Raw genomic sequence first — 72,089 nt, 5'->3', positions numbered from 1 at the left:
GACCAATGTCTCCTTAATTGGGGGGGAAAGTTGGGGTGATGGGAAAACACCATATATGATATGAACTTCATGCACAAAATCATGTGCACAAACCATGGGCAAATTACAGGTTTACATGAGCAAAATAGGTGTTGATACACCTGTAAGGATCTCAAAATGAGTGTAGAATACCATGCTGCTGATCAAGAAACATTTTACATGTGTTAACAGTCCTTTTATTCCTCCGGGCCACAAACTTTTCCCTGCCTAACATGGTAGGCAGACTTTGCCAGTTCTGCTTTGTAACCAGATATTTGAGGCATGTGACAGGGACCGGGTTGACTCATCCTCTGGTAATCCGTCTCCCATTCCCTCCATACGGAGCGATCCTTCACCTCTACTTCTCAACTTTTCATGATATCTCAGCTGAGATTGAGAATTCACCATGGGGAATTAGCTTGAATCCCCATCATACCATTCTATAATGCAGTGTATTAGTACACCAGCACATTATGCAGTCAGGCTACAATATTAACATCTTTATAATGTTTATATAAAACAAATACGAATCTTGTAGGCAATGAAATTACTGATACCACCTATAGAACAGACCTAAAATATTATCAGTAATGATTCCCAAAACAGTAATTCAATTGAACGATTCTTATGTTGCTGCTCTGCCTTAAATCTGGTGCCAGCCATTTAAACATAGCTTACTTTTCTGAAAATAGCCTTTAGTTCTGACAGTAGAGGGTAAAAGAAATGTTTATACACATAACTTGAAACTATATAGCACCATCTCACTGCTAAAATATTTTGAGTATTTGGGAGGAGGGGCAGGATATGCATTAAATTATCAGGAAATAAATTATGTCCTGTCATAAAAAAAAGCTGCAAGCTGGGAAACAATATTGGTTTTGAATATAAAAAGCCAATCCACCTACAGTTAATGACATTGTACTGAGGTGCCTTAAACAGTTGAGAAACTGGATAAAGGGTAGCTTTAACTTTCCATCTTCTCTTAACCAGAGAGGACTATACTTAGCAATGTTTAATCATACTTGGTAGTGTTTTTTTTGCTGCATTAGTGAAAATGCAAGCATTAGTTATTGCTCTTATGTATAAAAAGGAATGTAATACTGCGAACAACTAACCTCCTTGCTGCATTCACTTCGGTAAATTTGAATTAAGCTCTTCGCTTTATCATTTTTTATAGACTCCTTAAGAATGTCCAGTTCATTTTATCCGGAGTCAGCAGTGATAATTACCGCCTATTTTTCTTTTTACTAAATTAAAGTGTAAACAATTTTACAACACCAAGTTATAGTCCAGCAATTTTATTTTAAATTCACAAGCTTTCGGAGATTTTCTCCTTCCTCAGGCAAATGTTTCAAGATCTCCTTGAAGCCTACGCATTTATACATATTGAACAATAAAACATGGTGTTTACAGACTGCAGACATGGTGTTTACAGTCTGTAAACACCATGTTTTATTGTTCAATATGTATAAATGCGTAGGCTTCAAGGAGATCTTGAAACATTTGCCTGAGGAAGGAGAAAATCTCCGAAAGCTTGTGAATTTAAAATAAAATTGCTGGACTATAACTTGGTGTTGTAAAATTGTTTACAATTGTCAACCCCAGTCCATCACCGGCATCTCCACATCATAAATTAAAGTGGATTAGGAAGAAAAATTAAAACGTTTCAGTGAACACACAGCATCTTACTGACCTGTTGCACAGACCGTAAGACACCCTCCAATCGTGCAGGAATACAAGAATAAATTTTCTTCTTGATCTAATTCAAGTAAACCTTTCTTCCCTCTTCATGTCGTGCAATTGCCATATACAGTGGAAATTTACTCCAAGAAACTGCTGTAGATTCACGCCCACTACTAGTGCAAACTGGTAAACTGGAAAGTCAAGGTGGGAGGTGCCAGCAGCGGATGAAGAGAATGTTACGCATTTTGCAGACTGGCCAATAAAGGCCTAACAGAAGAAATTTGTATGGCAAATGAACAATTGCAGTGGCGTCTTCATTGGGAATGTGAGCAAGGAACATATTCAAAGTTGGCTGCAGCAATGCTTCCTCTGTGTGGTTGTTAGTGCGTGTCACAGAAATAATTTACAATTTGGGCTAAGTTCCAGAGAGAAAAGGCAAACTACAATTACCAGGTACCAGGAAATGTTGCTATTAACAGAGACACTGATTCCAGGGTACTGATTATTTTCAAGGAACCTATGACGTATGAATTGTTCTGAAGCAAATACACATTACAACAGCACATTATGGGCTGGAACCTGCCGTTTATTTTGGTTAAACCTGCAGTAATCCCTAAAAGTCTGAAAATGAAATCTCAGCACTGTACAATTGAAAAATGGATGCTAGAGAGTAACTTCATATAAACTGCATTAATGTAGCGCCTTTAAAGTAGAAGAATGTCCCATAGTACTTTACAGAAATGTAATCAGACAAAAATAGACATTGAGTTAAAGAAGGGGATATTAGGTTGGGTGATTAAAAGCTTTGTCAAAGAGGTGGGTTTTAAGGATGGTCTTAAAAGAGGATTGTAAACAATTTTACAACACCAAGTTATAGTCCAGCAATTTTATTTTAAATTCACAAGCTTTCGGAGATTTTCTCCTTCCTCAGGCAAATGTTTCAAGATCTCCTTGAAGCCTACGCATTTATACATATTGAACAATAAAACATGGTGTTTACAGACTGCCCCTGCAACTGCCCGTTGCCAAGGCAATCACCGTGTTCAGACAGAGAGGTGTTACCTGCAGAACCTCCGAATACACATTCAACAAAAAAACAAACAGGGAAAAAAACAGAGAAAAAAAAACACAGAGAGAGGCAGAAACATCCGGAAGGCAGAGAGAGCCAGCAAATGACCCATTATATTAAAAACAGATAACATTTGTTCGCTGGTGGGGTAACGTGTAGCGTGACATGAACCCAAGATCCCGGTTGAGGCCGTCCTCATGGGTGCGGAACTTGGCTATCAATTTCTGCTCGACAATTTTGCGTTGTCGTGTGTCTCGAAGGCCGCCTTGGAGTACGCTTACCCGAAGGTCGGTGGATGAATGTCCATGACTGCTGAAGTGTTCCCCGACTGGGAGGGAACCCTCCTGTTTGGCGATTGTTGCGCGGTGTCCGTTCATCCGTTGTCGCAGCGTCTGCATGGTCTCGCCAATGTACCATGCTCTGGGGCATCCTTTCCTGCAACGTATGAGGTAGACAACGTTGGCTGAGTCACAGGAGTATGAACCATGCACCTGGTGGGTGGTGTCATCTCGTGTGATGGTGGTATCTGTGTCGATGATCTGGCATGTCTTGCAGAGGTTACCGTGGCAGGGTTGTGTGGCGTCGTGGACGCTGTTCTCTTGAAAGCTAGGTAGTTTGCTGCGAACGATGGTCTGTTTGAGGTTGGGTGGCTGTTTAAAGGCGAGTAGTGGAGGTGTGGGGATGGCCATAGCGAGGTGTTTGTCCTCATTGATGACATGTTGAAGGCTGCGGAGAACATGGCGTAGTTTCTCCGCTCCGGGGAAGTACTGGACGACAAAGGGTACTCTGTTGGTTGCGTCCCGTGTTAGTCTCCTGAGGAGGTCTATGCGATTTTTTGCTGTGGCCCGTCGGAACTGTCGATCGATGAGTCGAGCGTCATATCCCGTTCTTACTAGGGCGTCTTTCAGCGTCTGTAGGTGTCCATCGCGTTCCTCCTCGTCTGAGCAGACCCTGTGTATTCGCAGGGCCTGTCCATAGGGGATGGCCTCTTTGACGTGGTTAGGGTGGAAGCTGGAAAAGTGGAGCATCGTGAGGTTGTCCGTGGGCTTGCGGTAGAGTGAGGTGCTGAGGTGCCCGTCTTTGATGGAGATTCGTGTGTCCAAGAAAGAAACTGATTCTGAGGAGTAGTCCATGGTGAGCTTGATGGTGGGATGGAACTTGTTGATGTTATCGTGTAGTCTCTTTAGTGATTCCTTGCCGTGGGTCCATAGAAAGAAAATGTCGTCGATGTATCTGGTGTATAGTGTTGGTTGGAGGTCTTGTGCAGTGAAGAAGTCCTGCTCGAACTTGTGCATGAAAATGTTGGCGTATTGGGGTGCGAATTTGGTCCCCATGGCTGTTCCGTGTGTTTGGGTAAAGAACTGGTTATCGAAGGTGAAGACATTGTGATCCAGGATGAAGCGGATGAGTTGTAGGATGGCTTCCGGAGATTGGCTGTTGTTGGTGTTGAGTATTGATGCTGTCGCAGCGATGCCCTCATCGTGGGGGATACTGGTGTATAGTGCCGAGACGTCCATCGTGGTGAGAAGTGTTCCTGGTTCAACTGGTCCGTGGGTACTGAGTTTTTGTAGGAAGTCTGTAGTGTCACGACAGAAGCTGGGGGTTCCCTGTACGATGGGTTTCAGGATGCCCTCGATGTATCCAGAGAGGTTCTCACACAGGGTTCCGTTGCCTGATACGATGGGACGTCCGGGTGTGTTGGCTTTGTGTATCTTTGGGAGGCAGTAGAAGTCTCCCACGCGGGGATTACGTGGGATGAGAATGCGTAGGATGCTTTGAAGGTCTGGATCGAAGGTCTTGATCAGTTTGTTGAGCTGGTGGGTGTGTTCTTTGGTCGGATCTGCGGGTAACCGTCTGTAGTGTTCCTGGTTGTCCAGTTGTCGGTATGCTTCTTTCCACCTCCCTCTCCTCTTAAAAGAGGAGAGGGAGGTGGAGAGACAAAGGTTTGGGGGGAACCAGACCTTAGGTTCTAGGTGGCTGAAGTCATGACTGCCAATGGTGGGGTGAAGGGATTTTGGAATGCACAAGAACCAGAGTTTGAGGAACACAGAGTTCTTAGAGGGTTGTAGAGCTGGAGAAAGTTACAGATAGGGAATGGTAAGGCCTTATAGGGACAGTTGATGCGTGGATACAAAATTGAATAAGGGACAGAAAGCAGCGAGTAGTAGTGAACGGTTGTTTTTCAGACTGGACAGAAATGTGCAGTGGTGTCTCGAGGGGTTGGTGTTAGGACCACTGCTCTTTTTGATACATATTAATGACCTGGACTTGGGTATACAGGGCAGAATTTCAAAGTTTACAGATGACACGAAACTCAGAAATGTAATAAACAGGGAGGAGGATAGTAACAGACTTCAGGAGAACATAGATAGACTGGTGAAATGAGCAGATGGGCAGATGAAATTTAACACAGAGAAGTGTGAAGTGATTTGTTTTGGTAGGAAGAATGGGGAGAGACAATATAAACTAAATGATACAATTTTAAAGCGGGTTCAGGAACAGAGAGACCTGGGAGTGCACATACACAAGTTTTTGAAGGTTGCAGGACAAGTTGAGAAGGCTGTTAAAAAGGCACATGGGATCCTGGGCTTTATTAATAGAGGCATAGAGTACAAAAGCAAGGAAGTTATGTTATACCTTTATAAAACACTGGTTAGGCGTCAGCTGGAGTATTGTGGCCAATTCTGGGCACCACACTTTAGGAAGGATGTCAAGGCCTTTGAGAGGGTGCAGAGGAGATTTACGAGAATGGTACCAGGGATGAAAGACTTCAGTTACATGGAGAGACTAGAGAAACTGGGGTTTTTCTCCTTGGAGCAGAGAAGGTTAAGGGGAGATTTGATAGAGCTGTTCAAAATCACGAAGGGTTTTGATAGAGTAAATATGGAGAAACTTCCAGTGGCAGAAGGGTCGGTAACCAGAGGTCACAGATTTAAGGTAATTGGCAAAAGAATCAGAGGCGACATGAGGAAAACATTTTTTACGCAGCGAGTTGTTATGATCTGGAATGCACTGCCTGAAAGGGCGGTGGAAGCAGATTGAATAATAATTTTCAAAAGAGAATTGGATAAATACTTGAAGTGGAGACATTTGCAGGTCTATGGGAAAACAGCTGGGTAGTGGGACTAATTGGATAGCTTGTTTAGAGAGCTGGCACAGGCACGGTGGGCCGAAAGACCTCCTGTGCTGTATCATTCTATGATTCTTGTTATGTCGCATTTCTTTCCTGATTTTACTGAGCTCTTTGCCTTGCATTATTTGGTTTCTGAGGTAGGTGGCGCTATTGCCTAAAAAATTCCCAGGTCTGTCTCCAGTCCAACTGATGCTGTGGGGACCAACTATAGATCTATCAAGCCTTCAAGGTCATTAAAAAAAATGCATGGATAAAAAGACAATTAACATTAAAATTAAACCTGTTATTAAATCTTAAAAAATGTTTTGCAATCTCTCCGCTGATCCCACTGCCACCAGGACCCCAAGTAGTGGCATGTTTCCACCAGCATCAGCTTCTCCCAGCCTATTCTCAGCTGCCCCCTAGCCCACTGACTTGATCTCTGCTGTCTCAAGGCTCAGGCCTTGTCAGCTACGTTTCCCACCCCTGTACCATTCGCACCTCAAGCTTGGCTGGTTCCCTGCCCCTTCCCCACCTCCCTATCCCGTCCCCAACATCATTCTTGCACGACCATTGAGGGAAGGAGAATTGATAGGGAAGTGAGAAGGAAGGGAGGATACAGGGGGTGAGAGACTGGTGGGGAAGGGAAGGGGTAAGGGGAAAACACAATGTCGACCTGGAGGGCCAGGCATCGGACATTGAGCTCGACCTCCTTCACGCTGCTTTCCGTAGCCAACCTATGCTCGAAATATCAACCTGCCTCCCCTTCCCCCGACACCAACACTGGCAGATCCACCCCATGTCACCAAAACGCCTTTCTGTAAAGAAAATGGAGGATATAACTAAGGCCTAAAGTTACAAAAGTGAATGTTCGGACAAAAGGGCTGCAGAGTTCCCAGGAGAAAGCTGAGATACTACCCAGACTTCCTGCCCTCCCTCCGCTGATTTTGCAGTGGAACTGTGGTGGGAAGAGGCAGGAAATGGATTGGGGATCTCTTGTGTCAGGATCGAAGGCATTAATGTGCATGGTATCGAACCAATGGTCACAGACAAGCTGCACATTCCCAGGAATTGAATCTCATCTTGTTCATGAAAAGAGTGACATTGAGGGTGGGGCCCAAATGGCCACGGTTCTGCATTCAATAATATCCTGCACTTTGTGAAATCCAGCCAGGTGTTAGAAGCACAGGGTTGTCTCGTGTTGCTGTATGCTTTTCATTAGGAAGTATATGAATTGAATGGCCCAGATAAACAAGACATCTGTGAGCTGAATGATGCAACTGTGAACTTCAGACTGGGAAATTTGGTAGCTATCAGATACACTGTCAGCTTGGCTTGGTTTGTAGCACTCATGCTTTTACATCAGAAGGTTTTGGGTTCAAGCCCCACTCCAGGACTTCATAGAATCAGAATCATACAGCACAGACAGAGGTCATTCGACCCATTGTGTCTGTGCCAGCTCTTTGAAAGAGCTATCCAATTAGTGTCAATCCCCTGCTCTTTCCCTATAGCCCTGTAAATTTCTCTTTTTCAAGTATATATCTAATCCCCTTTTGAAAGTTCCTTTGGAAATCTGCTTCCAACACCCTTTCAGGTAATGCATTCCAACTCGCTGCATAAAAAAAATTCTCCTCCTTTCCCACCCAGTTTTTTGCCAATTATTTTCAATCTGTCTCCTTTGGTTACCGACCCTCCTATGAGTGCAAACAGTTTCTTCTTCTACTCTATCAAAACCCCTCATAATTTTGAACACCTCTATTGAATCTCCCCTTAACCTTCTCTGCTCTCAGGAGAACAATCCAGCTTCTCCAGTCTCTCCACATAACTGAAGTCCCTCATCCCTGGTGCCACTCTGGTGTATCTCATCTGCATCCTTTACTCAGAATGTGGTTAGAATGTAGAACTTACTATCACATGGAGTGGTTGAGGCAAACAGCATAGATGCATTTAAGGGGAAGCTAGATAAGTACATGAGGGTGAAAGGAATAGAAGGATATGTTGATAGGGTGAGATGAAGTAAGTTGGGAGGAGGCTCGTGTGGAGCATAAACACCAGCATAGACCTGTCGGGCCGAATGGCCTGTTTCTGTGCTGTAAATATTATGTACTATATACCCTCTCCAAGGCCTTGACATCCTTCCTAAAGTGTGGTGCCCAGAATTGCACACAATACTCTAGTGGAGGCTTTGCCAGTGCTTTGTAACAGATTACCATAACTTCCTTGATTTGATGATCAGATACAGAGAATTTTCCTCCTCCACTTACTTTCAATGGACAGAAAATCACAGGCTGGGGATGTGTAATTTCCTGAAGTGGAAAATCTTTCCTATAATCTAAACTGTCACTTCAGTGCAGTATTGAGGAAGGGCTGTTTTGTCAAAGGTGCCATCTTTTGGATGAGATGTTAAACTGAGACCTTATCTGCACATTCAGGTGAAATTAAAAAATCCCATGGCACTATTCGAAGAAGCGCAGTAAGTTCTCCCTGTTTCACGGCCAACATCCGCCTCTCAACCAACCACCTTCAAAAAGAGATTAACTGGTCGTTTGCTGGGTGCTTGCTGATTGCAAATTGACTACTACATTTTCCTGCATTACAACAGTGACTACACTTCTAAAATACTTAATTGGCTGTAAAGCGCTTTAGGACGTCCTGAGGATGTGAAAGGTGCTATATAAATGCCAGTCTTTGTTTCTTCCTTTAAAATTGGTGACAAAAGCAATCCATTGATCTTAAAGCACTTTGGGATGGCCTAAGGATATAATAATGAACTATATAAATGCAAGCACGTTTTTTTCTTTCTATCTCTTACTGTTGCCTGGTAGGACCCAGTGGCATAAAACTTAAATGCAGCTGTTGCCTTCACAACCACGGACAGACACATCATGTCATGGTGGAAGTGGTTTGCGGGTCTTGCTGCAGCAGTGTGAAAAGTTCCACAACGGTGTCCTTTGGGGATGAGAGGGGCCAGTTTTCATGTGGGAGTTATGCTGGTTCCCTGGGGGTGAAAAAACTGACCAGGTACTCAGTTGAATTTAGTATTGGGAAATATGAGATAATATGAGCAGCAATTAGAAACGCACGATAAATGACGCATTGTAAAATGCCAAGCACTAGCTCACAACATGATGGATTTTTCAAAGTAATGAAATGCTACAGTATATAAATAGATTCATAGAATGTAAATTTAAGGAAGTGATTCTGACATTGTGAAAAGAATTGTTGAGATGGTGATTTTAGTTTCCATTTATATCATTGCATTGAGGCAGGGGAAAGAACTGAAGGAGGGTTTAACCCTAATCATTCCAGATTTTAGATAATTATGCTATGAAGACAGATTAGAGGCGATCAATATAGTCTTATTGAAAAAAGTAATGGGGAACTCCAGTGCACACGGTATCACAAGAAATATTTTGCATATTGACCTTTTTACTTTTAAGGATAAATAATTGTGTTCCTTCAGCTCCACTCCAACCATTCATGCCTGATGGTAGTAACAAGGCATCAGAGGACAAGCAGTCCACTGGCAAGAAGCAGCCACTCATTCAATCTTGATTTACTGTGCAATATCTACCCTGGAAAGGGAGGCCACAATTAGGGCTAGTAATTACAAATGTAAGTACCCTTATAACAATGTGGTAAGTGTTAATGATTGCCAATCAACCTCCCTGGCACCGAAAATTAACTGTTATAAGTGTGAAGTCTCATTCCTTCAGGTTTTGAATTTTTTTTTAGGAGATTTTTTAAAATGTCAAATTTCAAATTTTCTTTTCGTACTTTTCCTTTCTGTGTTTTTTTCTCTCTCTTAATCCAATCTTTAATTCCCTCTCTTTATTTCTCTTTCTGCACCTGAATTCATCCCATTTAATTCACCCCCTTTCTCAATCCTTCTGCTGTTTATTTCCCAATCCTTAAATCACATTGGTTAAGGAGATACCCTGTTGGTTGTCCTGTTCACTCAGGTCCCAGATGCCCTGTTTCCCTCACTGCGCCGTTATCAGCTCGCACTTTCGGCAACTTTGTGGGCAAAAACAGTTTGAGCTGAAGGGAACAGAGGCAAGTCTGACTAACGGCAGATGCTGTTACATGCCCTGCTACAGCAAAACCTGGCCCATTAAAATTCTTAGTATTAACAGACGGTACACCTGTGTGCAGAAAGGACTGCTATCTTGGTGTTTCTGATCTGCACACAGATCCGTAGCCTGTTTTTGGGCATTGACAACCTCTCTCTACCTTATCTTCTTACCAGCCCACTTCTGATAAGCCAACTAAAATATTAAATGGTGCAGTTTTGTATTTTGGCCAACCGCAGGCTAGAAGGGTGATTCCACGATGCACTGCTCTCAAGGAGGAAGAGCACCACTCCCTGGGGGCACAGGCTCACATGAATCACTTTGTAATCTGCCCCAAGGATAAATAGATGCTTTAGTCTTCAATGAGGATTGAACAAGTCTGTATTCAAGCCAAAAATGCTCAACTAACTTGATGTAAACATGTCCTTTTTGACGTGAAATGATTAAGAAAACAAAATTAAAAACATAGTGGATTGCTAATACTTGTGTTTCATTTATATTCATAGCTTACAGAAAGGAGAAACATGGCGAGAAGTTTTTCAGGCGTTTTGCGGCCTCCTAAGTCCCAAAATGGCATCTGGAATGCGTGCGCTAGCTTCTAGCGTGACATGCGCCGGATGCCATTTTGGTAAAGGCATTTGCGCACACGCAGATAACGAATGCTGGCATCATGTAAAGTAGGAAGAAGATGCGTTGATCAGTGTGCAACACTGATTTAAAGGAGTAGACACCATTTTGGCACTCAAGGCTCCAGCCAATGCATTGTCTTAACCACGAACAGCTGAACATGTCTTTGATGGCCTGGAGGACTCCCCACCAGTGCTATTTAAAGGGATCATGCAGGTGCTGCAGGTTAGTGGCTGGATTACTGCTTCTAGCCGCTGGTACAATTGTATGTGTTTGTTGAAGCTTCCTATACTTGGATAGAGTTGCTATATTATATAAAGAGTGGTTTGGCAGGTCCTGCATTACTGTTGGTGTCATTTACAACAGTGTGCTGAACAAGATTCCTGGCAACCATGGGCATTCTGCTAGGGCTCCTGCTGGGCATAGAACACAACTGGGAGCCTGCAGAGAGGCCACTCAGAGCAGGTCAAGCTGCGAGGAGAGGGAGGAGGAGGAGGCGCAGGGCACTGAGCAGGAGGCCTTATCCCATGAGGGCCTTCAGGGAATAATACTCATACCTCAACATGAGCGAAGATCAGTGCATCCGAGGGCTGCGGTTCACCAAAGAGATTGTGACGGAGATATGTCAACTATTGCAGCCTCAGAGCAGGGGAAGGACAGCATTGCCTGTGGTTGTCAAGGTAACCGTGGTGCTGAACTTTTATCGTTCTGGATCCTTTCAGGCTTCTGCTGGCATTAAGTGCAGCATCTCAGAGTGCACTGCTACACAAGGGAGGTCCCTGAGGCACTGTACCAGCTGCGCAACAGGTTCATCACATTCCCTCTTGATAGAGGGAAGCAGAACGAGCGAGCGCGAGGGTTTGTTCGCATTGCAGGCTTCTCCACGGTGCAGGATGCCATTGACTGCACGCATATAGCCATGCATACTACACGGGCCCGATATTACCGTGGTGGGGGGGCGATTGGGTGCGTGGGTAACACGCCCGGTGAAATCAGTCTGCCCCGAACGCAATCGCAGGCTGACTGGATCCACTTACCTCTTGTTCCAGGTTCCCCGCTGCTGAGCTGCGCAGTAAGGTCTGTCAGCTGGAGGAGCTCTATTTAAAGGGGCAGACCTCCACTGACTGATGCTGCAAGAAATAGGAAAAATTACAGCATGGAGCAGCCCAGGGGGAAGGCTGCTCCCAGGTTTAATGATGCCTCACTCCAGCTCTTATTGGATGGGGTGAGGAGGAGGGGGAGGACAGAGATCTTCCCCCCGGCGGGCGGGAGGAAGTGGCCTGCCTCTGACACCAAGAAGGGCTGGCTCGAGGTGGCAGAGGAGGTCACCTGCACCACTAACATATCGCCCACCTGCACACAGTGCAGGAGGCGCTGCAATGACCTAAGTAGGTCAGCCAAAGTGAGTACACTTACTCATTCCCCTACACTCCGTCTGCCACATCACCGCCCCCACCCCTCCTTCTGCACTGCCAACACTACTCTGTCACATCACCCCTCACACCCACTCAAACCTCATCCTCATCTTACCTGCACTTACTCACCTCGCCAGTACTCATCCCGCCACTACCACTCAACCCAATCCTCATACAATCTCATGGCTCTATCTCATACTCACCCTCTCATGCATCTCTTTCACAGTCAGCCTCACTCAACCTGCCACTACCTCTGCTGCAGCCACAGGGCATGCATCACATATGTGCAGTAGGCAGCGTAAGGCAAATGTGTCGTGAGCATGAAGGGGATGCACAAGGGTGTTTGAGGGTTTGTCATGGTTTTTACTTATATTTAATTTCTGATCAACTCACATTACATATTATATTGGCACAACTACTGCCACGTCTTTGCGAATCTTGTCTGGTTTGTGCAATAATGCCCTTTCCTGAGGATCACAATGAAGACCCACAACTGATGCCACCCATTGTGTCACTGCAGAGTGGGTGTAGGTGTATTTGCAGGGCTCTTTTGTGCAGACGACTGAGAGACGTCGGCGATGTCCCCGGTGGCACTCTGGAAGGATGCGGAGGAGAAGTTGTTGAGGGCAGTGGTGACTTTGACAGCGACAGGTAAGAAGATGGCTGGCCCGAGCACCGGGAGCAGCTCGGCATGAAGGAGGCTGCAGATGTCCACGACTACATGTCGAGTGACTCTGAGCCTCCGTGTGGACTGCTGCTCAGAGAGGTCCAGGAAGCTGAGTCTCGAACTGTGGACCCTGTGGCGAGGGTAGTGCCCTCTGCGACGCATCTCTCTCTGCGGTAGCCCTCCCTCCTGCTGTGCAGGTGGATGTGTCACAGCACTCTTTTGTGGAGCTCCACGTGTCAGAGGTGGACGGCGTGGCCAGCGAGGCTGGTGATACTGTTCGCCCTCCGAGGAGGTCATGACTGCAGCTATGGCGGCCCCCATCCGGAAGATGTACATCTGAGGGGGTCCGCAAGGTAGGTACATGTGTCTGGACCCCGGGGTAAGTGTGCAAGTTGGTGAATTTTATTGTTAGGAGGAGGGTGGTGGAGGCCAAACTTTGTCCTAAGTGACAGAGTGGCCTCCTGCAATGAGTGAGGGTCTCCCCACCTGTCAAATGGACCTTTGCAGCTGCCACAGGCTGATGGCTGCAACACGTCCATTTGAACTGGGAGTGTTTCTCCCAGTACGGGAAACAGTCCCTGTTGTTTGTAAAATCCCAACCCTTCTAAAATATCACGTTAATCAGGTCGGTAAACGACCTGAAATACCACAATAAATACCTTAAGTGGCACCCTGCCGGCTTTAATTGCCGGTGGGAGTCCCACATGCGGGGGCTGCGCGCGCATGTCAGCGCGTCAGTGTGGAACCTGGAAATGAGGCGGGTTGGAGCCGGGCTCCGGACCCGCCCTGAAAATCCCCGATTTTCGTAGCCCCCCCCCCCCACCCCCCGCCAGGAACGCACCCGATCGCGGGTGCGAAAATAGAGCCCCACATGTCAACTCGGCCATCTTTTATAGGGATAGGGATTCCACTCCCTCAATGAGCAGCTGGTGTGCGACCACACGCAGCTCATCATTGCTGGTCAATGCCCGCTACCCTGGCAGCAGTCACGACACCTTCATTATGCGGCAGCCCAACGTCCCAACTATCTTTTCACCGGCTCAGCAAGTCAAAAGCTGGCTACTGGGTGACAAGGTCTATCTCCTCATGAGGTGGCTCATGACTCCGGTCAGGAACGCATGCACACATCCAGAACAGGCAGACAACGAGAGCCATGTGGCCACACGCAACGTCGCCGAGCACACCGTAGGCCTCCTAAAGCAGCACTTCCGCTGCCTGGACCGTTCTGGTGGAGCCCTGCAATACTTCGCTGAGTGGGTGTCAAGATTTGTTGTGGTTTGCTGCATGCTGCACAACCTCGCCATTATGAGGGGAACGGCCCTTATTGCCTATCCGGTAAGATCATGAGCCAGAGGCAGAGGAAGAGACTGAGGAGGAGGAAGTCGCAAGGAGGCAACAAGGTGCGCAGGCCCTGTCTGCCAGGGCTCTGCGTGCTCACCTTAGTCGTGAGCAATATCAGTAACCTCAACAACGCCTCCCAGGTCACCAACAGTCCTACAATCCCCACCTGTCCTCTCCCACATGACCATCAAATCGCCCTCCATATGATTTCACATTGCTTCCTCCCGCAGCTCATCGCATAAATAAAAACCACCACCAACTGCAACTTCAAATCCAAATCGATAAAGTTACATTAATTCAAGTATCAAACATTACTCTATTCACCCTTGTGCATTCCCTCTGTGCCTTTGCCTTTCCTAGTGCTCCTATGAGGTACATCCCAAGTGGCTGGAGCATGGGTGGCAGAAGGCCAATTACCGCCCCATCAGTCTACTTTCAATCATCAGCAAAGTGATGGAAGGTGTCGTCGACAGTGCTATCAAGTGGCACTTACTCACTAATAACTTGCTCACCGATGCTCAGTTTGGGTTCCACTGGGATCACTCAGCTCCAGACCTCATTGCAGCCTTGGTCCAAACATGGACAAAAGATGAATTCCAGAGGTGAGGTGAGGGTGACTGCCCTTGACATCAAGGCAGCATTTGACCGAGTGTGGCACCAAGGAACCCCAGTAAAATTGAATTCAATGGGAATCGGGGAAAACTCTCCAGTGGCTGGAGTCATACCTAGCACAAAGGAAGATGGTAGTGGTTGTTGGAGGCCAATTATTTCAGCCCTAGGACATTGCTGCAGGAGTTCCTCAGGGCAGTGTCCTAGGCCCAACCATCTTCAGCTGCTTCATCAATGACCTTCCCTCCATCATAAGGGCAGAAATGGGGATGTTCGCTGACGATTGCACAGTGTTCAGTTCCATTCGCAACCCCTCAGATAATGGAACAGTCCATGCCCGCATGCAGCATGGACAATATCCAGACTTGGGCTGATAAGTGGCAAGTCACATTCATGCCAGTAAAGTGCCAGGCAATGACCATCTCCAACAAGAGAGAGTCTAACCACCTCCCCATGACATTCAACGGCATTAACATCGCCGAATCCCCCACCATCAACATCCTGGAGGTCACCACTGACCGGAAACTTAACTGGACCAGCTACATAAATACTGTGGCTGCAAGAGCAGTTGAGAGGCTGGGTATTCTGCAGCGAGTGACTCACCTTCTGACTCCCCAAAGCCTTTCCACCATCTACAAGACACAAGTCAGGAGTGTGATGGAGTTCTTTACACTTGCCTGGATGAGTGCAGCTCCAACAACTCTCAAGAAGCTTGACACCATCCAGGACAAAGCAGCCCGCTTGATTGGCACCCCATCCACCACCCTAAACATTTACTCTCTTCACCACCGGCGCACTGTGGCTGCAGTGTGTACAATCCACCAAGGCTTCTTTGACAGCACCTCCCAAACCCGCGACCTCGACCACCTAGAAGGACAAGAGCAGCAGGCACATGGGAACAACACCACCTGCATGTTCCCCTCCAAGTCACACACCATCCCGACTTGGAAATATATCGCCGTTCCTTCATCGTTGCTGGGTCAAAATCCTGGAACTCCCTTCCTAACAGCACTGTGGGAGAACCTTCACCACACGGACTGCAGTGGTTCAAGAAGGCGGCTCACCATCACCTTCTCAAGGACAATTAGGGATGGGCAATAAATGCTGGTCTTGCCAGTGACGCACACATCCCAGGAATGAATTAAAAAAAAGGAAGGCTTCTTACCTTCAATTGAGGAGCGTGCAGATGGCCTTGGAGGATGCCCTCGAGCAGCTCTGGGATGGGAGGGCCTGGCTTCAAACTGCACCATCTCAGCATAGACTGCAGCGGTCTGGCCTGGCTGGCTGACAGCCAACAGCAAGGGCACTGGCGGAGTGGCAGCGGTGGAAGCAGGAATGCTGTCATCCTGAGAGAGGACAGCAGGTTTGAATGCCATGGCGCCACTGCCACTCGCACGGGGTGGCACCTCAGCACTCCCGGTGATCAGCTGGAGAACAGATTGCTGGAGTTCTGTGATGCCCTGTAAGCCCTTTTCCACCATGGTCCCCAGACCCACGATAGCAGCAGTCTGCGTGTCCAAAGCAGCAGTCTGAGCTTCAACTGAAACATGCAAACATTTGGTGATATTAGTGTGTGCTGCAATGGAGCTGTGACGTCGGCCATCAGACGCTGCATCATGGTGGGTTCCACAGGTGCGCTGATGGAGGTGACCACCTGTTTCATGTGAGTAAGGATTGGCTCCAAACTCTGTGCAAAGCCCTGTACCAAGTTCGAGGTGGACTCCTCCGTGCCCCTTGACATTGTGTACAGGCTTTTTGGCAGGCTTTCCAGTGCACCAAGCATTTGGTGGTGTATGCCCATCAGCCGTCTTCTGTTGCCTGGCCCATCGAAGTCACCATTTGACGCCTCGGCAGCAGAACCATTGTGCGACCTCGCACTCCGGCGAGCTGGCACCTGTGTAATCTGTTCCCTGGCCCCTGTGCACTTGTGCTCGGTGTCTCCCACGTGCAGATCCCTCCTCTATCCTAGCCTCTAAAGGACTGAGCTGGTGGGTGCGAGTGTCAGATCGAGTGACAGTGCAGCTTTATCAGTGTCGTCCTCCCCCTCCTCCTCCTCCTCTTCGGACGGTGCCGGCTCCAGTTCTTGGGTATCTGCAATGACAAAGGGAGGCGGGTTGAGTCGTGGATCAGGGATAAGAGTGAGTAAGGCATGCTTGCTGACACCACCTGCAGCACATGAGTCAGAAAAGATTGTGGGATGATGGAGATGTGGGAAACGAGAAGGGGGATTAGTTATGCAGATACCCTCTTCGTCAGGACCTCCATGGCCGCAGCAAAGTTCCACCCAATGATCTGCAGCACGGTCTCCTCCAGGGGGTGAGGACATGTAAGCATACCCGTTCTCCTTCTGGTCTTTCAGTCTGCCGGCTGTTATGCACCACCTTCTCCTGCAAGACAGAGAGAAGTGTACCAGTGAGTGTCCTGCAATGTGTTTGGGTAAGGTGCCTCTCATGGTAGAATAGCTGCCAGTGTGTGAGATCTATGAGTGGCGGGTGTGTGGATTGCAAGTGTGCTACTATGTGAGGGTGAGATGCAGTATCTGAAATGTAGCATTGCATACGGATGGGCAGGGTTGTTGATGGGTGGATGAGGGAGGGTGTCGTGCATGGTGCAGTGCTGCAGTTGGCAGGATGTGCCACTCGACACTTGCAGTCACTCACCTTGACCACTCGTGTCAAATCATTGAACTTTTTCCGGCACTGTGTCCACGCGGATACATATGCTCCTGCCATTCAGCTCCACGGCCACTTCTTCCCACTGCCTCTGCAGCTGGTGTCTGGAGGGTCTCCTGCCACCGTGCGGGTACAGGATGGTTCTCCATTCCTGCACTCCCTACACTAAGGCCTTCAGCTGTCGGAGAACCTCAGGGCACGCTCTCTTGCTGTTCCAGCCATTCTACCTGTCATCCTGCACTGCTTCCATTGACAGTGCACCTTCCCTTTAAGAGGTGCAGGCTGCCTTTAACTAGGGCTGGCCATGCCCCGTATCGGGCCTCCTGATGGTGCATTCAGCCACTCAACGGCACGGGTAGCGTTGGCTGCACATGGGAATCATGGAGATGAAGAAACAGCACGAATGTCGCGTGCTGCCTGCATCGGTAACTGTGCATTGCAACCCACGTGCCTGTTGTTGGGCCTTATCCCATTTAACCCCCACGTTATTTTATTTGCACGTGAAATAAATGTGGAAATTATAATCAGCATTTCCTTTCTATTCCAAAAGTTACCATTTCAATGTGGTTGCACGAGGAAATAATAAATTCTCGCTATAGGTTTCATTTCTACGTCTGAGGGAGCCAGCCAATCCTGGTTTAAAAAATCCTTGGATATCCACTGTTATTTTAATTGTTTTGGAATTGTATAGCAAAAACAGAAACTACTTAAACAGAACAGAATACAGCAGGAAAAAAGCTAATACAGATAAAATGCAACAGGAAAGAGTTTCTAAGTGGCATCATTAGCAAATACCATATGAACATACAAGGATGCAACAAGTCTCCTTGGAACAGCACAGTGTGAGCCAAAGTTCAATTTAACACATTAACAGTTAAGGCTTGAAATTGCGCCGTCACATACGAGCGCATTACTGCTTAGACTGTTTGCCAACCCACTCATTTTAAATGGGTTAACGCTTCCACTAAAATAGGAGAGAGAGGAACTTCAACTTAAACGTTCACGCAGTCATCCCTCACAACATAATTACAAGGCCCAAAAGTGAAAATGCCCCTCTTTTAGCTGCTCAGCACGCTTACTGCTGGTCAGTTGGGAGAAGATGACTGAATCAGCAGCATCACAATATTACTAAGCTCATCCTTGGGATGTGTCGCTGTGTGTCTGTCCTTCATGTCTGTACCATTCTGTAGCTCTTATGTAGGGAATTTAGGGTCTTTCCCAGAGATTCATGGATCTGGACGATAGTTTAGGCAAAGAAAGCGACCTGCCGTGGTAGTTTTGTGAATCAAAGTGATTCTTTATTTACTCATTTAAAAAGAGTACACAGCAAGCATGAAGCAACTCAGTTAATACAAGGATTATTTTACCCAATAATCCAAGTGGGGGTTCGCAACGTTCCTTACTTAAATAATTTGAAAGAGCAAATGAGCAGGCACAAAGCAAAGTGAGCAACTAGTGGATACAACCTTATGCATCAAAGCAGTCGTTTGGGTCCAAAAGTAGGGAGTTGATTACAGTGGTAACAGGTGATGTGTTGAAGTTCTTCTCATTAAGTTTTGTCTTTTCATCAAAGTTTAGAGACAAAGTGGTTTGGTCAAAATTCAGAATCAAAGTCTCGTTGGAGGAACTCATGCTGCACTTGTTAACTCTTGAAGCTTCTTCCAGCTTCTCCAATGATGTCTGTTGTCTGTCTGTTTTGACTGCTATGATGTTTTACATTTATGTGCTTCTGAGCAAATAGGTGTGAACCAAGTTATGAGAAGGCCCAATTTGTCCATAGCATTAAGATGGTTGGACCACTCATGAACAGTATGAACCCCTTATATCCTCCCTGCCACGTGAAGTCAAGTGTCCTATCGATCCTTTGTCCTTCGCAGTTGTTGACATCGAAAATCTTCTGGAAGCTTCACCTTATCAGTTGTTATTGAAAGTCGTAGCCTGTCTACAGTTTCTGTATGTATTGCTCCTGCAGTGTTAAACTGATGTCCAATTGTCCAGTTTAAACGGTCTGCACTTTGCTGCTTTGTAATTGTGCATTTATACTGTAATGTCCAGGGTAGGTTAACCCTTGCTTTCAAATGTACTATAAATGTACTATCCAAGTGGATGTCCAAATCCTTAAAGGGACTGGTTAACCCTTTATGTTGAATCGTCCAGGATTTTTAGAAGAGTAAAATGGGATTTGACCCAATGTCTAAAATCCTTACACTTAAGTTTAACGTGACATTATTCACTTCCTGTCTGTGCAGCTTATTTGTTTGACATAACATCACTTTGCCTGATTTCAGCCTTTCTCACACTGTACTTCATCCCTGGAGAGAGTCTTCAGTAAATTTAACTCCAGATTGAAAATCAATATGGAGAAGCATTATTATTACTGATTCCAATAACACAGCAGCAAGTTTTAGCTACACTGATCATTTTTTCATAGTGACAGTCATTTCTTTTTAGTGTTTGGAATACTAACCTAACCATATAGAAAGTATTATTTCAACCTCAATATTATCTCCTTCATCAATGGGTCAGTTTTTTAAAAAAGTATATTTTCATTCATTTTACGTAGATCTCCAGTTTATCTTTGAATTGTACTGATCTTTACCTCATCTGGGAACTTTCTCGACTTTTGGCAATCATTGTTCTCAATTTTTTTAAAAAGTGTCCGTACTAATTACCTTTTCATTGATAAATGACATTATGTGGGCTAATTCCACGATCCCAGGCTCCCAGCCAGGAAACACTCTCACAGGGAGCACGGGTCAGAAAACTGTGCTTCCCCGCTGGGAGTACAGGATTCTGGAATTACTTCAATGTCTGCTACAGCTAGACTTCTTGTCTTGAGTAATTTATTTCAGTGGGTTTCAACTGAGAATAAATTAGAAAGTACAAACTTTGCCTGTTACTTTATTAAATATAATTGTCAGAATATTAAACAGTTGCAGGGAAGATTTCTTCCACTTGTCTTGTGTTGGTGACATTGTAAACACGGCAAGAACGAGTTTAAATAGGTGGAGGGAGCCCATGATAGGGTAGATTATATATGGGCTATGGGAGGAATTAAACGGGTGGGTATTTAATGATTGGGTAGATTGCACACGTGTGGAAAAAAACAGCACTTCATCGGAATTCAAAATTAACCTTGAAAAATCTGAAATTATATTGGTTGGGCTGCCTGCACGGGAAAATTGAATGTTTCGCCTGTTTTGATGGGTGCAATCAGAAATGAAACACTTGACCATTAATGTTACTCGTTTTTTGCGTACCACTAATTATTTCCCACATGTTAAGTACTTAGGAGCGATGGGCTCCTCTTTTGCTATCTCAGATAAAGAGATCTAATACAAGTAAATCCAACATATTTCTCATATCACTATGAATAGTTCTGCCACTTCGAGTATAACTTCTTAATTAATGAATAAATGACCAATTTACTTTGGAATGGTAGAGAAATATGTCTGTAGACAGAAATGGGATGGGAGAAGGGACGTTGTAACCTCTAACATTTGTTGCTGTTATTGGGTGTTGCAATTGCAGTGTATCTCACTGTGGATCCTGGGACTGCAGCTGGCTGGAATTTATTGGTCATAATTTTGGGTAAACTATACCTTCCAAAGGATAAGAGCCTACAGTTTAATATTGGCAATATTAACCCTACATTCATCTTTCCGGCTCACTCTGAAATAGAACGAGTTGATGGAGTCATGGTGAGATTCCAGATTCCCAGTTGCATAGTTCATTCCAAAACAAAAAGGACCCCAAACCTCCTCAGGGCCTGGGTGCAATTCTAGGTTAAAGGAAGCAGGAGATGATTGGCAGGGGATGAAATTGAGTGGGACCTGGAAACACCCGAAGAGCAACGAAAGGGAACTCCTGCTGCGGCCTGGGGTGGGCGGCAGTAGGTGTGGGGGAATGATCTACAAGTCTACGGACGATACCAAGATACATGTGAGGATTATGACTGTAGAGGATGCTTGTCTTCTACGAGCAGATCTAGATGTCCCAGGGGATTGGGCCCCATATTTGGCAAATGATGTTTAACTTAGAAAAGTGTGGTGTAATGCACATGGGCAGGTCAAATGCTAATCATGCATACACCCTACAGCGAAAATAATTCAATTCTTCCTTCCACCCACTAGGTGAACTGATGTGTCATTGGAGTTGGGCCGGGTGAATGGTGACATTTGCTGGATTTCTTGTGGTTCCAACCTCCTTTACACTGAGCAAACAGGACACTGGCAACATCTTGCACCTCACTCACTAAAATTACCTAGAATTTATAGAACGAAAACAGGCCATTTGCCCCAACTGGTCCATGCAGGTGTTTATGCTCCACACGAGCCTCCTCCCACCCTACTTCATTTAACCCCATCGGCATATCCTTTCTCCCTCTTGAACTTATCTAGCTTCCCCTGAAATGTATCTATGCTATTCGCCTCAACAACTCCATGTCGTAGCAAGTTCCACATTCTGACAATTCTCTGGGTAAAGAAGTTTCTCCTGAATTCCTTACTGGATTTATTAGTGACCATCTTATATTTATGACCCTAGTTTTGAACTCCCCCACAAGTGGAAATGTCTTCTCTACGTCTATCCTATCAAACTCCTTCATAATTTTTAAAGACCTCTATTAGGTCAACTAGTGGTCGACCATGAGGGGCACATTCTATTGAAAGTACCCACACAATTTTTTTAAAGTGATCCCACAGTGAGCCTAGATGCTCCAGCAAGGTCAGGATCAAAGCTCACCAGCAGATCGGGATTCCTGCTCTGCTGCACTTATAGCAGCAAGCAGGATCGAGGAATTTTAGCTCCTATGCTCTCCTGCTGGCTGGAAAGTGGCAGATGTATGATATGATTTCCTACTTTATATCTCCATATCATTACTGAATAATGCTTCTTTGCCAACTATTTAATAATTAGAGATGGGAATCAGTATTGTCTTGTACACTCATGCCTGGAGTTTCCTCCGCATTTACGCCCAGATACACCTGTAATCTGGGCGCAAACAAATTACGGGCATTTTGGACGTATGTGAGTTATACGTGTAACTACAATACGCTCAAGTCTTCTTGATATTTTATGTCCATCCATCAAACAAACCTTTCTTCTGAACAAATCTCCGTCTATAAAACCGGCCACACTCCCAACTCTCATCTACGAGTGTCCTCTAAATGCACTTGTTCGGGGGTTTCTCAACGTTGCGACCAGATTTTCAGGCGTAGCAGGAAAGAAAGTAATTTTTCTAGTCTGTTAATTGCAATTTTTTGAGCATTTTTATAAACAAATGATCCTCATTGAGACCTGCTTTGTATTTTCTGTTTCCTTTAATGCATTTTTATGGCAAAGTATAAGTCACATTAAAAATTGAAATGCTTCCCCAATTGCAGGTTCTTGAATATGCTGTGCCTGAATGATGGTTAAATGAGTTGAAACTTAAATTTCAAGAGTCAAAGAATAAATATACTGATGTGGGTTCAGCATTTCCTTAGGCCCCAATTGTTGACGCTGATTTATATCCATTTGCCAAAGGAACATGGGAACAGGAGTAGGCCATTTAGACCCTCGAACCTGTTCCGCCATTTAACGAGATCATGGTTGATCTGTGACCAAACTCCATATACCTGCCTTAGCCCCTTAATACCTTTGGTTAAGAAAAATCTATCAATCTCAGATTTAAAATTAACAATTGAGCTAGCATCACCAGCTGTTTGCGGAAGAGAGTTCCAAACATCTACCATGTTTTGCGTGTAGAAGTGTTCCCTAACTTCATTCCTGAAAGTCCTGGCTCTAATTTTTAGGCTATGTCCCCTAGTCCTGAACTCCCCAACCAGCAGAAATAGTTTCTCTCTATCTACCCTATCAGTTCCCCTTAATATCTTGAAAACTTCGATCAAATCACCCCTTAATCTTCTAAATTCCAGGGAATACAACCCTAGTTTGATAATCTCCCCTCGTAATTTAACTCTTGGAGTCCGGGTAACATTCTAGTAAATCTACGCTGCACTCCCTCCTAGGCTAATATATCCTTCCTAATGTGCGGTGTCCAGAACGGAACACAGTACTCCAGGTGTGGGCTAACCAGGGCTTTGTATAGCTGCAGCATAACTTCTACCCCCTTATATTCTAGTCCTCTAGTTTTAAGGGCCAGCATTCCATTAGCCTTTTTGATTATTTTCTGAACTTGTCCATGACATTTTAATAATCTATGTATATGGACCCCTAAGTCTCTTTGGACCTCCACTGTTTTGAGCTTTTCACCATTTAGAAAGTACTCTGATCTTTCCTTTTTAGGTCCAAAGTGGATGACCTCACAGATGTCTACACTGAAATCCATTTGCCACAGTTTTGCCCATTCACTTAATCTATTAATATCTCTCTAATTTTATGCTTCCATCTGCACTGCTTACAATGCTGCCTATCTTTGTGTCATCGGCAAACTTGGATATGTGGCTCTCTATCCCATTGGTATCTAAGGGATAGAGAGCCACATATCCAGGTGGCATCTAAGTCATTAATAAATACAGTGAATAGTTGAGGCCCCAACACAGATCCCTGTGGGACCCCACTAGTCACATCCTGCCAATTTGAGTTACTGCCCATTATCCCTACTCTCTGTCTCCTATCGCTCAGCCAATTTCCTAACCAGGTCAATAATTTGCCCTCGATTCCATGAGCTCCAACTTTAGGTAACAGACTCTAATGTGGAACTTTATCGAATGCCTTCTGGAAGTCCATATAAATAAAATCCATAGACATTCAACTCTCCACTATTTTTGTCACCTCTTCAAAAAATTGAATCAGGTTTATCAGGCATGGCTTTTAAAAATCCATGCTGGCTCTCTCTGATCAGCTGAAAATGTTCAAGGTGTTCAGTCACTCTATCCTTAATTATAGACTCTCGTAATTTCCAGACAACAGATGTTAGGCTAACTAGTCTATAATTCCATGGTTTTCCTCTCTTACCTTTCTTAAATAGCAGAGTGACATGTGCAATTTTCCAATCTAAAGGAACAGTTCATGAATCGTGAGAACTTTGGAAGATTATAGTTAGGGCTTCTGCAATGTTCTCGCCTACTTCCTTGAAAACCCTGGGATGGAAACCACCTGCTCCTGGGGATTTATCACTGTTTAGTGCTATTATTTTCTTCAATACTGTTAATTTGTTAACGTTGCCCATTTTACATTCGGGTGTATTCTAATGAGATTGGAAGGATATTTGGGTGTAACTTGATATCGGCAAAATGAGGGAAACATTGAGCGCATTTTCGGTCGAACTTCCGGGTTCCCTCCAAGGAGGAAACTCCAGGTCTGTGTGTGTGAAAGATTATCTATGTCCCCCAATATATAGTGTAAAAGGGCAATTTTCCAAATGTGTGGTTCTGGTGTGAAGCATCATCCATCAGGAGCACATCTCAGGAAAACTCCCTGAAATTTGATTTCTGTTCTTATCCTTTTAGCTAAATCCTGACAGCTGTCACATGTTTAACAGTGGAGGAAGAGGTTTAGAACTTAAAAAGAGCCTTGCCCTCAGTTAAAATTCACAACTACACAAATAGGTAGATTCTCAAATCCAACTTACTAGCAAAAATATTTCAATAGTACTTTGATCCCTCAACAATTGCCAGACCAAGAGACACTTCATTATGTACATGGCTTGAGTGACCGCATTAATCAAAATACTGAAATACAGTAGATCAGAACAATATCTGGAACCCGCATTTGAATCCAGACCAACAGGTGATATGAACGTCTTTGTCCTGTGCTACCTATAAGAATTCTAAGTGTATTAGCACTTAAATAAAAGAAAAATGAGTGACTACATCGAAGTGAGGTAGATGTCTTTAATTACAGTGATACAATGATTTGGCAAAAGTGCATTGATAATTTACGAATAAGATGCAACAATAAGTGCTTTACCAACAAATCATAATATGTTAAAAATGCAACTAAACTTCTTGCTGGAACATTTACTATCATCACACTGAACAGGTCTCCCAAAGAAATTAAAATCTGTGTACAGCCAAAATAAAACCTGTTAATTTTTAAAATTAATATATTACCAGTAAACTCAATTTTATATAAAACATATATAATACATAGAAAAATATATATTTGAACAATTCACCCACAAGATTAAACCCACAGTACAGAACAGTATTTACTGTCCACAATTGATAAATAGACCCCCACATGTTAAACTTTAATTGTTAGAACAGTTGCAGCCCAAAAGAAAAATCTCTAGAATTTTCGATGTATCAAATGATATGCACATCACCTGATCAAGACAGTAAGAACCTCCATATAAATTTGAATTTATTTTCTTGTAATGTATAAGTTCTCTACATTTTGTGGCAAATTAAATTAAATTAAAATGCAAGAAATAATCCTTAAAAGATGAGAAGGAAAAACCCAATATCATCAAAATCTGATCACATACATTTTAGAGAGGTGAATAAACACTAGTTACAGAACTGGTTTGGGGTTTTGTCATCAGATAGTATTAGATACAGGATGCGCGGGATCCTCTTTTTCCACTGTTTACCTGTTTTTTATTCCCCAATTCTACTGTTGTTGTCTGGCTTTTCTCGTCATGTTGGCACACATTGATTCAGAATTATTTATTTCATTTTGGATCAAGCAGCAGGCGCTGGTTCAATCAGATGGTGCACAGAGTGGGTAATCACGTAGCAAAGCCGTGTGTTCCTGTTTCCTGTAAACCAGAGGAGAATACATGGACTGAATGGTAATATTACATTGCAACAGTCAAGAGTACTGTAGACCTGAATACACTAAACTGACTGATCATGTGACTTGTCAAAATACCACACAGATAAAGATCAAGAATAGCAGTACATGTGGAGAGGAAAGTTGCTGCACCACAAGCCAACCGACATCAAGTCAACAGGCCAAAAAGTGGGCAGGACTGCAAAGAACAGACAGGCTGCTGCAGGACAACCCATCTGCTAGAAACGCAACAGCAACAGAAACAAAATCACAAAATAAAGACACAAAGCTCAGAGAAAAAAAAGGTAAAAATAACAAACCTGCGATGTCTACAGAGAGTGTAAAAAACTGTGTTGTTGCAATCACTGTTCTTATGCAATGCATCAACCACAGTTATTAAAAAGAGAATATATTGAGGTAAACAACACTTAGATTACTCCACTACTGAAAAAAGTCCTTCATAACCCACAGAAGATCTCAGGCGTGTAATAAATATGGCGATATTCAAATTTTGTGTTGAATACAACAAAATTATCTCACATGAGAGGAGGATCCAAGTGAATTAAGAGCAATTAAACCCTATATTGCACCACTGATTTGTATTCCTTTTTCTGAAAATGCTATTTTTCCTCTCAGCTAGTTTCATGATGTTCAAATGGCAAATGTAAAAGATGGAACAGAACACATTTCTTTCAACTTAGAGGGTAGAAAATGAACATCTGACACATCAATGAATGATGAAAGGCCAGAGTCCTCGGGCTCGATTTTCGGACGTCCGAGCGGGTGCGTTCATGGCAGGGGGGCTCTGAAAATTGGGGATTCGGGGGGTGGGTCCGGAGCCTGGCTCCAACCCGCCCACTTCCGGGTTCCCCAGTGACGCACTTAGATGAGCGCGCAGCCCCCGCTTAAGGCAATTATTTTGATACTTCAGGTCGTTAGCAGACCTGATTTGTAGGATATTTTAGGAAGGGTGGGATTTTCATCTAAACTTAAGAGTGTTTCCCGTACTGGGGGAAACACTCCCGGTTGAAATGGACGTGTTGCAGCCACCAGCCTGTGGCAGCTGCAAAGGTCCATTTGACAGGTGAGGGGGGAGACCCTCACTCATTGCAGGAGGCCACTCTGTCACTTTGGACAAAGTTTGGCCTCCACCACCCTCCTCCTAACAATAAAATTCACCAACTTGCACACTTACCCCAGTGTCCAGACACATTTACCTTACTTGCGGACCCCCTCAAATGTATATCTTCCGGATGGGGGCCGCCGTAGCTGCAGTCATGACCTCCTCGGAAGACGAACAGCATCACCGGCTCGCCGGCCACACCGTCCACCTCTGACACGTGGAGCCCACAACACAGTGCTGTGACACATCTACCTGCACAGCAGGAGGGAGGGCAACCGCAGGGAGAGATGCATCGCAGAAGGCACTACCCTCGCCACAGGGTATACAGACCGAGGCTCAGCTTCCTGGCCCTCTCTGAGCAGCAGTGCACACGGAGGCTCAGAGTCACTCGACATGTAGTCGTGCACATCTGCAGCCTCCTTCGTGCCGAGCTGCTCCCGGCTGGCCTGAGCACCATCTTCTTACCTGTCGCTGTCAAAGTCACCACAGCCCTCAACAACTTCTCCTCCGCATCCTTTCAGGGTGCCACCGGGGACATCGCCGGCGTCTCTCAGTCATCTGCACAAAAGAGCCCTGCAAATACACCTACACCTACTCTGCAGTGACACAATGGGTGGCATCGGTTGTGGGTCTTCATGGTGATCCTCAGGAAAGGGGATTATTGCACAAACCAGACAAGATTTGCAAAGACGTGGCAGTAGTGGTGACAATATAATATGTAATGTGAGTTGATCAGAAATCAAATATAAGTAAAAACCATGACAAACCCTCAAACACCCTTGTGCATCCCCTTCATGCTCACGACACGTTTGCCTTACGCTTCCTACTGCACATATGTGATGCATGCCCTGTGGCTGCAGCACAGGTAGTGGCAGGTTGAGTGAGGCTGACCATGAAAGAGATGCATGAGAGGGTGAGTATGAGATAGAGCCATGAGATTGTATGAGGATTGGGTTGAGTGGTAGTGGTGGGATGAGTACTGGCGAGGTGAGTAAGTGCAGGTAAGGTGAGGATGAGCTTTGAGTGGGTGTGAGGAGTGATGTGACAGAGTAGTGTTGGCAGTGCAGAAGGAGATGTGGGGTGGGGGCGGTGATGTGGCAGACGGAGTGTAGGGGAATGAGTAAGCGTACTTACTTCAGCTGACCTACTTAGGTCATTGGAGCGCCTCCTGCACTGTATGCAGGTGGGCGATATGTTGGTGGTGCTGGTGACCTCCTCTGCCACCTCGAACCATGCCTTCATGGTGGCAGAGGCAGGCCACTTCCTCCTGTCCGCCGGGGAGAAGATCTTTGTCCTCCCCCTCCTCCTCACCCCTTCCAGTAGGAACTGGAGTGAGGCATCATTAAACCTGGAAGCAGCCTTCCCCCTGGGCTGCTCCATGCTGTAATTTTGGCTCCTTCCTGCAGCATCAGTCAGTGGAGGACTGCCCCTTTAAATAGGGCTCCTCCAGCTGACAGCCTATGATGCGGGTGCGCAGTCCGTCCGCTGCGCAGCTTTCCAGTGCGAAACCCGGAAGCCAAGGTAAGTGCTTCCAATTTGGCTGCGATCGTGTGCGGAGCACCCAGAATTCCCCCCCCCCCCCCCCCGCTGCCAACCCGCCTCCCTCCTAATATCGAGGCCCTTGTTTCTTTTTTTTTAAGAGTGATTCCTCTTTATGATGCTGGTGGGATGCTCAATGATTGACATTTGTTTCTTTCTACCAGCTCAAGAAGAATGATCATAGAATCATAGAAAGGTTACAGCGCGGAAGGAGGCCATTCGGCCCATCGAGTCGTGCCAGCTCTATGCAAGAGCAATCCAGCTAGTCCCACTCCCCTGCCTTATCCCCGTCTCCCTGCAAGTTTCTTCCTTTCAAGTACTTATCCAGTTTATCGGCAAAATAATTTCCAATTTAAGATCCCTGGGCCTCATTGCGATCGTATTCCAAGCAGAAAACGGGTGCAAAAAGGGCCAATTCCAATTTCACGGGGTTATGTCCTATACCCCAAAGGTGCCTGAAATATGTCTGACCCCATATTGGGTCAGGTGATTTTTCAGGTGTCTCTGGCAGCCACCTAAAACAGGTGTTAGGCCTCCTTCTTGAAACTGATGCTGCATATGAGCCTGTACTTGCCCAAAAAAATTTTGCATGGTGAAACTGTGATTGAAGTTGATGTCTTTATGGTGTTACATCCAAATATTGGGGGAGTGACAGTGCCTTAATATGATGGATGAATGCATCCTTAGGTGAGGCAAAGAGCACCATAGAATCTATTTTCTTTGGCTACAAGAGTGAGAAGTACTCTCATCACTTATACTGACAGATCTGCCTTTATTTAGGTCACTCAATACACCTATTAATATGCCAGCCAATGTATTCAGTCTTATTTCCAATACGTACTGACCTGACTCATTATACAGCGTATGGCATTTGGATGGATTATGAATTTCTTCCACTTTTCAAACATAATGGGAAGGTTTATGTTAGTTGCGCTCTGGCAGCAGAAACAGTGCACACTACGCTTTGCACCCACTGGCCTCGCACCCACCAATCCTGCACAAAATACTGGCTTCTTATCTCATTACATACTCAGTGAGTTCCTCGTGGGGAATCTACTAGCCACTGCTTGTGGGTGGGAGGAATGGGATATCATGATGGCAGAGTCCAGCACGTGAGTGCAAAAGACAAGGCTGAAGCGTTTGCAACCATCTTCAGCCAAAAGTGCTGAGTGCATGATCCATCTCGGCCTCCTCCCGATATCCCCACCATCATAGAAGCCAGTCTTCAGCCAATTCGATTCATTCCACATGATATCAAGAAAAGGCTGAGTACACTGGATACAACAAAGACTATGGGCCCCAACAACATCCCAGCTGTGGTGCTGAAGACTTGTGCTCCAGAACCAGCCGCGCCTCTAGCCAAACTGTTCCAGTACAGCTACAACACAGGCATCTACCTGACAATGTGGAAAATTACCCAGGTATGTACTGTCCACAAAAAGCAGGACAAATCCAATCCGGCCAATTACCGCCCCATCAGTCTACTTTCAATCATCAGCAAAGTGATGGAAGGTGTCATCGATAGTGCTATCAAGCGGCACTTGCTCACCAATAACCTGCTCACCGATGCTCAGTTAGGGTTCTGCCGGGACCACTCGGCTCCAGACCTCATTACAGCTTTGGTCCAAACATGGACAAAAGAGCTGAATACCAGAGGTGAGGTGAGAGTGACTGCCCTTGACACCAAGGCAGCATTTGACCGAGTGTAGCACCAAGGAGCCCTAGTAAAATTAAAGTCAATGGGAATCAGGGGGAAAACTCTCCAGTGGCTGGAGTAATATTTAGTACAAAGCAAGATGGTAGTGCTTGTTGGAGGCCAATCATCTCAGTCCCAGGACATTGCTGCAGGTGTTCTTCAGGGCAGTGTCCTAGGCCCAACCATCTTCAGCTGCTTCATCACAGTGTTCAGTTCCATTCACAACCCCTCAGATAATGAAGCAGTCTGTGCCTGCATGCTAGCGATGCCCACATTCCATGAACGAATAAAAAAAATCTATTTGCAGCATCTATTTCAAGATCGGTGGGAAAATTTTTCCATCTCCTCCCCATTTGTCACCAAAACCTTCTCCTTCATCGGACCCAGTGTAATCCTCTCACCCCGACCTGATCAGCTCCTATGCTTTTGATCTCCTCTCCTCCCAGTTCAACTACCTTTCCTTGTCCCAGTGCTCACCAACACCATAAATGGCTTCCTCTGTGCCAGTACTATTCCCCTCCTCTTCAAAAACCATAATCATTACCGCCTCCTCAAAAAGCCTGCACTTGAACCCTCCATCCGCTCAACATATATATATATATAAATAATTTGCACTTGGGTATGGGGTACAAGATAAAATTTTGCAGATGGCACAAAAATAGGGAATATTGTTAACTGTGAAGGGAACTGCCTGCAAATTCAGGAGGGCATAGACGTGTTTGTAGTTTGGACAGATAAATGTCAAATGAAATTTAATGCAAAGAAATTAGAGGTGATACATTGTGGGTGGAAAAATAAAGAGAGGAAATGGACACTAAATGGCAAAACTTTGAAAGGACTTGAGGACCAGAGAGATATAGGGACTCCGATACACAAATCTTTAGAAGAACAAGATGATAAACTGTAAAAGAAAATATGGATTCCCGGGTTTTATAATTATGGACATAGTACAAATGCAAAGAGATAATGCCAAACCTATACAAATCATCAGTTAGGCTGCAGTTAGAATTGTGTCTCGCTTTGGGTGCTTACTTTAGGAAGGATGCAATGGCCAGGAAGACAGTTCAGTATTCAGATTCATACAGATTTACTAAATGATACCAAAGATGACAGTCTTTAGTTATGAGAGACTGGAGAAACTGAGGCTTTTTACATTTAAAACAAAGGAATTTAAGAAAAGACCTGATAGAGGTGTTCAAAATTATGAGAGGCTTTGATAATGTAAATCAGGATAAACTATTTCCACTGATTGGTGAGTTAGTAATTAGAAGGCATGAATTTAAGAACATTGTCAAAAGCACAAAGGGAGAGTTTAGGAATTTTTTTATATGCAGAAGATTGTTAAGACATGGAGGGGAAAAATTGGATTAGGGTTGCTTTCAGGCGGGGGTAGTGCGATGCGCTACTTACTTCGTGCTGCCTGCTACTTACCATGATATCTACGTGTAGCCAGCGCTACCCTCGCTGCTGAGAGGCTGCAGGGAGAATGAGGAAGTTGGAAATGGGGCGTGCACAGCGCACGTCATCAGCAGCCGGCACCTCTTAAAGGTACAGGTGCACATTTCAAATGGCAGGTACACATCTTACGTGGAGGAGGGAAAGATGGCCACAAGAATAGCAGGATTGGCACGAGAGACGGCTCCACGCTTCTCTGATGATGCTCTGGAGGCTCTGATGGAACGCGTAGACAATAGGAGGGCCAACATGTGCCCGCAGGATGGCCGGAGACCCTCCAGACTGCAGCTCCGCAGGCATTGGCAGGCTGTGGTGCAGGAATTAAATGCCAGGAGCATTGTACCACGCACGTGGGTGCAGTGCCGAAAGAAGTTCAATAATTCGATACCAGTGGTCAAGGTGAGTGAATGCAAGTGTCAAGTGGCACATCTTACCAACTGCACCACTGCTCCACGTATCACACTCCCCGTCACCCACCCACCAACAAAGACTGCCCATCCATACACAATGCTGCACTCAGAATGCTGCATCTCACCTGCACATAGTACCACACTTGCAGGCCACACAACCACCACTCACAAGTCACACAAACTGGCAGCTATTCCACCACAACAGGCACACCACCCATACATCTTGCAGGAGACTCACTGACACACTGTCCTCTGTCTTGCAGCAGAAGGTGGCGCATAACAGCCGGCAGCAGGAGGGACCTGAGGGTGGACGGGCACGTTTACATGTCCTCACCCCCATGGAGGAGACAGTGCTTAGGACCATTGGAGGGCCGTCGCTGCAGCCGTCACAACATGCCGCGCTGGAGGTCCCGATAAAGGGGGTCTCTGCATTTCTAATGTTCCTTCTCCTTTTCCACATCTCCCTCCTCCCATAATATTTTCTGACTCACGTGCTGCACATGCTGTCAGCACGCACCTCTTACTTGCTCCTCTTCCCACTCCACAACTCAACCTGTTTCCCTTTGTCATTGCAGATACCCAAGAACAGGTGGCGGCACCGTCCGAGGAGGAGGAGGAGGAGGGGGAGGACACTGAAGCCACACCATCACTCGATCGACACTTGCTTCCACCAGCTCAGAGACTGACAATACGCATCCTTTTGAAACTCGGTTAGAGGAGGGATCTGCACATGGTGAGACACCGAGCACAAGTGCGCAGGAGCCGGGACAGGGGGAACGGATATCACAGGTGCCAGTTCGCCGGAGGGCGAGGTTGTTCACTAGTTCTGCTGCAGAGGAGTCAGATGAGGACTTCGATGGGCCAGGGTACAGAAGACGGCCGATGGGCGTACACCACCAAATGCTTGGGGCACTGGAAAACTTGCCAGAAAGCCTGCAAACAATGAGAAGGGGCATGGAGGAGTCCAGCTCCAAGTTGGCACAGGGCTTTGCGCAGAACTTGGAGCCCATCCTTTCCAACATGGAACAGGTGGTCACCTCCATCAGCGCACCTGTGGAATCTACCATGATGCAGCGTCTGATGACTGATGTCACAGCTTCCATTGTAGCACAAATATCTGCCATTAGCAGAGCTTCCAGGGCATCACAGCATTCCAGCAATCCGTTCTCCAGCTGATCACCAGGATTGCTGAGGCGCCGCCCCGGGAGAGTGGCAGTGGCGCCATGGTAGTCAGACCTGCTGTCCTCTCTCAGGATGACAGCCTTCCTGCTCCCACCCCTGCCACTCTGCCAGTGCCCCTGTTGTTGCCTACCGGCCAGCCAGGCCAGACTGCTGCAGCCCATGCTGCGATGGTGCAGTCTGAAGCTGGGCCCTCCCAACCCACAGCTGCTCGAGGTCGTCCTCCAAGGCCATCTGCACGCTCCTCCATTGAAGGCCAGCAGCCTCCCACCACCCATGCTCCAGCCACTGGGGAAGCACCTCGTAGGAGCACTAGGATAGGTAAAGGCATGCGAACAAAAAGCACTAAAGGAATGCACAAGGGTGAATAGCTCTGTTATGTTTGCAAAATTTCATTTATTCATTGATAAATGAGACTTTGATTTTGCATTTGGTGGTGGTTTTTATTTATGCAATGAGCTGAGAGGGACGCCAATGCATAATCAGATGGAGGGCAATTTGATTGTCTTGTAGGAGCGGAAAGATGGGAAATGTAGGACTGTTGGTGAGTTCGGGGATGTAGTTCAAATTATTGATAGCAGGCATGGATCAGGCGAGCATGCAGAGCCCTTGCAGACAAGGCGTGTGGTTCCTGTTGCACCCTTGTGTCTGCCTTCACTTCCTCTTCCGGCTCCACCCCCTCCTCCTCCTCCTCCTCCTCAGCCTCTTCCCCCTCCTCCTCAGCCTCCTCCTCCTCCACCTCTGGCTCAGGGTCTTCTCCAATCATTGGTGGCAAAGTCTGGGTCCCTCATGATGGCGAGGTTGTGCAGCATGCAGCAGACCACCACCAATCTGCCCACCCGCTCAGGGGAGCACTGCAGGGCTCCTCCAGACCAGTCCAGGCAGCTGAAACGTTGTTTGAGGAGGCCTATGGTGTGCTCCACAACGTTGCGTGTGGCAGCACGGTTCTCATATCGGCCTGCTGTGCACGTGTGCATGGATTCCTGACTGATGTCATGAGCCACAGTGTGAGGGGATAGCCCTTGTCGCCCTGAAGCCAGCCTTTGACTTGCCGAGTCGGGTGAAAGATAGCTGGCACGTTGGACTGCCGCATGACAAAGGCGTCATGACTGCTCCCAGGGTAGCGGGCATCAACCTCCATGATTTAGTGTGTGTGGTCGCACACCAGCTGCATGTTGAGGGAATGGAAGCCCTTTCAGTTGGCGAAGATGGCTGAGTTGATGTGCGGGGCACACAGGGCAATTTGTGTGCAGTCAATGGTACCCTGCACCATGGGGAAACCAGCAATGCGGGCGAACCCCCGTGCTCGCTCGTTCTGCTTGTCTCTGTGGATAGGGAAGGTGATGAATCTGTTCCTCATCTGGTACGGTGCATCTGTGACCTTCCTTTTACAGCATACTGTGAGATATTGCACATGTCGCCAGCAGAGGCCTGAAATGTTCCTGAGCCATAGAAATTCAGCGCCACCGTGATCTTCACAGTCACAGGCAATGCTGTCCTTGCCCTGCTCTGAGGCTGCAGTTGTGGCCGCACCATTTGACAGATCTCGATGACGGCTTCCTTGGTGAACCTCAGGCATCGGATGCAATCCTCCTCGGTCACGTTAAGGTAAGAGAATTGGTCCCAGAAGGCCCTCATTGGGTAGGTCCTCCTGCTCAGTTCCCTGCGCCTCCTCGTCCTCTGTCTCCTCGCAGCTTGACCTGCTATGCGTGGCCTCTCTGCATGCTCCCAGTCATGCTCAATGCCCAACAGGAGCCCTAGCAGACCGTCCATGGTTGGCAGGAATGCTGTTCAACCATGGTTGTAACTTTCTGACCCGTAAGGCAGTACCTGCCAAAGCACTCTCAAATGTAGTCTAGGAACTCGCAGTAAGAATAGGGTGCTTCAAAAAACACTTCCTACTCCACCAGCAGCCAGAAACAATAATCCAGCAACTAACCTGAGACACCTGCATGGCCCCTTTAAATAGCGCTGATGGGGGATCCTTCAGGCACTGTAAGACATGTTCAGATGGTCGGGGTTAAGACTGTGCGTTGAGTTGAGCGTTAAGGTCGAAAATGGTGTCTATCACTTTAAATCAGCGTTGAACACAGATTGCACGCATTTTCTCCCTACTTTACATGCTTCCAGTGTTCGGTGTTTGCGCATGCGCTAACTCCTATACCAAGATGGCGTCCGGTGCATGTCACGCTGGAAACATGCATGCGCATCCAAGACGCCATCTTGGATGTCAGAGAGGATGTGTCGCGCTGAGTCAACGGGTGCTACATGGCCCAATTTAGCACCCGGAATGCCCTACCAGAAACAGTGATGGAAGCAGAATCAATAATAACTTTTAAAAGGAAATGGAGAAATAATTGAAAAAGAAAAATTGAAAAGGCTATGTGGAAAGGGCAGGGAAATAGGGCTAAGTGGAGAGCTCTTTTAGAGAGATGGAATAAGTGTGATGGGCCAAAAGGCCTCCTTCTGTACTGTGTACAATGAATACAGGAAAATTTAAATGGCTAGTAGATCGGGTCGACTCTCTTACAAGCATGCGCTCCTCCCAACCTGATTTTCCTGTATTCACTGAGCTCAGGTGATCCAATAGCTTCAGGTGCAGGAATAGGAAAATCTGCGTCTATGATTCTAACCACCTCTCCAAAGTCCTGGAATGCGTTGTCCCACCAAGTTTCATATCTGACTTTCCCACCATTCCCTTTTCAAATCCCTTTAGTCTGGTTTCCACATCACTAAGACTGCTCTGGTCAAAGTCATCAATGGCATCCTCTGTGACTGTGATCACGGTGCGTTATCACTCTTTGTCCTTCTCAACCCCCTGTCCAGGGGAACCTGACAGATGACATTTGCTGTCTGCAAAGATGCTTCATGGGTTTGGAGATAATGGCAGCTGAGGCAGTCTGTTTCAGAGTAACTTCACTGACCTCATATCCCTCCTTTCATCTTCTTCATCTTCCAAAATGCATAAAAATAATGGGATTCCCAATGGGTGCCCAGTAGTAAATTATATGTAGTGCAACCAAAAATATCTCTGACAAAACTCTTGACACAAATCCTCAAAAAATAAATCTGGCAAAACAAAAACTTTAAAAACAGCCTGCACTGCAAATCTCCAGTAAAATTGCACAATTGGTTTGCTTCTTCTCCAGGCAACATGGAGACAAATGAATAGAAGGGACTTTCAGTTTGGTTGATTCAAAAATTGACAGTCCCCCGTTCAGATGAAAGGTCTTCGACCTGAAAGGTGTTGGGCCATAATTTGCTGTCAAGATAACGGTGAGACTAATAGCGTTATTTATGCGCAAATGCTACAGCAACTTCAGGCGAGAGCAGATGCACAGCGAGTGACTCACCTCCTGACTCCCCAAAGCCTTTCCATCATCTACAAGGCACAAGTCAGGAGTGTGATGGAATACTCTCCACTTGCTTGGATGAGTGCAGCTCCAACAACACTCAAGAAGCTCGACACCATCCAAGATAAAGCAGCCCGCTTGATTGGCACCGCATCCACCACCCTAAACATACACTCCCTTCACCAGCGGTGCACAGTGGCTGCAGTGTGTACCATCCACAGGATGCACTGCAGCAACTCGCCAAGGCTCCTTCGACAGCACCTCCCAAACCCGCGACCTCTACCACCTAGAAGGACAAGAGCAGCAGGCACATGGGAACAACACCACCTGCATGTTCCCCTCCAAGTCACACACCATCCCGACTTGGAAATATATCACCGTTCCTTCATCGTCGCTGGGTCAAAATCCTGGAACTCCCTTCTTAACAGCACTGTGGGAGAACCTTCACCACACGGACTGCAGCGGTTCAAGAAGGCGGCTCACCACCACCTTCTCAAGGGCAATTAGGGATGGGCAATAAATGCCGGCCTCGCCAGCGACACCCACATCCCATGAACGAATAATTTTTAAAAAAACGGAGATCCAAACGTTACTGTCCGAGATGCGCTGCACTGCCGTTAGTTTCACGAAAATGGCATCTCGCTGTCTTCCTCACCATGGGGTGAAATTCCTGTATTTGCGCGGTAGATACGAACTAAACTCACCACAGAAAGGTCAGTCTTGTCCATTTCAGTCTAAGTACCCTTTTAACAACGTCATAATTGTTAATTACTGCCAGTCAACCTTTCTGGCACTGAAAATTAACCATTACAAGTGGTCTCATTCCTTCAGGTTTTAATTGTTGTTGGAGGTTTTAAAAATATCAAATTTTACTTTAAATTTTTTTTTACTTTTCCTTTCTGGCTTTTTTTTCTCTCTTATTCCAATCTTTCTTTCCCTCTCTTTATTTCTCTTTCTGTACCTGATTTGACATTGAATTCACCCACTCTAATTTACACTTCCTTCTCAGTCCTTGCGCTGTTAATTTCACAATCCTTCAATCTGATTGATTAAGGAGATACACAGTTGCTTGCCCTGTTCACTCAGATCCCAGTTGCCGTTTCCCTCGCTGCCCCGTTATCAGCTTGCACTTTCGGCAACTTGCTGTGTAAAAATTTTAAAAACCTAATGTGCGAGGACAAGTCTAACTAACAGCAGACACCGTTAGATGCCCTGCCACAGCAAATTATAGCCCGTTAACTCTATTTCTCTCTCCACACATGCTGCCTGACCAGCTGAGTGTTTTCCAGCATTTTCTGTTTTTATTTTAGATTTCCAACATCGGTATTATTTTGCTTTTGTTTTTCCTTTAATGCTGACTGCCTGTCAACCCAGAATAGGCGGCACCTTCAAGGTTCGTCTTATCGTGGAGAAATTAACACCGAGCGTATTCCCAGTGAGAACCATCGGGAAATCATGTCAGTGTTTATAGTAATATCATTTCAATATACCAACATATGATAATGAGGCTGTGGGCTGTTTTCAGCCTTAAGCCCACTTACAAGTTAACACCCATGTAAAAATAGCCTGCCCAGAAAGGTAGAACAGGCGCGTTAAGCATTCACATACCGCCAGTTCCACCCTTCAGTCAACTGTGCTTTTAGTGTCTCCACTTAAAATGTGCGGCTTAGTGACAATCTGTGTACCAGTCCAGGGACACATTAGCAACTGTCCTGATTATAAACAAGGGCCCAGAAATTGCTCGGAGTGGTGAACCAACTGTGCTTGCCGCTCCATAGCTTTATACTAATCCTCTAATAGGAAGTGGAGAAGGGCCCAGCGTTAGCTCCAGTGAAGCTGGGACCCTGGGAAAAGCGAGAGGATCATGCTCTCCCCTCGACCAATCAGAGAGGGTAAGAAATAATTGAATTAAATAAAAGAGACAGAAGGGAAGTTTAAAAAAAAATGTTCTAATTATAATGAGCAAAAACTATTAAAATAAGGAGTAATGAGACTCCACATTTTTAGAAGTTAATTTTTAGTAGTTTAAATAGAATTATTTACTAAACTGTTAAAACTTAGTTTAGACATGGTATTTTAAGCGTAACTGTTTTGCAGCAATATTTGTTACTTTCCAGCTGGGCCACTTATTGCCATTCCTTATCTCTGTAACCTCACCCAGCCCTACAACCCTTTGAAATCTCTGCCCTCCTCCAATTCTTGACTCTTGCGCATCCCCGATTTTAATCGCCCCACCATTGGCGACCGTGCCTTCAGCTGCCTAGGCCTTAAGTTCTGGAATTCCCTCCCTAAACCTCTCTGCCTCTTTCTTCTCCTTTAAGATGCTCTTTGAAACCTACCTATTTGACCAAGCTTATGGTCACCTGTCCTAATATCTCTTTATGTGACTTGGTGTCAAATTTTGTTTGAAAATTGCTTCTGTAAAGTGCCTTGGGACAGTTTACTGCGTTAAAGGCGCTATATAAATGCAAGTTGCAGATGAGCAAGTTGGCACTGGTCCCTTGTTTCCACTGATTCCAGCTGGCGATATCCCTTTAATTCAAATCTGTCATATCGCCAGGGAACTAGGAGGAGCGATTTCTGGATTTTCGCGTTTAACTGCGCATGTGCGAACATCGGAACTTGATCCTCGATTTTGCCATGAACAACGGAGAGCGCTGTTGAGCTCACCATTCTTTTTTAAGCAATTTCTGGGCCATTGTGTTTGAAGTTCCTCTGTCTGCTATTTTAGTGGAAGCGTTAACACATTTAAAATGAGTGGGTTGACAAACACGCTAAGCAGAAATGCGCTCGTATGTGATGGCGCAATTTCAAGGCTTTAATTGTTAATATGTTAAATTGAACTTTGGTACACACTGTGCTGCTCCGAGGAAACTTGTTGCATCCTTGTATGTTCATATGGTATTTGTTAATGATGCCACTTAGAAACTCATTCCTGTGGCAATTTATTTGTATTTTAGCTTTTTCCTGCCATATTCTGTTCTGTTTAAGTGGTTTCTGTATTTGCTCTACAATTCCAAAACAATTAAAATGTCAGTGGATATCCAAGGATTTTTATAACCAGGATTGGCTGGACCTCTCAGATGTAGAAATGAAACCTATAGCGAGGATTTATTATTTCCTCATGCAGCCACATTCGTGAAGGCGGAGTGGCGCAACTCGGACAGCAACGTTTGGATATTTGAATTTAACCGCGCATCTGCCCCTCATCTGAAGTTGCTGTACCATTTATGCATAAATAATGGAGAACACCATTAGCCTCACCGTTATTTTGTTTAGCAAAATCTGGCCCAAAATTTTTTACATCTAAAAATTAAATTCCTCTCTGTCGTTGAAAGTGGTGAATTGCGTGAGAAGAGATTTTTTAATTGAAATGCTGAGAATTATGCTGTATTTATCCACTCTCTCAGCCAGTGACTATTTGTTTGTACAGGGGTGGGGAGGGAGGGTGCAGATGAGCAGTCCTGAATAATTAAGTGGAACAGGATTATAAGGATATAAAAGCTTTAGAATCAGGAAAAGTCTGGTCAATCACAGCAACAGCATCAGAAGGTTAAAGCTGAAGAGCAACACTGAGGAAGAAGAGCGGAAGAGCTGGGGGCAGCTTTGTTTGTGTGTGTGTATGTGTGTGTGTGTGTGTGTGTGTGTTGGTGGGGGTTGGGGAAGAGTACCAGCTTTAATGAGGGGAGGGGGAGTGCCAGGATTAACTGGGGGGGTTAGAGGGAGGAAAGTGCCAACATTAATTGGTGGGAAGGAGCGTCCAGTGTGAATTGGGAGAGGAGCAAAGAGAGCCAATATTAACTGAAAGGGGGTGGGGAGGGGGCAGTGGGGAAGTGCCAGTTTTAGTTGGGGAGATTGAAAGGGGAGGGAACAGCCCAGCGAACTGGGTCTGGAAAGAAGAGTTGCAGGAGAGAGAATTTCTGTTAATTGGGAGAGTCTATATCGAGGTAACTTTTGGGGAAGTTAGACCTGGTTTGTCCATTGGTTTGTATTCCTTCATTATTAAAAATCTAACATTTATGAAGTATAAAAAGGTTAAAATTAACCAGAATGTACCATTTCTACCATCTCAACATTGATTTCAATAACTTCAGATCATAATCACTGCTCCAATTTTTTCAGACAGCAGGTGCTGGTAATGGTCCTGATGTTGCGATTTACAACTCCTCTAGACCTATCTTTTGTTTTTTTACTTGCTCCATTACCACCTTCCTTGCCTTGTACCATCATCCCTTTTATCATTTAATCACTCCTGCCCTCCACCCTATCAGAGACCTCCCCTTTTGTTCTTTCCCCTCCCCCCTCTTTTCCTGGCTCTGTAATTCCTTAAAAACTGTTTAATCTTCAACTTCTTCCAGATCTGATGAAGGGTCATCAAACTGAAACGTCAATTCTGTTTTTTTCTCCACAGATGCTGCCTGGCATGCTGAGTATTCTCAGCATTTTCTGTTTTTATTTCAGATTTCCAGCATCCTCGGTATTTTGATTTTGGTTAAAGGGATATGGGAACAGGGCAGGTAAATATGATTGGAACTATTTTCTCTCATGGAGGATGAACACTGGCACAGACTTGTTGGACCAAGTGGCCTGTTTCAGTGTTGTGGCTCCTATATATTTCTATGTAAAGTGGGCATTATGGCAAGCAGAATTTTGTATGTGGGCACATACCATGGGGATATGCAAATCACCATGCAAAAGATTCACACAGACTTACGGTTGTTTGAGGTTTAAAAGTTTGTTCCTCACATTATGGCAACTTCCCTTTAAATGGCCATCTCCCTTTAAATAACTGCAACAATATAGTACTGCAAAAAGGCTCCGCAGTCCATCTGATTGGTCCCAAAAACTAATACCCCTCAATCACCCACCACCTCATATCTATTCAGTTTTCAGTTTAAAATTTTACATACATTCTATCTCCCTGTGCAGCCTATCCCACATGTTCACCATCCTCTACCTAAAGTAGTTAAATCTAAACTGTCTGCACATCTTTCCTCTCGTAAGTGTGAGTGCATATCCGCTGAGAACTAATGGCAATCGCAAACATCTTATTGGGGCATGCAAAGCTTCAGCACTTTGTGAATTAAGTCCCCCCACCCCTGACAATGTCCACTTCTCTTTAAATAGCTCCAGCAATGCAGGAAATTCCACCCAACACTGTGCAAGATCCTAGTGTGAAAAGCCGTTCCCATATCTACTACAGACAGCCTTCACCTTGAAGAAGACAAAACTTCACCAAAAAATGTAATTTTAAGATCACAGCAACAAAACCGCAGTTTAGTATTTTTTAGGGCAGATTTCCCTGCAGAAGGCATAAAGGATCAACTTGGGATCAAATAGAGAAAAATCAGACAGGGATAATGCAGTCCATCCAATTGTCCTGTAGGTGCTGCCCCAGGTGATTCTATATGCCAAGTTCTGTTACAGGAAAATCTGCCCTCATGTCCTTAAATCCTTGTCTTACTAGTCAAGTAGAAAATATCCCTATCTTACCTTATCCTACCAACTAAAAAACCCTAATCCTCAATTTCATCACATCCAGGCTTGACTTTGCACGACCTTCCTCATTGGCCTCCCAAGTTCCACCCTTACATAAACTCCAATTCATCCAAAACTGTGCTGCCCACATCCTGTCCCACACTCTGCCTGGCTCACCCATCGCCCTTGTCCTCACTGTCCTCCACTGCAACCCCCTTCCCCCATCCGCCAACATACTGAATTCAAAATCTTTATCTTGTTTATGAATCTTTCCATGGCCACACTCCTCCTTGCCTCGGCAATCTCCTCCAGTCCTATGTCACAGCTCCTTCCAAATCTGGCCTCCTGTGCATATCCCTCTCCCCCCCACTGCTGCATCTTCACTGCCCGAGCTTTTAACCATCTAATTCCCACACTCTGAACTCATTCCCTAAACTCCTTCACCTTGCCACTTCTCTCTCCACTTTCAAAAGCCTGTTACCTTGATTATAATTTCAGTCATCTCACAAAATGCTTCCCTTATTGTAGGGTATCCATTTCTTGTCCATGAAGTTAAGTGCTGTACAAGTGTCATTTGTTATTGTTATAATAATAATGTTACCTTTTGCAACAGAACCATTGCAGTTGTGATTCATTTAGTCCCTTAGAATGATGAAAACAGAAACAAGCACCTTCCCATCTCACACCTTCAAAGAAATGTCTGCACTCTTTGCACCTTAAACAGGCCTGACTGACTCACAGCTTGAGCACCTTCAATTCAAACAACACCTACAGTTATTTTGAAAGTGTTTACACAGGCTGTGTTGTAAGGGGTTTGGTACGCACCACTATTAGATTACAATCAATACAGATATTAGACACTGAACTGGTGCATTGTATAAAGAGGCTTTCATTGAGAAGCATCCAGCTAAGTGTCCTTGGGCTAGTGCTGACCTCTTAAAGCAGAATGGCTGCACTGAGCTTTTATGGAGAAAATTAATTTTCACATCAACATGTAACATAGGCATCACAGAATAAAGAACTCTAAAAATAAAACATATCTATAAATATAAATTCCAACTGTACAAAAAATTATAAGGAACAGGCTCTGAGTATTATAGCAGGGTACTAAATACAATGAAGCAGGTTTTTCCTGTAATCTGATTCTGTACTGTAACCATAAATATTCTTCTCCAATGACTAATTTTAATCCCTTATTACAATACCGAACCAAAAATTTAAAACTCCAGCTCAAAATCAGCCTTAAATTTTAACAGTGCAGATTATTGTCACAAATTATGGAATGTATTAATTTATTCAAAAGTTTTTTGGTGAAATATTTTTATCTGTGAAATTATATTTTTGTGACAATTATCATTTTTTTTAATCACCTGATTGGGAACAGTTTACAAAATCCAAAAGCTGACTTTCACTTTAACATTTAACCTACCAATCATTTCCTGCAATGATAGTAAGAGATGGGCCATGTGATTTGAGTAAATCTGTGATGGGTGTCGATTGGTTGTCGAGAAAGTCCTTTGATGATTGAGGTTGGTATTAGAGCAATGCCTGTGATGGTTGTCGGTTGGTTTTAGAGCAGGTTTTGTGATGGGTTTCGGTTGGTAGCAGTGCGACGTCTGTAATGGAGCTAAGTATTGCAAATAGTTGAATAAGATTCATCCACACTCAAAACGAGTGCAGAGTTTTTGTGTATTTATTAAATGGTGAACAAGATGCATCTACAGTTAAAAAAGTGCATCAGAATTTTTGTATATTCACTAAATAATTAATAGAACATAAATCTGAGTTAAACTGATTCTGATTATCATCTGTCTGTATTTCGCCCTCTATTTTGATCCAGGCATACTTACTTTGCGACTTTTTCTAATTCAAACATTAATAACTAGGGATTATGAAAAGTTTTGAAAGGATGATTAGTGAATTATTGTTTCCGCTGTTAATGAATCAGTAACAAGGGGGCACAAATTTGAGATTATTACTAGAAAGATGAAGGGGAACGTTAGAAAAAAATCTTTCATACAGAGGGTTATTAGAACATAGAATGGTTTACCACAAGTGACTATTGAGTTAAAAAAGGAATTGATTCAAGTATTTAAAAAGGAATAATATAAAAGGATACAGGAAAGGGGTAGGTAAATGGGAATAGAATAGACAGGTCTAATTGAAGAGGTAGCAGCAGCACAGGCACAATGGGCTGAATGGCCTGCTTCTGTGCTGTAACTTGTAAGATTCTGTCACTGGGAAATTTCTCGGATCTTCTCCCAATCAGTCGCCATGACATCAGCGGAGGGTCAGCGGAAAGCCCGTCTACATGGTGTATCCGGGGTTTCCGCTGATCTTCCACCAAAGTTATGTCAGCCGGTTGGGAGAACCAAGAAAAATCCCGGCATACGATTCTACGACAAAGACTGAATTACCTTCATGCAGTAAAGTGACCTTCAAGCATCCCTAATGTGAGTACACAAAGATACCAATATTATTGTACAGAAGTAATATTTGTATTTGATTAAAGATCTTAGAATGAAGAAACCTCAAGAAAACATTTAGGATACACCTGACCTGATATCATGACAAACCATTCTCTCAATAGCCAACTGCACTTAAATGTGCCTTCTGATCTAGCAAATATTTTAGTCACAATTAATAAATACGGGGAGGTGGAAGGTTTTCACAAAACATGAATCAGAAATGACTTCAATTTTAAATATTCAAATAATTGGAGGGATACATTTTAATTGAAACTCACACCTTAATGTTGGGCTCTTCAAATATTAGTGTATAAAATGCTGATGCATTCATATGAAGTTCTTTCATCCACTATTTTATGTTAATCATTTAAGGAAGTGTGTGCCAATATTGAGAGTTTAATCTCAAGGCATCAATTGTAGTTCCTCAAATTGATTTCAGAGACTTTTTCCTGAAACTCTGTAGGAGGAGATTCTTTGTGAATGAGTTACTTTGCCACAACATTCCAGAACATTCTGTTATAAGGGATCACAGAACAAGGAAGGTCTTGTGGCCCATTGAATCCATTCATTCGGAAAGTCCTTGTGTAATTTGCCCTGCCCCACACGCCAACTTTCAAAAAGACCAAAATTATTGAAAGTCAACTTCCGAATGAAATCCTCCAGGATGCTGGGATATTAATCCAATATTATAAAATACATTATTAAACTACAACTACTTACACTTCCCACAATATTTCACAAAAGGATTGGAGCCATCCTGTTCCACAGAGTACTACCTAAGGTTATCCTCATCCTTTTAACCTTCATTGCCTTTCATAGCCAGATATAAGCCTAGTAATTACTGTTGGTGATACTGGTGCAGATGCCTCATTTTTCCTGCATTCCTCTGTCCGATATTTTAATGGTGGATTAGCCCCCTTAAAAAAACTTAGTATAATCTATTTCCTTTTTAAAGGGTAACCCATGGTGCCACACGTTAGCCAGGAGACTAACAGTAGTAGTAAACAAATAGTACAAGAAAGGTAAACATGTGTAGCTTGATTTTCTGATCCAGATAGAATCCCACCAGTGAGCGCTGACCCTGGCTGATGTCTGGGATCAGCATCATGTACAGGTGGTTTGCGAGCTTCCGGTTGCACCAACACCAGGCGACCTGCCTTAGACGGTGGAGGGAAATCGCTGCGATGTCTGCTGTATCGTAGCACTGCCGGTGGGCCCAACAGTAGAGCAAGATGTTTACATTTTGTTTTAAATCTCCTGCCTTGCCTCTCTTTCTGAGAGCTGATGCAATTCCACCTGCTGGAACAGTCTATGATTCTATTTGACAAGAATTAATTACAGTTGATGGGAATCTATTTCAGTTATCTGTTTAACTGTGGTGAGAAAAAGTCTTCTACCCTTTCTAGCCAGACCCAGCCGTAGGATTTTGGGGACCCACAGTGAAGTTCATCATAAGGTTTCCTCTACCTAGAGCTGCTATAGATCAAATAATAGCAATCATTAATTATGACCATTGTAAAACTTTCTTTAATAACTTTAAACACGGAAAACTTCATTGATATATTGCAGTCAAAGTGACTAAGTCAATATTAATTTATACTTAATATATGTGATTCTTGTATATTCTTAGAATTGTTATGCTCCCTTGCTTTTTAATATTTTCTAATGTATTATACCTTCATGTTGTTTTCCTATTTTTTCCTGCTATGAACAATTAACTTTTTTTTTATTCGTTCATGGGATGTGGGCGTCGCTGGCAAGGCCGGCATTTATTGCCCATCCCTAATTGCCCTCGAGAAGGTGGTGGTGAGCCGCCTTCTTGAACCGCTGCAGTCTGATAAATTCTGTAATTAACTTTCCTCTCCCAAGTCCAGCTAAGATTGGCAACTTCACCAGATGGTGGGGATCAAATATGAGATCTTGGGGTGGTTCTGTCTAGCCTGTCCTTTTGCCAATTTATGTGGTCCTGATTACTTCTGATCTCTTGTATCCCAAATCTCCTATCACTGATCATTTTTCACAGCACTGGTAAACACTACCACTGAATGCAGCCAGCAAAACTACTGCTGCACTTCAGAAAAGCATATGGACAATTTATAGAAGCTCACACAATGTCAGGTGATGTGGAGATGCCGGTGATGGACTTGGGATGACAAATGTAAAGAATCTTAGAACACCAGGTTATAGTCCAACAGTTCTATTTGAAAATCACAAGCTTTCGGAGATTATCTCCTTCGTCAGGTGATTCTTTACAAATGTCAGGTGAGAGGGAGGAAGGGAATGAGAGAAAAGAGAAACAAATGGATGCAAAAAAAACATTTCTTTCAGATCGTGTGTTACTATGGCGGTATTAGAAAGAAAGAAATCTGTGTTGACATGGTGGTTATTGAGAGTAAAATGTGGTTGCACAGGGCAAAATTATAAGATAGATATTTCCATTTTGAAGCAACTAGTTGATCTCCCATTCTTTGCACATGAGGAGTGTAGATCAAGTATAGTCTTCAGGTGAAGCTGGTTTAGAGGGTGGGGGATATGTGGACCAGGGCATGTAAATGTAATTCAGTCACCATTTTAAAGTCATGCATTCTCTTCTAATTTTTATCTCATATATTTTAATTTAATATTATTTATAGTTAAATAGCAAAACTAATGGAAGCAAAGAAGTAGAGTTGGTTGGAGCATAAGACTTTTTCTGCTGTGCAGGCTGAGAAGCTGGGAGGTGTAAAACTACATCACTAACGTGCCACCACTGGCAGAAAGTGTGACAATTACAGTGTGACAAGTTTACATAGGCAGTTTCCATTATAAATGCGCACATAGGAATTTATGTTGATGTAAAACTGGGACACAATTGTGACAGAGAGGTAAGGTTTTATAAACAGAAAGTGTACCCAGCTGTAAACTTTTTAATATATTCTTAATTATGCTGATAGTTCAAGACTGGCATTTAATTTTGACTAGGAGTAACTATTCGGTATTAAATTGATTATCAGCCCTTAAACCTTATAACACACAAAGGTGGGGATAAAGTGATCCCAGCATTGGAACTGCTGCTCCCTTGGTGCACCATGCGCCGGCACACAAATGAGCTAACCTCAAATGATAATGCAAGGGTGGCTCATTTTAATATAATTCTGCCGCTCCAGGTGCATAGCACGTGGCACACTGAGAGTCCCAGGGGAAGGGGGTGGTTAAGGGCTGGAATTTCGGGCGCCAGCAGCCAGTGTAGGACTACTTGTTGCCCATGGAGTGTTAGCATTTTTTTTTAGGGGGGGGTGCGGGGAGTGGAAGCATGGCAGTCGAGGCCTTCTGGCTTTTTAAGCCAAAATGCAGAACAGGAGGCAAACTGGGTCGTTCAGTTGAAAGTTAATGGCAACCCAAGGTTTGTCCTTCAGCACCCGTCGGGAGCAGGCCCTTGGCGACTAGATGCTGCTCAAGCACTTCAGTCACATAATGGGGAGGCCCTTTAATTAAAGATTTTTGTGGCCCAAATGTCAGTTTGTGCAGGGGTTCCAGTGCCCTTCACAGTGGCTGGCCACTGTGGGCTACAATGGGCCCAAGGATTCCATGCTTGATAAGATGGGGCATTCACCATCGCATTGTCACCACCATGATGTTCTGGATTGTCTTTTTTAAAAGTGAGCTTTCTCATTCAATTCTAAATCTTTGTTTATCATCATCAAATTTTAATGTTACTACCACCATACAAAATGTTGACCTGCATGTGGTGAAATGAGTGGCATTTTCTTCTGCCTATCGCTTTAGATTTCTTTGCCAAGCGCCATGCAGCTGTGGAGCTTTCCCATGTGTTTTCTCAAAGCACATGATAGGAAGAGATTTACAAGAAAATAACATATGGGTTCTCATTACCTGAAGGAAGAGTCATTTTTACTGAAAAGCAATATATTCCATTTGACAAGAATATTTCCTGCCCTGCAGCAGGCCAAGATTTATTTCACTTGTGTACTGACCTACTCTTATTTTTCTCTGCCCAATTTTCTCCCTTCTTTCGCTCCTGTATTTAGGGTACTGACTCATGCTGAGGTATAGCTCAACAACCCTCTGGTGCCTTCCTAAGATGTGCATTCCCCATTGTGTAAGCCCATTTAGTAAGTGCCGGCTCACTACTTGACCATGGGGAAATCATGTTCAAAGCCAACCCAGCTCTCACCCAACTTCATACTTCCAGCAAAGATTTATTGAATGAAAATTGGAAAGTGGAAACCTTCGCTAACTTCCCCCTTCCAAGTCCAGATATTCTGAGGACAGTTACAGCTCAGATTGACAACTTCACCAGATGCTGGGGATCAAACATGAGATCTTGGGGTAGTTCTGTGAATTACTATTCTTGATGCAAAATTTCACATGACAGTGCACATAGTGGGAATTTCAACAAGGAGGTTGGTGTGCTTTGCTCAATTTTTCATCCATCCTGGACAAAAATTTGTGTGAGGCACACTCAGCCCCATATCTGAATTCCTAATATGTGCTCCCATTGCATGAAACACTCGCCAGGAGCAATAATTTATAAAAGCTACTCCTTTTCTGGTGTGTATAGCTCAGTACCACACCACACTGCTGCTGCCCAGTGAACCATTGAGGTAACCAATTTCCTTTTTTGTTATCAAGTTCAGATGGAATCCTGATCATTATTGAATAAAGCAGAAATGGGTTACCAGCCAGTAGAATAGGCTTTGTGCCATGTTAGAATCACCCCTGACAAACATTTAACTGGGCCTGCAGTAGCAGGCTTCATTCTGTGCACAGCTCCCTACTCCGGGAACACTGAGGTCACTTATAGCACCTCCACCACGCCCCCAACCGAGACAGGTAAACTCGCAAGACAACAGGGTCAAACTTGATACCTTCTCAGTTTGCACACTTCAGTAGAACAGACACAATACATTTCACCCTCATGTGTTTACTTAACTTTCCGTTAGATATATCTATGCTACTCATCTCAACTACTCCATATGGTAGCGAGTTCCACATTCTAACCACTTTCTGGGTAAAGAAGTTCCTCCTGAATTCCCTATTGGATTTATTGGTGACTCAAAGGGCAATTAGGGAGATCAATGTCCTGGCTGCTGAAAGCACACATCACAGCAACTAGAGTAATTGTTCCTGAAATAGATAGTTGGAACTGCTGCACATAACTCCATATATTTTCAATCCTAAATTGTTTCAAATATCCATCATTTGTGCACAAGATTAAATCTGAGAAAATGTAAAATATGTTAAAATGCAATAGCAGGGCTCTGATAGGACACTTCCTTCCCTGATGTGACAATATATTTTCTTGCAGTCAGAAGTTTTGGATATTGGAGTATTTCTAATGAAATATAGGCCTAGTCATGTTTTAAAATCTGCTCATCTCATGATGCAACATAAGGAAGCACAAAGCCACCTCAATCCCAAAAAGATTGCATGACTACCCAGTAGCCAGTCACCTTTCTTAGTCCTACTACAAGGGAAGCACAAGCTTAGGTTTCGGGCAAGCACAGATTTTAAAAAAACAATCTGACCACAAATCCACAGATCACTGTTAGAGAAATAAGTTTGCAGTTTATTTCAATATTGTGCAGGAAGGTTGTTTCTGACAGTTAATGCAGTGAGTGGATCAGGCATTTAGGTCAAAGTCTCCTCCACAAGAGTATGGCATGCTACTCTTCATTGTCAGTATCCTCTTGTGCTGGCTGTAGATGGGCTTCCTCCTCTACCTCCTCCATATTTAGGCCTCTTTAGATGGCAAAATTGTGGAGCAAACCAGTAGGACTGTAATGCAAGATGGCTCCTGATCTGAAGCACTTTAAGATGCCAATAGACCATTTTATTATCACCCTATTAGTTGCATTGGCCTTGTTGTATCTGCACTCACTTTCTGACTATAGATCGGCAGGAAATTGGCCTCAATAAAAAAAATTAATGAAGATTTTAGACTCCAAAGCTGAACAGGATAGGCTACGGAAGGGTTTCAATATACATGTAACTGCCTCCCTGTTAAACCTTTGGAACCAGTGTTCCTCAGTCGTTGCCAAGCTACTGTGACTGGGTCTGTAATTTATGATGTGTAGCATAACAGTGGGTGCAGACAACATGCTTGTAGCGCCAACTGATATCCCTGGCAAGCCTTCTCTTCTCCTGTCTGTCCTGTTGTTATAGTGGCACCAGCATAATGCTGTAAGCTGATAACAATATCTCTACTTTGATAACTCAGAAGCTTGATTAGCTACCAAGGATTAAAAGAAAAAACCACTACCCCTGACATGATGTGGCAAATCACATCCAGGATTCATAAGCACAATAGGGAATGTGTTTGATAGCAATATACAAGGAACATTTAAACAGTTACATTTAAGAAGTCACCGAGGATAGAGTAATGGTAAATACCTATAACTGCTGTATCCCAACTTACAATGGTCCAGAGCATGGAGTCTATTGAAGGCAGTATTGTCACCTTCAAAGGCCTTTCAAATATGCTAGTCAGAATCAGTATAAGCTCTTCCACCTTTCCTTATCTGAGGCAAGAAGCCAGTACCTGAACCATCTCCAAAGCCCCAAAATACAGTTGTCTTGATTCCCACCATGTGAGTTCCTGGAAGATCTCTAACAGATTTCATATGGGCGAGATCATATGGGAGTGATGCATTAAGAAATTAATTTAGTGTGTTCCCCTTAATTGCCAATAATAACTGAATTTGCATTTCAAATGACCTCATCCTCAGTCTGTATGTGAAAGCACATAACCTACTGAAAAGCTACTTGCCAATTCTATGACCCACAATCACTGGGTGGAAAGCACCTGAAATTGGGAACTCAAGGAAATTCCTGCCGTTAATGGAACGCTGTACGCCGGCAGCAATTTCCAGGCTATGAAGAGAATGAAGAACAAGCAAAACACAGATATTTGTACTTAGTGCTGCTAACTATACTTTGCATGCAATTCACGTTTTTTTGTGAGCTCTAATTTGTAGGCTGAGTTAAATTAAAAGAAGCTAGCTACCATTTGCTCACATTTGTTGGTGAACCACTTACTAATATAACAATTGTACTGACAATAGTTAGTAAAATTATTCTACTTTAACATTTTGTTTCTAATCCCATCCTCTTTTCTCCATTACTTCCTAAGGGCATTGGTTGCCCTCCAGTACTTTGCTTTAGTGGCTGTAACTGTCCAGATTACAGCCCGTGGATTCCTGAGCCCCAGACCCAGTGCAAAATGTCAAACCTAGTTGGCTGCAAACAGGGAACAAATTACATGCACCTCGGTCTCTAGAACTCCCGACTCCTAATTCAGCAATGTTTCAAGGAAACAACAAAATTGGCCAGCAGCCATACATTTTAACATTGGAGCTAATGCATAGGATATTGTGCTAGGAAAATTGAAGCATTTTTTTTGCCCCTTTTAAAAAATTTGTTCATGGGATGTGGGCATTGCTGGCAAGGCCAGCATTTATTGCCCATCCCTAATTGCCCTTGAAAAGGTGGTGGTGAGCTGCCTTCTTACACCACTGCAGTCCGTGTGGTGAAGGTATAGTCCCAAAGATTTGTGTGCAGGATAAAGTTGGCATCCACTAGTTACTAATATGTTTTAACAGTTAGGACAGACGTCTCTTGTATCTTTGAATAAACACCGTTGAGATCCATTTGTGAGCTGTACAAAGCAATTATACCACACTTGGTGGCACCCACAACCGTATCGCACTGGTAAGCCCTTATTCAAGATGGTGATTCAATCATACTAGATTCCCCAATGAGTCTACCAGCAACACAGTACTATCTGTGAAAAAGACAGTCCAAGTCTGTCGCTTACAATGCCCTCCAACACATCACTGATGAAGACATTGAATAGGATGGAAGACAGTGCACAACCTAGCCTCTTTCCAGAAAGAGCTTCAATGAGTCTCTCATCTACCTTTGAACAGATCTTGAAGCTAGAGTACAGAACATGGATAAAATCCAAAGTGCATCTATCTACTTACATAGTTGCGAGCTTCTTCATAAGGGCTGCATGACGTGCTAGGTCAGAAGCTTTACAAACGTTGATCTCATATAAAACCAACAATCTGCCATACACATTCCTCACAAGAGTAAAATCCACCTTGTTCTTTTCAGATTACTTTTCAGGCCTCCAAAGCATCCAATATATTAATGCAACCCAAAAAGTGCTGATTTCAGTGAAATTCCTTGGTTAGTCTTTGGTTTCATTAAGAACTCCCTTTTTGTGAAGCCACAACTGCCCTCTGGAACACTGGTGGTATGCACATCTCAAGCAGAAAGCTAGTCCACCCGTTACATTTTTGGGATTTTAGTGCAGACAGTTTTTCAGGTTCAATGTCTCAGCCCACTCCTGTAGGTGAGCTCTCACTCCCTATGACCTGAAGTGTGCCTTTACCTGTCCAATATCTAGGCAATCTGTAGCAACCCAGGGATCAAATAGAAAACTCTCATTAGTTCCATATTTTGCCTTACTAGTTATATCATGTTCCTCCAATGATTTTCCTTGACGATAGAGAGTAGTAGAATAAACATTTCACTGGAGCGTGGCTTAAACTATAAAGTGCCAAATTGATTTATTACACAGTAAATGGATTGAACAGTACGAATGGCACATTGTAGTTTTATAGTAGTTACTGGTGTAACTTGCCTTCAAAAGATAGAAAAATAACAAACGCCACTTGTGCTATGCTAAACTGCACAAGGTCCTTTACATGAGAAGTTTCTTCCTGACTATCTCTCCAATAGCTTGAGACGGATTACTTAATTTGAATAAGATACACTGAGAAACACTTTTCATAACATTTACTCGGATAAATTAAATTTAAACATGTGCCTCTTAAATTCAAAAAGAACTGCCAGTCAAACATGTACAAGTAAAACCCACAAGATGCCTCTATGTAAATGGAGTGACTTTGACTTTCCCATGCACACCTGACCAGATACAACTAGGGAGATTTTTCACGTCAGCGCACCCAACACATTCCATTAAAATTAATCCCCAGAAAATCATGGGCTGGGGTTGTGCAATTTCCTGATATCCACTCCCGACATTTGCTAGGAGTGCTGAAGCAGAAGATGTGTCTTAACATTTATATTCTGAAGTTACTGTATCAAAATAAGCTGGGCCATTTTGCGTGAGTGAACCTGGATTTTAATCTGAAATATATCATGACAGATATAAATAAAGATAGAAAGAAAAGTTCTTCATTTTTTTTCACACCCCTGCCTCAGAAGGATGGCTTCAGGCTGAAGACACCTCCTGGCACTGATCTCCAAGATCATCAGTGTTTCCCCCACACTTGCCTGGCGCAGGTTCTGCTCTCGAGGCAGTACAAAGAAGGTTCACTCGGTTAATCCCGGGGATGAGGGGGTGGACATATGAGGAGAGGTTGAGTAGATTGGGACTCTACTCATTGGAGTTCAGAAGAATGAGAGGCGATCTTATTGAAACATATAAGATTGTGAAGGGGCTTGATCGGGTGGATGCTGTGAGGATGTTCCCAAGGATGGGTGAAACTAGAACTAGGGGGCATAATCTCAGAATAAGGGGCTGCTCTTTCAAAACTGAGATGAGGGGAAACTTTTTCACTCAGAGGGTGGTAGGTCTGTGGAATTTGCTGCCCCAGGAAGCTGTGGAAGCTACATCATTGAATAAATTTAAAACAGAAATAGACAGTTTCCTAGAAGTAAAGGGAATTAGGGGTTACGGGGAGTGGGCAGGAAATTGGACATGAATTTAGATTTGAGGTTAGGATCAGATCAGCCATGATCTTATTAAATGGCGGAGCAGGCTCGAAGGGTCGATTGGCCTACTCCTGCTCCTATTTCTTATGTTCTTATGTTCTTAGGTTGGCCCCTGGCCTGAGACTGGAAATTGTGGCACTCCCAGAGCTGGACACGAGAACTGGGGCAGAAGGAGGGGTCATAAAAATTCACCTTACAAATATGAATTTTAAGTGCAAACTATATGGATGGTCTGATTACTGAGTGATCCTGCTGATGTCCCAAGAAACTTTAGGTTGGAGAATTTTGTTGGCAGTACTGTAGTGTTCATGTTAGTATCATTGGGCTGTCATTTTCAGAGCATGATTAACTGCTACATTTGTTACCAGCATGGCACTCCGGTGGCTATGAAAGTCAGCATGGCCCTCAGGGTCTTTCCAGGCAAGGATGTGGGTCATCCACTGCATCAGTCAGTTTGCTGTCCACAAATGTATCAAAGATATAACAGATGCTTCATTCCACGGAGCCTGCAATCTCATCACCTTTTCTATCGACTAACAGAGCCAGGCCATCATTGATTGCATGTGTGTGGCTGTTCAGGCCCCTGTACACAATTCTATACCCTTTTTCATAAATGTCCAGTTGGACTGTGATCATAAGACACAGAATAATGCATGTGAATGCATGCTTTTCTGACAGCCCGCACAATACTTTCATATTAAGGCAATCTCTGTGGCCCTGCACTTAAAGGGAAAGGGTGCGGGGAAGTTTGGCTGCCTGGATACCTGAGCTACTTTTTGCAGCCCTGGCTCATGACACCTTTACACCAACCATGTACAATGCCATAATGCTGCCCCAAGTACATGCTCAAACTCAGAAGAACAACTCCTACTGCATCAGTATCCATTTTTCAATCCAGCATCCTTGCAACCTCTGTGAGTGGTACTGAAGGTTTATTACCGATTGGCAACAAATTACACAGTTTTGTGCAATGGATTCTCACCCACTAGATACACATGTCACGTGGAATGCTTATAGCTTTCAAAGAGAGAGAATTTACTTCCTTTCAGTCTGAATAGATTCAAACACAGACACAAAGACAAAAAGGTACTGTTGTAACTCATGGAGTCACAAAGGTCCCATTTTAATCCCTTCAAAAATAGGAGCAACATCAAAGGCCTTGCTTATACTGACTCCTGTAGGTGGATCAGTGATGCATTACCCTGTGTGCCAATGAGACATTTGTTCTTGCAGTAACTAAATTCTCCCAGTATTTATATTGTTGTGTCTCTGAGCTTATGCCAGAATGAAACTTAAACCTAAATGGATACTCTTTGCAAAATGTGTCCAAAAGTCAGAACTTGAAATCAATTTACATTTAATCTTTCACATGGTGAATTAATTCTGGTATTTTCAAAGTATAAACCAAGTAGAAATAAGCCCAATCTATGTTCAGCTCAATTTATAAGGTTTAAATAACAGATAATGTATGATAAGTACTAATAGGCCCAACACAGCTCCATGAGTTCCAATTGCCCACAATGGTTAATTTGATTGTATTATGACTCAGAGAGCTGCCTACATTTGTCATGATATATTCACTTATGAATATCAGAAATATACACAACATATCAGGACTGAGATAGCTGAACAACTGTAGCTGCTGCTGCCTTTATACTGCAGATGCCAAATGTGATTTGTAAGGAAAGAAGAAAAGAATTGCATTTGTGTATCACCTAAATGCATCCTCATGACATTTCAAAATGCTTCTCAACCAATGATTCACTTTAGAAATGTAGTCACCTGTTGTATAGACAAATGCATTGCCTAGTTGTGGACAGCAAGGTGCCACAAATAATTAATCTGGTTTTTTTTGGTGCATTGGCTGAGGGAGCAATATTGGCCAGGATACCAGGAGAACTCCCTACTCTTCTTCAAATAGTGCCATGGAATCTTTTATATCTATCTGAGTGGGCAGACAGGGCCTTGGTCAACATTTCATCTTCCTCAGTATTACACTGAATTGTTAACCTAGAAAAGAGCTTCAACGCACTGATTCAGGGCTGAGAGTGCTACTAACTGAGATCAGCTGATACTTTTAACGGCTTAAAAAAGTTTTCTGCTTTTACAAATTTCTCAGGGTTTGAAGAAGTTAATCGTAAATCTGCACGGGCATGTACAAACATTCTGGGAAAATTGTACATCTCCAAACAAATCTACTGATTATATATTCTCCTGCCACTCTGGCACCACAGGACCAATAATATGATGGCAGGCACCCATTGTAATGATCCACATTGGGTATCAGCTCCTCCTATAATTAGGCACAGAGGCTTGAGGCCTACTCCATGCCCTATGCACTTAACAAAGCAGAAGGGAAGTGCTGTTGGTGCTCAGAGACCATGCATAAAATGTGCACAAGGCTCATTAGGGGCCCAGGATTGAGCAAAATGAGGTCCAGGCCTCATAATGTGTCTGGAGTGCTTCAGCAGTATTCCAATCACTCAGTTCCCATAGCAAACGGGTGCTGTATGGAAGGCCAGAAATGTTTTAATTCCTTTTTTACTTGGACAATCTTGTCCTTCCAATTGTTAGAATCACAGAATGTGAAACAGGTCATTTGGCTTTATCAACTCTGTTGCTGGAGTTTTTTCCACATGATCCACCTAGTCTAATCCCACTCTCCTGCTTGCACCCCATATCTTTTATTATTCCTTTCTTTTATTTTAAAAATATTATAGGCTCTGCTTCAACAACGCTTTGTGATAGAGGCTTCCACAATCCAACCACCTTCTATGTAAAGAATTTTTAAAAATCTTCCCTGTAATTCTTTTTCAGATTATTTTAAATTTGTGGCCTTTTGTTACCATTTCACTAAACCTATCATAATCTTCAAGACCTCTCTGAGGTCACCTCCTAATCTGCTCGGCTCTCGTGAAAAAGACTCTAACTTCTAAAGTACCTCTTCATAACTTAACCCCTTAGCCTGATAATATCCTAGTGAATCTGGGTGGTACTTTTTCCATTGCTTTTATATCTTTCCTATAATGGGGTGTCCTAAACTACACTCAATGCTCCAAAGGTGACCAAATAAAGGTTGTCTACAAGTTCAACATTACCTCTTTGCTTTTGTTGACCCTAAAGGACCATTTCTCTCAGACACCCTACTCTTCCCCACTGCATTCCAAAAAGGTCCTTTCTTTGCAACATGTCAGCAGCCATCTATGTGCAGCTGACACATAGAACACACACACTGAGTACTTTCCCAGTGCATTCCGGGAACTACATTGGAAATAAAATTTACATATTAAAATGTACGTATTAACTTCATATTATAGAGTGAGGTCAGCTCATTTGAGCACAGCCACACAAACCTCAGGAGCAGTAATGCTGCACAGGGACCGCATTATTGGTCCCTTGAGTTATACTACTCGGTCTGCACCACTCTCTACTTAGGCAGAGCTGAACTCTACACACGTGCTATAAAAAACAAAAATGCTAGAAATAAACACCGAGTCTGTCTGCATCTGAAATGAAAAGACAGATTGATATTTTGGGGTAGGTCACTTGTCAGATCTCACACAGAAATGTTAACCTTTCTTTTCTCTTTACAGTTGCTGACTGACCTGTGTATTTCCTGCTTTTATTTCAGATTGGCAGTTCTTTTTATCTGCACATGTGCTCGGTGGCCTTGGAAGCTTGGTGAAACTCTTAATGTCAAACTGCTCACTGGCCTGTTGGTTCCTTACAAATATTGAAAATTTAAAGGCAGTCCACTGACCCACTTGGAATCTTTTAAATGTGCAACTTTCAGTTTAATAAGATGCCTTTGCACTTGTTGCAGTCCACAAACAATGTTAACTTTTTCACACCACCTGCAAACATTATTACACTTGATCAGTGACCTCAAACAAGAATTATACTGCATCGATACAGCAAAAGAACCAAAGGGGAGATGAGGAGAATGTTTTTAATGCAGGGAGTAGTGGAATGCACTGCCTGAAAGGGTGCTAGAAGCAGATTCAATAGTAACTTTCAAAAGGAAATTGGATATATACTTGAAAAGAAAAACATTGCAGGGCTATGAGGAAAGAGCAGGGAGTGGGACTAATTGGATAGCTCTTTCAAAGTGCCAGCACAGGCACGATGGGCTGAATGGCCTCCTTCTGTGCTGTAAGATTCTACAGTACCAGGGAAAAGTCACACACCACACCCAATATAACAGAACTATAAATGTACAATTGGGACAAGTGCTTCCTAAGATGAAGTAGCATTATTTTATCCAGACCTATAACGATGGAACTGCCATTTGCACCTGCTGGTTTAATAAACGATATATCAGTGGAAGTTTGAAAATTTAAATCCGAATCATTTGTGCTTGATCTCTTTGGACTGTTGCCTGTAAAATTATGTTTCCAACCCTGATAAAATCATTGTACAAGAATCCTTATGATGTAGGGGAAATGTCAAGCGTTCGAGTATTCCAGTTTCATTTGGGCACAGTTCCATTGGACATAATCTCAATAAATGAGAAAGGAAATACATAGAATGAACATAGTGTTAAGGAAAGCAAGCCTGCAGCAACACAATCAGATTACTTTTTGCCAACACATCTATCCTCTTCAACTATAAGTTTCTCCGCACATCCGAAACAAAATAACTCCCCATGTGTTTGGGGTTTTCACACGCGAGATGTCAGATGCCAGTAGGGAACGGCAAGCTTCTCACATTAGCCAAGCACCGTCACTTGGTCGATCAGTCTCCTGGTGGCCTGTGGAAGCGGGTTTCACACATACTTGTGAAGGCAGTGGACTCTCTCTCTTTCTCTCACAGACACACACACACAGGATATTGTTAGCATTGTCGTCAGTGGAACAATTGCAGGCAGGGAATGTTCCATATTTACATCTCTCAAAGGACAAAAGGTTATCCATCACCCTCTGCAGAACCGCCCACAGATTTACAATTGCAGTCAGGTGCTGCCTCGTGGTTTGAATTCGATCGCAAATCGGTAACAGCGACATCTCTGTTCACCCGCACTCTGTTTAATTCAATGGACACGAAACGTTTAGAAACGCCGAATATCGCGTCTGAAAAACGATTTCCAATTTTTTTAAAAATCAACATGCGGAAGATATACAGGCAAAAACAATATCCACATCTCCTATTGATGAAATATCCAGCGCAGCACACAAAGACCACAACAGTACAAAATACGTTCCCTTGCGCTGAAATTTCCCCAAACCACTGCAAATTACCTGGTTGATGGTCTATTACAGAAATCTCAATGTATTCGGATGCAAACGATGTCTGTACTGTAATTATAACCATTAAATGTGCTTATACTCACCTTTCACATCCTGCCTCCCACAAAATGGCAATTGCTCTGTATTTAGAGCGAAATCGTGAATTTTCTTCTCTTTCTTTGTGAATCCGGGTTTCCCGATGAGTAGGAATCTGTTTTCTTTCGGTGTGACTTGCTAGGATATTTGGCTGTATCCATTAGTCCTTTTGTTGTACCTCACGGGCTTGCAAACCGGACTTGGGAATTCCAAGGACTCAGTGTCTCATTTGATCGTATCCTGTGATCAGTGAGGGTCACAGAAGGAAATATCAGCAATCACTTCAAATTCCCCAGTCACAAATGTGTGTGACGGTTTAATGCCCTGAGAAAATCAAAGGAACAGTCATTCACCCTTTCTGACAGGGACTTTAGTAACTAATTCCAGTGAGAATTCCCAACTCCTGGCCTTCTAGGAGCTAAGTTGGGGTCCCAGTGCAATGGGTTACTTTGCCTCTCCTTTACCAGGGAGCCGCCCAACTCTGGGTATTGGTCTGATGTGAACGAGATGCGCCAAACCCTGAGTTTGTCTGAAATGCGGTGGCCATCTCCAAGGTAATGTGCCTATTTGGATCGTCATGTGTCGCGACCAAACTAATGATCGGGCCTCGGAACATATACATCAAATATGGATTCTGATATTTGATTTGAAGCCACCCTTATAACTGAAAGAAATCTTTCCTCTGGGTAATTTGCAGCTGCCACATGGAAACACCTTGGCGATTGGTCACTCACATCTTAAATTGCATTCAAATTTGCTTTGACTACTTCAATCCATTTCGGTACGTTGTTAGAAACAGATCCCTTTGGATAGGGAGTAAAATATAACAAATTGAGACAGTCCTGACACAAAAAGAGATCCTATTCCACAGGATACGATCGCTGTGACACACATTTCTAAACACTGCGGCGAGCTTTAGGCTTTTAAAAACACAGCAATGATTCATTTGTGGAACGGTTTTTAAGGACGATGCTGCGGATTAAGTGATGTTTGTCTCCTCCGGCTGTCAGACGAGAGAACAGTCCAGAAAGTTGCCCTGGCAACCGCCGACGCTGTCGCTGTTCTCCCACTTGGAGCCGCTGTCTAGTCGGCGCAATCCTCCCGTCAACACAGCGCTGCTGCTTCAGAGGCGCCTCCGCCGGAGCTCACGCGTGCCCTGTATTTTGCCTCTGTTTCAGGCGGGCGCTTATTTTTTCGGGGGAGAAGGGGAGGGGGAGAGGAGATAACAGTCATTGTCAAATGTGACAGAATTATGGCACAAATGTAAACATAAACCACATGTGCGTTAAGGTAACGGTTCCCATCTCTTCGCCAATGTGAATTCGGATATATTTATATAAAAAAACACAGAATGTCGATGATGATGAAAAGCAAACGACTTTTCTCGTCTTCCCTTATACAGTTCAGAGAGCGGCACAGGGCGAAACGACGTCAAATTGATCCATTTCAGCAAAACTATCGCAATGAAAAGTGCTTGACACGATAATAGGCCAACAAGGGTCAGATAAGTGATGAGAAAAGTCTTCCTGTTTGGTTATTTCCTTCTCGGATTGCAGCACACAGCAACAGCTGTTATCCTTTGGGTTGTAATCTTTACATGTTTTGGTCCTTTTTTTTCCCTATTTGATTGCTGTTTGGTCCCCCCCCCCCCCCCACTCAGATTTTTTTTGCAATCATTTTCCTTTTTTGAAAATTCAAAACCTTCGTCTTTTTCTCCCGAGGCCAGACTCTATCCCCGGCTGGGAGGGTGACGGTGCTCGGAATTCTCCCTCCCCAAGGAGATACACGCTCCCGGGCAGGGGAACCACCCTCCCGCCAATTTTGACCCACCTCCACCCATGAGAAGGTGCCCGGCCATGGTTTGGTACAGGATTGCTGGAAGGATTTGGGGGGGGGGGGGGGGTCGAAGTTGGCCATTTTTTAAAACTCGCTCTTTGCTTCGTTTCCGCTCAATTTAACTGACACACATTGAGGGTTAAACTGTTAATGAAATGCATTAAAACGAGAGCAAAACAAATGGCGGGCAAGTCGCATTAAAGCGCAGCAAATGTCAAATACTAAACATGTTGACAGCAAAGCAAAGAAAAAAGGAAGACTGTTTACAATCTGTCTAGATCTGATTCTGCCACAAATATATTTGTACAAAAATATTTAGCTGCCATGGGTTGGTGACACCAAGTATCAGACGATGTTTATTTTTAATGTGACTTTAAGCACTGGATGGAGAGTTTCTCAGTTTATACTGAATGTTTTTCCCTTGCTCTTTCCCTTCCCTTTGATCATACATCAGTGAACGTTTTCTTGGTTTGGTGATCTGAGGGTCTGGGGTTATAGTTGGGGTACCGGTGATGATCCAGCATCCCTGCATCCACGTTGTCCTCTTGCTCCTGGTACTCGCATTTATCGAGGGACTGGTTGCTGGTTTTGAGATGGCCGAGGGAATCTGGCTGCTGACCGCTGCTGACGTGCATGTACTCAGTCTGGTCTTCGTGCTCGGCCTCCCGGTGGTAGAAGTAGTTGAAGTTGGAGACGATGACGGGCACGGGCAGGGCGATGGTCAGGACCCCGGCGATGGCACACAAGGATCCCACGATCTTTCCTCCGATGGTGACGGGATGCATGTCTCCATAACCCACTGTAGTCATGGTGACCACTGCCCACCAGAAAGCCTCTGGGATGCTGGAGAAGACCGAGTCCGGGTCGTCTGTCTCGGCAAAGTAAACAGCGCTGGAAAACAGGATCACCCCGATGAAGAGGAAGAACACGAGCAAGCCCAGCTCCCTCAAACTGGCGTGCAGGGTTTTCCCTAAGATTTGGAGCCCCTTGGAGTGTCTGGACAGCTTGAAGATCCGGAACACTCGGACAAGCCTGATGACCCTGAGGATCGCCAAGGACATAGCCGGTTGCCCGTTGTTTTGACGATGCGCTAACTCCGTGCACAGGGTGATGAAATAGGGGATGATGGCCACAATGTCAATGATGTTCATGATGTTCTTGAAGAAGCCAGGTTTACTGGGGCAGGAGAAAAATCTCACTAACAATTCAAAGGAGAACCAGACAATGCACAAAGTCTCAATGATGAAGAAGGGGTCGGTGAACAGGTTCACCCTGAAGGTTTCAGTGCCATTGGCAGCGACTTTCGTCAGGTCCAGGTGGGTATGTTCTCTGAATTCAGGCAGGGTCTCTAAACAGAATATGACGATGGAGGTGAGAATGACAAGGACGGAGACTATGGCAATCCCTTTGGCAGGTCCCGAGCTCTCTGGGTACTCGAACAGCAACCAAACTTGACGCTGGTACTCGTTGGTAGGCAAAATACGCTCTTCCTCTTTGATGAAACCTTCCACTTCTCGAAAATTATCGATGGCCTCTTCTCCCAGCTCATAAAATTTGATCTCTTCCAGGAAAATGTCGACAGGCACGTTAACAGGTCTTCTCAACCTCCCTCCCGACTGGTAGAAGTAGAGGATGGCGTCGAAGCTGGGGCGATTCCTATCGAAGAAATACTCGTTTCGAAGAGGATCGAAGTAGCGCATCCTCTTCCTCGGATCGCCGAGCAGAGTGTCGGGGAACTGGGCCAGGGTCCTGAGCTGGGTCTCGAACCTGAGCCCCGAGATGTTGATGACCGTCCTCTCGCAGCATTCCTGCTCCAGCTCCTCGGGCTCGTAGTTGTCCTGAGAGAGCGTGGTCAGCGCCACCGACTCGTCGATATTTTCTTCGGTCACAAGAGTCATCTTGGGCCGGGGCGATCTCTTTCCTCCTCAGGAATGGCTGGGGCCAGGCTGGGTCTCTTTCCGATCTCCCACCTTCCCCAGGGCAGCGCCTCGTATTTTCCTCATCAGCCCCAGACTGTTAATTCTCGCAGTCTGACTCCACACCTTCTCTCTCTCTCTCTCACACACACACAGATGGGCAGGGACTCTACAATCACAGCATTTAAAATAGCTCAGCCCCCCTCACCATCCCCTGTGATGACGTGAAGACGACGTTTCTCGACAACCAGGAGAATCACGTCTGTCTCCCGGCACAAAACCGCCCCTTCCCCAGTTCGCCAAAGCAACAAATCTCACCCACACTGGCAGCAATCGCCCACCGAATTCATACCCCGTGCGAGTTAACATTGAAGGCTCCGCCGCCTCCCCTTTCCCTATTAATGACTGACATTGCTGACAAGGATTTAGTTCCACACCCCCTTCAATTTATATATTCTGTGAAACTCCAGACTGACTTTCTGTGCCAGCTTTCTGTGACTGCCTCTCCTTGTAAGTCAGAATCTCATCATCTCTGAATAGTTACACCACTCAATAGATTTATTGCCAGTGCCCTGTTGCACATTTGACGTGTGTAATTACGGCACGAATTTACAGTCAGTGGTTAGCGCGGCCAAGAGGACGGTCGGTGGGATCTTTTCTTTTTACAAACTAGAAACGTGATCAACGTGTACAGACAGAGGCGCAGTTGCCAAGGACCAGCTATTCATCAACTTACATCATCTCTGTCTGGTGGTGAACTCCGGGTGCACCGTCTCAGGGCCTTAAGTTCACTATCAAACACAGCTTTCAGAAGGAAACTGCGTGAGTTCAGTCATTCGTTCACTGAAAGCACTTATTAAAAAATCTCACCGAAATAAATAAATTGTGTTTGTTTATTCATATGAAAAATGATAGAATGCAACCCTGTGCCTGGACCTCAATGTCTGGACTCCTGCGTTTGTGCGACACACAAACCGCTTTCATGGTGACATGTAAATGCTGAAAGAACTGATATACATGCTGCACTTGAATGGAATCACACGAAGAGGAATGTGGACGGGCCAAAAGGCTGTCTGGGTGCCCTAACATCTCGGTGTTTTCTATGTTCTTCCAAAAGCTCACAACTACCGTAACTAGATGCCCACTGGTGAGGGACCAGCTATGAAATAGCTGACCTCCGGTGAGGAGGTGACTCCAAGCATTTTTGTGTTGAAGACTGTGGAAGGAGTTGGGGAAGGAGAATTTGGAAGCAGGCTGCCGCACACAATATATCAATAGTTTAGAAGATATTCCATTCTGAAACCGTTGAAACTCATCTTCCAACCAATGCAGAACACCAATCAACAAACCAGTAGAATGTTGAACTACACAGCCAACAGAGGAAGAGGAAGTCGTGATCAAACAGTACAGTACTGTGGTCAGTCCACACTTTGAACACTAAATCTAGTTCTGGTCAGTAAGAAATAAGTGATACATTTAAGTGCTGGATGCAGTGAAGAGAAGAAACTTGAGGTTGGTCCCCAATGCCAGGGGCCCAAGTTATCAGGGAAGGCTGGAGAGACATGGGGCGCTAAATTGGGTCACGTAACGGCCGTTGTTCTGGGGCTACGCGGCCTCTCGAACATCCAAGATGGCGTCTTGGCTGCGCATGCATGTTTCCTGCATGATGTGCGCTGGACACCATCGTGGTATAGGTAGTAGCACATGCGCAAATGCCGAACACCGGAAGCATGTAAAGTAAGGAGAAAATGGATATAATCAGTGTGCAACGCTGATTTAAAGTGATAGACAACATTATGGCACTTCACGCTCAACTCAACGCATTGTCTTAACCACGACCATCTGAACCTGTATTAGAGTGCCTGGAGGATCTCCACCAGCGCTATTTAAAGGGACCATGTGGGATACACAGGTTAGTGGCTGGATTATTGCTTCTGGCTGCCGAGACATTTGTAACTGTTTTTGGAGGTCTCCTATACTTGAATGCTAGGACGCAGGGACATAGCCTTACATTTAGAGCCAGGACATGCAGAAGTGAAGTTAGGAAACGCTTCCACACACAAAGGGTGGGAGAAGTTTGGAACGCTCTTCTGCAAATGGCAGTTGATGCTAACTCAATTGTGAATTCTAAATCTGACATTGATAGGTTTCTGTGAACCAAGGGATATGGGGGTGAAGGCGGGTATATGGAGTTAGGTCACAGGTTTGCCATGAATGGCGGAACAGGCTCGAGGGGCTTAATACCACTGCCAGAGTACGGTAGCATAGTGGTTATGTTACTGGGCTAGTAATCCAGTAGGCCTGGACTAAAATCCAGAGTCATGAGTTCAAATCCCGCCACGGCAGCTGGCGAATTTAAATTCAATTAATTAAATAAAATTCAATTAATTAAATTTTTAAAAATCTGGAATTAAAATACGAGTATCAGTAATGATGGCCATGAAACTACCGGATTGTCGTAAAAACCCATCTGGTTCACTAATGCCCTTCAGGGAAGGAAACCTGCCGTCCTTACCCGGTCTGGCCTATATGTGACTCCAGACCCACAGCAATGTGGTTGATTCTTAATTGACCTCTGAAATGGCCTAGCAAGCCACTCAGTTGTAAAATCTCGCTACGAAAAGTCATAATAAGAATAAAACCGGACGGACCACCCGGCATCGGACCACTAGGCACCGGACACGACAACGGCAAAACACCAAGCCCAGTCGACCCTGCAAGGTCCTCCTTACTAACATCTGGGGACTTGTGCCAAAATTGGGAGAGCTGTCCCACAGACTAGTCAAGCAACAGCCTGACATAGCCATACTCACAGAATCATACCTTTCAGCCAACGTCCCAGAATCTTCCATCACCATCCCTGGGTATGTCCTGTCCCACCGGCAGGACAGACCCACCAGAGGTGGCGGCACAGTGATATACAGTGAGGAGGGAGTGGCCCTGGGAGTCCTCAACATTGTCTCTGGACCCCATGAAATCTCATGGCATCAGGTCAAACATGGGCAAGGAAACCTCCTGCTGATTACCACCTACCGTCCTCCCTCAGCTGATGAATCAGTCCTCTTCCATGTTGAGCACCACTTGGAGAAAGCACTGAGGGTAGCAAGGGCACAGAATGTACTCTGGGTGGGGGACTTCAATGTCCATCACCAAGAGTGGCTCGGTAAGCACCACTACCGACCGAGCTGGCCGAGTCCTGAAGGACATAGCTGCTAGACTGGGCCTGCGGCAGGTGGTGAGCGAACCAACACGAGGGAAAAACTTACTTGACCTCGTCCTCACCAATCTACCTGTCGCAAATGCATCTGTCCATGACAGTATTGGTAGGAGTGACCACCGCACAGTCCTCGTGGAGATGAAGTCCCATCTTCGCACTGAGGACACCCCCAACGTGTTGTGTGGCACTACCACCGTGCTAAATGGGATAGATTCAGAATGGATCTCGCAGCTCAAAACTGGGCATCCATGAGGCGCTGTGGGCCATCAGCAGCAGCAGAATTGTATTCCAGCACAATCTGTAACCTCATGGCCCGGCATATTCCTCACTCTACCATTGCCAACAAGTCAGGGGATCAACCCTGGTTCATGAGGAGTGTAGAAGAGCATGCCAGGAGCAGCACCAGGCGTACCTAAAAATGAGGTGCCAACCTGGTGAAGCTACAACTCAGGACTACATGCATGCTAAACAGCGGAAGCAACATGCTATGGACAGAGCTAAGCGATTCCACAACCAACGAATCAGATCAAAGCTCTGGACAAAAGAGCTGAATTCCAAAAGTGAGGTGAGAGTGACTGCCCTTGACATCAAGGCAGCATTTGACCGAGTGTGGCACCAAGGAGCCCTAGTAAAATTGAAGTCAATGGGAATCCGGGGGAAAACTCTCCAGTGGCTGGAGTCATACCTAGCACAAAGGAAGATGGTAGTGGTTGTTGGAGGCCAATCATCTCAGCCCCAGGACATTGCTGCAGGAGTTCCTCAGGGCAGTGTCCTAGGCCCAACCATCTTCAGCTGCTTCATCAATTACCTTCCCTCCATCATAAGGTCAGAAATGGGGATGTTCGCTGATGACTGCACAGTGTTCAGTTCCATTCGCAACCCCTCAAATAATGAAGCAGTCCGAGCCCGCATGCAGCAAGACCTGGACAACATCCAGGCTTGGGCTCATAAGTGGCAAGTAATATTCATGCCAGATAAGTGCCAGGTAATGACCATCTCCAACAAGAGAGAGTCTAACCACCTCCCCTTGACATTCAACGACATTACCATCGCCGAATCCCCCACCATCAACATCCTGGGGGTCACCATTGACCAGAAACTTAACTGGACCAGCCATATAAATACTGTGGCTACGAGAGCAGGTCAGAGGCTGGGTATTCTGCGGCGAGTGACTCACCTCCTGACTCCCCAAAGCCTTTCCACCATCTACAAGGCACAAGTCAGGAGTGTGATGGAATACTCTCCACTTGCCTGGATGAGTGCAGCTCCAACAACACTCAAGAAGCTCGACACCATCCAAGATAAAGCAGCCCGCTTGATTGGCACCCCATCCACCACCCTAAACATTCACTCCCTTCACGACCGGCGCACTGTGGCTGCAGTGTGCACCATCCACAGAATGCACTGCAGCAACTCGCCAAGGCTTCTTCGACAGCACCTCCCAAACCCGCGACCTCTACCACCTCGAAGGACAAGAGCAGCAGGTACATGGGAACAACACCACCTGCACGTTCCCCTCCAAGTCACACACCATCCCGACTTGGAAATATATCGCCATTCCTTCATTGTCGCTGGGTCAAAATCCTGGAACTCCCTTCCTAACAGCACTGTGGGAGAACCGTCACCACACGGACTGCAGCGGTTCAAGAAGGCGGCTCACCACCACCTTCTCGAGGGCAATTAGGGATGGGCAATAAATGCTGGCCTCGCCAGCGACGCCCACATCCCGTGAACGAATAAAAAAAAAAAAAGTCCTGCCACATCCAGTCGTGAATGGTGGTGGACAATTAAACAACTAACGGGAGGAGGAGGCTCTGCAAACATCCCCATTCTCAATGATGGCGGAGTCCAGCACGTGAGTGCAAAAGACAAGGCTGAAGCGTTTGCAACCATCTTCAGCCAGAAGTGCCGAGTGGATGATTCATCTCAGCCTCCTCCCGATATCCCCACCATCACGGAAGCCAGTCTTCGGCCAATTCGATTCACTCCACGTGATATCAAGAAACGGCTGAGTGCACTGGATACAGCAAAGGCTATGGGCCCCAACAACATCCCAGCTGTAGTGCTGAAGACTTGTGCTCCAGAACTAGTTGCGCCTCTAGCCAAGCTGTTCCAGTACAGCTACAACACTGGCATCTACCCGACAATGTGGAAAATTGCCCAGGTATGTCCTGTCCACAAAAAGCAGGACAAATCCAATCCGGCCAATTACCGCCCCATCAGTCTACTCTCAATCATCAGCAAAGCGATGGAAGGTGTCGTCAACAGTGCTATCAAGCGGCACTTACTCACCAATAACCTGCTCACCGATGCTCAGTTTGGGTTCCGCCAGGACCACTCTGCTCCAGACCTCATTACAGCCTTGGTCCAAACATGGACAAAAGAGCTGAATTCCAGAGGTGAGGTGAGAGTGACTGCCCTTGACATCAAGGCAGCATTTGACCGAGTGTGGCACCAAGGAGCCCTAGTAAAATTGAAGTCAATGGGAATCAGGGGGAAAACTCTCCAGTGGCTGGAGTCATACCTAGCACAAAGGAAGATGGTAGTGGTTGTTGGAGGCCAATCATTTCAGCCCCAGGGCATTGCTGCAGGAGTTCCTCAGGGCAGTGTCCTAGGCACAACCATCTTCAGCTGCTTCATCAATGACCTTCCCTCCATCATAAGGTCAGAAACGGGGATGTTCGCTGATGATTGCACAGTGTTCAGTTCCATTCGCAACCCCTCAGATAATGAAGAAGTCCGAGCCTGCATGCAGCAAGACCTGGACAACATCCAGGCTTGGGCTCATAAGTGGCAAGTAACATTCGCGCCAGATAAGTGCCAGGCAATGACCATCTCCAATAAGAGAGAGTCTAACCACCTCCCCATGACATTCAACGGCATTACCATCGCCGAATCCCCCACCATCAACATCCTGGGGGTCACCATTGACCAGAAACTTAACTGGACCAGCCATATAAATACTGTGGCTACGAGAGCAGGTCAGAGGCTGGGTATTCTGCGGCGAGTGACTCACCTCCTGACTCCCCAAAGCCTTTCCACCATCTACAAGGCACAAGTCAGGAGTGTGATGGAATACTCTCCACTTGCCTGGATGAGTGCAGCTCAAACAACTCTCAAGAAGCTCGACACCATCCAAGATAAAGCAGCCCGCTTGATTGGCACCCCATCCACCACCCTAAACATTCACTCCCTTCACCATCGGCGCACTGTGGCTGCAGTGTGCACCATCCACAGGATGCACTGCAGCAACTCGCCAAGGCTTCTTCGACAGCACCTCCCAAACCCGCGACCTCTACCACCTAGAAGGACGAGAGCAGCAGGCGCATGGGAACAACACCACCTGCACGTTCCCCTCCAAGTCACACACCATCCCGACTTGGAAATATATCGCCATTCCTTCATTGTCGCTGGGTCAAAATCCTGGAACTCCCTTCCTAACAGCACTGTGGGAGAACCGTCACCACACGGACTGCAGCGGTTCAAGAAGGCGGCTCACCACCACCTTCTCGAGGGCAATTAGGGATGGGCAATAAATGCTGGCCTCGCCAGCGACGCCCACATCCCGTGAACGAATAAAAAAAAAACTTGCTGCCTCCTCTTATGCACCACCTTCTCAGATCAGCAGATTGGTGAGATCTGGCTTGCAGATTGGAGGATGTGGGATTTAGTAGTGCGCAATCTTTATTCAATGTTTGAACATAACTCATCAGTGTGTAAACATAGGGACGGGACCTGCATCTGTGTTTTACGTGTGTGATGTCTGATCTCCGTTCAGACACCAGACTCTTATTTTTAGCAAATAACAGGTACCGGCTACCTTTCGGAGATTTTAAGAGACATCCTCCCTTTAAGAGATTGGGGCTCCCCCTGCTGGTGAAACATGAGAATTGCATTGAATCCTCGTGTCAATGCTGATTTCCAATGCTGCTTGCAGGTTCGAGCTCGGGCCTCACGAAAGTCTCGTCCTGCCTGCGCAGGGGCCATCGGGCGCAGGTTAATAGCGGATCACGATATCTACGCCCAATAACAGGCCTTATTAAATTTTCCTCCCTTAGACTTTTCAGCCTTGAAAGGAGGTGATCTTGTAGAAGTATATAAGATAGTAAATGATATGGAACAGGTACATTTTGTATACTACCTTAAATTAATTTTTGAGAGTAGGACAAATAAACATAAGTTCAAACAAGTAAAATGAGAATTTAGGACTTGTATCAGGAAGTTTTTTTTTACATAAAGTGTGATCAAAACTTGCTACGGACTTCTAGTTAGAGTAGTGAAGGCAAAAACCCTGGGATAATTTAAGAAACAACTAGATATGGCAATTCTGGGATGGGGGGCACTGTAAGGTCTTCCTGGTTGGTTGGATTATGATGGACTGAATGACCTTTCTCATCTATAATTATCTTGTGATCTTCTGACTATGGAGGTCTTGTGCCAGAATTGACAGGAAGATTGGTGCATATCAGTGTGATGGTGGATGTGTGTACTAAAAAGATTAGACATTCAAAAACAGTAGTTGAAAAGTCTGTGACAAGATTACTGATATTAAGGGAAGATTGTTACAATTACAGTGTCTGGCATACTGGCTTGGTGGCTATGGGAATGAAAAATCATCTTTTTGTCTTTAAGTTTATGACTATCTATCTATCTATCTATCTATCTATCTATCTACCATACTTATTATACCTATTCTCTGTCTCCTATCTCCTAACCAATCCCTTACCCATGTCAATAGGTTGCCTCCAGGAGTAGAGGAGCAGAGAGACTTAAGGGTTCTGATGTGCAAATCTTTAAAAGTGGGAGGTCATGGATAATGCTTTTAAAAGTCATATAGAATCCTAGGTTTTATAAATTGGGGTATAGAGTACAAAAGCAAAGAGATAATGCTAAACCTATACAAATGATTGGTTAGACCGCAGTTACAACATTATGTTCCGTTTTGGGCACCTTACTTTAGGAAGGATACCAAGGAAATGGAAAGGGTGCAGAAAAGATTCACTAAGATGATACCAGGGATGAGAGGCTTTTATCATGAAGAAAGGCTATAGAAATTGGGGCTCTTTTCATAAGAACAAAAAAGGTTAAGAGAAGATCTGAAAAAAGTGTTGAAAATTATGAGGGGTTTCGATAAGGTAAATTGGGAAAAATTATTTCCACTGGTCGGCGAGTCAGTAACTAGAGGGGTTTAAGTTTAAAATCATCACCAAAAGAAAGATTAGAATTCTTTTTACACAGAGGGTCATTAGAACATGCAATGCCCAACCATAAACAGTAGTGAAAACAGAATCCATCATGGGTTTTATAAAGAAGGAGGGTAAATATTTGAAAGAGAAAAATTTAAAAG

General features: G+C 44.7%; 1 protein-coding gene across 1 annotated transcript; it reads right to left on the bottom strand.

Moving 5' to 3' along the window:
• Nucleotides 1-25,110: 25,110 nt before the first annotated feature.
• Nucleotides 25,111-63,909, bottom strand: LOC137341583 (potassium voltage-gated channel subfamily A member 1-like). The gene is made up of 2 exons (XM_068004803.1): nt 59,782-63,909; nt 25,111-25,993 (listed from the first exon to the last, which is right to left on the bottom strand). Exon 1 carries the CDS (start codon nt 63,505-63,507, stop codon nt 62,053-62,055), a length of 1,455 nt encoding a protein of 484 aa, XP_067860904.1. The 5' UTR covers nt 63,508-63,909; the 3' UTR covers nt 25,111-25,993; nt 59,782-62,052.
• Between the last annotated feature and the right edge of the window lie 8,180 nt (nt 63,910-72,089).

Source organism: Heptranchias perlo, chromosome 24 (genome assembly GCF_035084215.1).
Source record: "Heptranchias perlo isolate sHepPer1 chromosome 24, sHepPer1.hap1, whole genome shotgun sequence".
Lineage (NCBI taxonomy): Eukaryota > Metazoa > Chordata > Chondrichthyes > Hexanchiformes > Hexanchidae > Heptranchias > Heptranchias perlo.
The sequence above is the reverse complement of the archived record's forward strand: the minus strand, read 5'-3'. Positions and strand labels throughout refer to the sequence as shown.

What these genes read in the sequence shown, in the direction of transcription:
- LOC137341583 (XM_068004803.1), bottom strand. Translation starts at nt 63,507, where the DNA reads ATGACTCTTGTGACCGAAGAAAATATCGACGAGTCGGTGGCGCTGACC.